The sequence below is a fragment of the Aegilops tauschii genome, chromosome 1 (genome assembly GCF_002575655.3).
Source record: "Aegilops tauschii subsp. strangulata cultivar AL8/78 chromosome 1, Aet v6.0, whole genome shotgun sequence".
Taxonomy (NCBI): domain Eukaryota; kingdom Viridiplantae; phylum Streptophyta; class Magnoliopsida; order Poales; family Poaceae; genus Aegilops; species Aegilops tauschii.
In genome coordinates, this window is record NC_053035.3 from 380,250,921 (window position 1) to 380,323,009 (window position 72,089).

A 72,089-nucleotide genomic window follows, 5' to 3' on the forward strand; every position below is an offset into this window, starting at 1 on the left:
ATGATGATGATGATGAGGCGAAGCAGGACACGGAAAGTCGTCGCAAAGGCAAAAAGGCCAAGAAGACCGGAAATGACTACCCTCCTGCGTGCTTCACTCTAAGTCAGGAGGAGATCGAGCAGTTTTTCACCTGCCTCGTAGGAGTAAAACTTCCTTACGGTTACGCGGGGAAGATAAGCAGATACCTAGACCTAGCGAAGCTGAAGTTCAGCGGGATGAAGTCTCACGACTGTCACGTGCTGATGACGCAGATACTTCCAGTTGCAATCCGTGGGATCATGGACGCGCACGTCCGTGAAACACTATTTGGCCTATGCAACTTTTTCGACTCATCTCTCGGAAGTCTGTTGGCGTGAGGCAACTCAGAAGGCTACAGGAAGAGATCGTGGTGATACTATGCGAGCTTGAGATGTACTTCCCGCCCGCATCCTTCGACGTTATGGTGCATCTGCTGGTCCATATCATGGACGATATCATCCAACTCGGGCCGACGTTCCTGCACAGCATGATGCCATTCGAAAGGATGAATGGTGTCATCAAAGGATACGTTCGCAACATGTCACGTCCAGAGGGAAGCATAGCCAGGGGCTTTCTGACCGAAGAGTGCATCTCCTACTGCACGAATTATCTAGGCATCGAGAACCCCGTTGGTCTGCGCGTCAACAGGCACCTCGGCAGGCTCGCTGGATGGGGTCACCGTGAGGGTCGCCGCGAAATGCATGTCGACTTCGAGGGTCGACTCGCCGACTTTGAAAGAGCAAACCTAGTCGCGCTACAACACATAGACGTGGTCGATCCTTGGGTGGTAGAGCACAAAACCTTTATTAAGAAGACGTACAATGACCGAGGCCAACAGAGGACGGACGGAGATATACTCAAAGAGCACAACTCATGTTTCACGCGTTGGTTCAAGCAGAAGCTTCTGTCGTACCCTTTACATGAGGATTCTTCCGTGGAAGAACAACTCATATTCGCCTTGTCACAGGGCGACGAGCACAACCTGATGACCTATGAGGCGTACGATATCAACGGCTACACATTCTACACCGGTAACGACAAGGACAGATACTACGGAAGGATCGAGGAGATCTGGGAGCTGAGCTACGCTGGAGAGAAGGTCCCGATGTTCCGTGTCAGATGGGCCAAGAGCGTCCTAAAAGAAGACCGGTATTTCACCACCATGGTTATACCCGAAGCCAAATCCAAGACCGCAGGCGCAAACGTCACCGCGAAAAATGAGCCATGGGTACTGGCTTCCCAAGTGGACCAATGCTTCTTCATTACCGACCCGTCAAAGCCCAGTCGTGTTGTCGTGAGGAGAGGCAAAAGGAAGATCATCGGAAGGGATGGAGTAGCCAATGAGCAAGACTTCGACAAGTACGGCGACCCGAGAATCGAACATGACGACGATGATGAAGTAGCAGCATACACCACAAGAAGAAGCAGGACCACCCTACCTAAAGGACGTCCGTTCCATAGAAGAACTCCATTTGCGAAAAAGAAGGGCAAGAAGATTGTGAACAGATAGCTAGCTAAGATCGATTGTATTTAAATCGTAGCCTTCATTTCTCGATTGTATTTCATGGGCACTTTTTGAACTATCATGAATATTTTTAAATTTCATGGACACTCGATCTCGATCCCCCTCCATCTCGATTGCTATCCCACCTCGCCAGATCCGGTCCGCCTCGCCGCCGAGCACTCCCCGGTCCACCGGCCCCCCGCACCCCGCGCACCCTCCCCCGCTCCACCGGCATTACTGTTTGATGATATTTTTTAAAAAATTATTACTGTCTTATAAAAAAATATTACTGTTATGATTTAAACAAGTTTGAACATATTTAAACACAAATAAATATTAAACAGCATTTTAAATGCATAAAAAAAATTGTGGAGCCTGGGAATCGAACCGAGGACCTCCTGGTGTGAGAACTGGCTGCTGACCAGTCGAGCTAGTAGAGGGAACTTGGTGTGGATCAGGTCAGGTGGAAGATAACCTGTTGGCTCGAGCAGAAAAAAAAATACTAATGGCGCACCAGGGTGAGGTGCGCCATTAGTATGGATGTACTTATGGCGCACCGAGGGGTGGTGCGCCATTAGTATTGTGCCCTCGCCCTCGATCCGCTTCCCCTCTCCTATCCCCGGCCCAAACCTATCCCCTCTCTCTCCCTCGCCCTCGCCCTCGATCCCCTTCCCCTCTCCTCTCCTGACGCCGCTGCCCCGCCGCCTCGACGCCGCCCCGTCGTCCTCGTCTCCGCCCCGACGCCCCGACGCCGCGACGCCGCCCTCTCCTCTCCCGACGCCAATGTCTCCACCACTCTGATATCCTCAGTATCATGGCTGTGCTCTGAATCTCCAAGCAAATCATATTGGTTGTGATGATTGACTGAAACATAAGAAGTTTTCAGGTGGTTGCATTGTTTCTTGCTACCAACACCCGTAGTTTCTTTCTTTGTTTAGTTGGAAGTTTGTTATACTGATAGAGTGTGCATAGGGAGTAAACGAATTCCCGCAAAACGAATTTTGTATGAGTTTTTTAGATCTGAATGCATTTATGTTCATGTGCGTCTGTCTGGCTGTGTATCCCAACTTGTGTTGATGCTCTGAAGTAGGTTTTCACTGAGAGAATTCAAAACTAAGACATGTTCTTAAACTAAAGCAGTATTTGTATCACAGAAAAAGTTCTGAAGCTGTTGAACCTTACCTTATGTATCACAAAAAAAGGCAAGGAACATCATGAACAACTCTCCATGACTTAATTTTCCTATATGCATTGGCCTGTACAGCAGGTTCACTTTTCCTATATGCATTGGCCAGTAGAGCAGGTTCACTTTTCAAAACAAATTAGAGCAGACCTCATACACCCAAGAAAACCTGAAAAAAAAAGAAGTTCAACCCCTCACTTTTCCTATATGCATTGGCCTGTACAGTTGGATTTGTTTCTGATTTTTAGTGTTTTGAGTCTATTTTTCTATTTCTGCTTTAACATAACGGAATAACTAATGGTGGCTGCCTAATGATGACAGACTAAGTTTCTGATTTATTTTGTTATAGAAGTGTAGATTCATTGGTAGCAATTGTTTTCAGTGTCTCATGTTGCTTGTAGTGTTTTGTCCAAAATGTTGAATGATACTGCTTGGAGATGCATATATTGTTTCACCTCTTCACATGCCAATGTATTTTCCATGTAGTGATGGAGGCCTTTTTTGCCTTCTCCACCCGAGAGGCCCTTGAGTTTGCCGGAATGTCGATTAACTTCCGTTCCGGCAAATTCGGGTACTCCATATGTCCTATTTTCAGCAAAGGTCATGCTGAAATTTTCCGTGAATTTTAGCATGACTTTGCTAAAAATAGGACATATGGGGTACTTGTGACTAATGCATGGGCCGGGGTATCTTAGTAGTTAATTAAGTAGGATCAAGTGCCCCGGCGTACTTGTGACTAATGCATGGCTTTTAGGGTGCCTCGGTGTCGATAAAAACCGAAATGATGAAAGCTTAGGCTTTTAGGGTGCCTCGGCGTCGAAAAACCCTCAATGATAAAAGCTTAGCTTTTAGGATGCCTCGGTGTCGACAAACCCTAAATGATGAGACCATGATCTTGTTCCTTGACAATAACCAACTTTTTGACCAAACTTTGTTCCTATTTAGAGAGAAACATGGCCAACAACGATGAGGCCGGGGGTTCGGGCGTCAAGGCATTCTGGAAGCTATCCCAGAAGATGGAGGAACAACCTCACTTGTATGAGGACGCCGCCTTCCCCACCGATCCTGAGACCACTGATGGTACCGCCGAGGATGACCCCACTGATGCCACCACTGATGGTGCCGCCGAGGATGCCACCACTGATGATGGCGGCGCACGCACAGATGGTAGCCAACCGAAGAGGCAACGGAAGGATCGGCGCCCGACCGTGCTCCGCACCCTCAAGGAGGAAGTTACTGAAGTGGACTCCGACGGGAATCCAACGGCGCCCGAACGAATAGTCAAGGGGTACTCGCTTCAGCTCGGGTGCATTCTCCGGAGCACCGTCTCGATCAACACCGAGAACCTGAGGCATCCTGACCGAGGGAATTTGTGCAACCTCCTCTTCACGAAGCTGCACGAACGATACAAGTTCCCCGCTGAATTTGAAAACACAAGCCTCAAAGGGAATAAAGTGAACAATGCTGCCCTCATGAAGATGAGCAAGGCCCTGTCTACTTGGAAAAGCAATGTGAAGAGAATGATCGAGAAAGGTGAGAGTTATGAGAAGATCAAGGAGAAAAATCCTTCGATCACCGAAGATGACTACAACGACTTCAAGATCAATTGCTCGAGCACCGCAAACTCCGAATCAAGTAAGTGGGGGAAAGAAATGCGGGAGCTGAACTTAGGGGAACACACACTCGGTCCCGGCGGTTACAGAGTGGCGGAGCCTATATGGGACAAGGAGGAGGCGGACCGTGCCGAGCAAGGCCTACCGCCCCTCTTCGATAAATACGGTGACAAGCAGACCAGGAACTTTGTCAGGGCCCGGTACAAGAAGGACCCGAAAACAAAGGAGCTTACCACGGATCCGAAGACCAGGGCGCTTGAGCTTGTTCTGGTAAGGAATACACCCCCGCGTAATTAGCTCCATATGGTTGCATTCTAATTAATGAAGCCAAATTTCTAAATGGTTCACATTCCTTCCGCAGGCGACTGAAAGCAGTAGCGCGGGGTCGACTAAGAGCAACCCTTGGGACACCACTCTAAATAGGGCGTTGAATGTAATGAAGAACAAGGATAAGCTCAGTAAGCCAACGTCAGCTGGTCGTGTGGCCGGCAAAGGCTTGTCGACAAAATGGTCGTCATACTATAACACTGGTGGGCGAAAGGAGAAAAAGACCAGCTCGGAAAGCCAGGCGCGCGAGGTTCAAGAACTCAGGGCACAGGTGGCGCGGATTCCGGAGATTGTCCAAGAGCAAGTGCAACAACAACTTGGAGTGACGATCACCGCCATTGTGCCTACCTTGATCCAGGGGATTAGTGCGTGGATTGCGGGCGGCCAACAGGGGCCGCCCCCAATTCCTAGCTTCACGGCCAGCAACTCGTAGAACGCGATGGCGGGGCCATTGGTGTCTCCGGCGGAGGCGGCATTGGGGTCTCCAACGCCGGCACGGGAGCTTAATGCACCCGGGTGTACGCCGGCTGGCACCTCTGCAGCAAGCGGCCCCTCCGTCAACTGCACGCCCGCCGTTAGCGGTGCCTCGACATTAGCCGAGCTCGACGCCATCATCACGGTAACTAATTAAGCCTCTCTCGGCCGAGGACTTCATCTCCTTGCCTTTGACTGGGCATCCCTAACGCCCTACATGTTTTCGCAGGGCGCCGCCGCCGTTCCGTGCCCTCTCCTGCACTTCGTGAACAACGAGTTGGTCGATGTCGCCAAGGGCAAAATCGTTCAACCGGGCAACCCCTTGTTCCACGGTACCCAGATGCCACCCAACTTGTTTAGGGTTCAACTGGTTCGGGTGCTGCCAGGCTGCGACGAGGTGTTACCTCGGATTCGACCCATCGGGGCCGACGATGATGACGTGATGAACCTCAGCGCCTGCCTGAGCTGGCCCCTGTTTTGGCCGAAGAGCCAGATTCGTTTGGGGGCGGGGGACACCACCCCAAAGACAACACCGCCAGTCGTGCCGGCGCCAAGTCGGCCCCATGGCAAGACCGCCGCAACGGTGCCGGACATCCCTATGCCACTGGATCCAAACATGCATATGGCACAGGATCAGAACGACGACGACGATACATTTGCCAACATTTGCCATGATCAGTACTTTGCCGATCATGGGGACGGTGGCGACTTCATGGGGCCTCCTTCTCAAGAACCCAACCCAACAAAAGACGTGTGCGATCTAGCTGGTACCGCGGAGAAGCCAAGTTGCAACAGGCGTCGTCTGCAGTTCAGCTCTCAGGAGATGCCTCCAGCTGCCGACTTCACCGAGCCTCAGATAGGTGAGGTGCGAAATATGATCAGCCCCAACACACTCAAGAATGCGGTCTGTGAGCAGAACTCGGTCCCATTACAGGAGATAAAGAAGAAGGCACGCAAAAGAAAGACTAACAAGGGTGCGGGCCAGCCGGCACCGAGTACGATCCGTGCTCAGGACGGGCCACCTTCAACTGCGGATATCTCGAGGAGGGTGCATGTGGCGGGTAGGCCGATGCTACCGAGAAATATGCTCGATGCTGCAACCGGTGCTATGCGGAGTCTGCATGACAGTGTTCTTTCTTTGGAGAAGCGGCGTCTCCGAGAGAAGGATGTGGCATACCCGGTTTTCGCGGCCAAGGTGCCAGAGGGCAAGGGCTTTGTGGATAACTCCATCGGGGGTACGATCGTCCTGCGGTTTGATGACATCCACGCTATGGTGAACCTTCATCCGCTGCACTACACCTTCGTTCGGCTATATTCGCTGAGTATGGAGGTGCGGATCATTCACGACAAGACCCCGGACATCGTGATAGTCGACCCCTTCTACATGCGTGCCAAGATCTTGGGCAGCGCTGGGGACCGGCAAGTCGCGAGTTCTTACCTCGAAGGCGTCATTCTGGCAAACCAAGATAAGGATAACTTCCTCGTGCCTTACTTTCCCGAGTAAGTCCTCCCCTCAACCGCCCCGTAACATATGAATTCTTAGATTTCGATCCATTTTCTTTTAACATTCCGTGTTTTCTGCAGTGACACACATTGCACGCTCATCCTCCTAAGCCCCAAATATTCCATGGCCACGTATTTCGACCCAGACCGTCAGTCGAACGTAGACTACACAAATGTCAAGAAGGTTCTTGATGATGTTCTCCCCGGCTACGTCAAATCTGGAGGCACCTTCACCAGGCCTATTCGGAAGTACGGCAAGCACGTGTTCTCCCACAATACGACGTTCTGCTGCGTCAAGCAGCCGCCTGGCGGTCAGAAGGGTGCCTACTACGCCATCCATCACATGCGGGCGATCGTACGGGACCATCATCAACTTCTGCTACCGAGTAGACTCAAAGATTGGGCCGCGAGCGTGTCGGCAATCCAGGACGCGGACATCAGACAAGAATTCTTTCGCATCCAGTCGGAGTTTGCGGAAATCATCCATCAAGATGTCCTTCGTACCTCGGGGCAGTTCTACCTCAGAAATCAACCGTCCAACAGTGACATCGACACAATCCTACAAATGCAGGCTGACAACGCCCGTTGTTTCATGACTCCCACGATAGACGGCGGCTTCATCCACACTCCGGTCCCTTGAGTCGAGTCGAAAGCAGTGATGCTGTGTCTAGTTCTGAAACATCGATTGGCTCATGTTGTAATTAAACTTTAATGAACTTGTAGTATGTCTCTTTGGTTTCGAGTGTCGTTCAACTTAGATGTAATCGATGCTATTAATGTCTTGCTTTTCTCTTCGGATCGTTCTGTTGCATACTTATATATTGCTTATGTATTGTCTGTGAATTGGTACTAACGTTTCGTTTGGCTACTGCATAGCGATGCCGTGGTATGTCGTGTACAAGGGTAAGGTTCCCGGAGTCTACGACGACTGGGAGGAGTGTCGGAGACAGGTTCACTGATTCAGCGGTAACAGTTACAAAGGGTACGCCACTAGGGCCGAGGCCGAATCTAGATACGCCCGCTCTCTAGCGGGAGAGGGGAGGGAGCGTTGGAGGAACCGGATGAAGACGAGTTTCATCGTGATGATGCTCATCGTGATGACCGCAGCTCTCTTCTATGTGATGGTAGTTTAGATGATCGATATCGACTTGTAATGTGAAGACAAACTCGCGGTCTCGAGACTTGTAATATAATGTTCTATCTTTGTTCGGTCTTTTCAATTCGGAGACTAATGTGATGAATTGTATTCGGAGACTAAAATGATGAATTGTATTCAGAGACTATTCTTTTATTGTATTCGATGAATCTGTTGTTGATGTGTGCTGTCTATATTTTGTCCAATTATACATTTTTAACCTGTGCAAAAAACAGAAAATTAAAAAATAAAAAAACCTAATATTCATACTAATGGCGCATCACATCATAGTGCGCCATTAGTATGCCAAAGGATACTAATGGCGCATCACTAAACAGTGCGCCATTAGTATGCCGAAGTTACTAATGGCGCATCCTGTTGTTGTGCGCCATTAGTATGCCAAAGCACCTGGGTATAGATGGCCCCCTGGGAGGCATACTAATGGCGCACTGTTGTATATACTAATGGCGCATCTGGGGTGCGCCATTAGTATACCAGATACTAATGGCACACCAGTGGTGCGCCATTAGTAAAATATACTAATGGCATGGCACTAATGGCGCACCACTAATACGCCATTAATGGGAAAATTAGGTGCGCCATTAGTAGGCCTTTTCCTAGTAGTGATTTGTGTAAAACGGTATGTATGTATGGATGTAAGACTCTTGTTATTCAGCTTCTGTGTGTTCAGTGAGCATTGATCTCTGGGATCACTGTACACGTGCATTCGGTGATCACAACTTATGAGTCGGGGTCCCCACAGAGCTGGTATCAGAGCCATCCTGACTGTAGGATGCCTTAGTTAGCATGGTCGTTAGTTAGGGTAAAACTATTTCCAAAATCTATCACTAACTTTCAAAAACTATCTATACTCCTCTTCCCATTCTCAGTTTTTTGAAAGATAAGAAATACTTTCCTTATTAATCTCTTCCCCTTTAAATTTTAAATGGTCGCTAGAGTCCTTATGCCCCTGACCACGGGATTCCTTGTAATCATCGTGGATAATCTAGAAGGAAGACGCCTTGCCAGACAATCACCCACCTCTTCTGGACACTAGATTGGCGACACCAGAACAAGACGATACCAATAGAAGATGCATCCTCAAGGAATGAGGACATCAAGACCCAGAAGACGGTGAAACCCTCGACATTTCCCCAGGATGATGCAATCTTGTCCTAAGACGATCAGGGTGTAAGATATGTAAGATCATGGTATACATCGCTAATAGAGCAACCATGTCCTTACCGTTGGTGTATCGGCAACCACCAGTGGATGAGAACCTCGCCATTAGGTCCGCCTCACTATAGTGAGCAGGAAAACGGTTCTCTTCATCCCTCGCTCTTGGTGTCGATGTAATCATCAGCGAAACCGACATGTTGGACCTCTAATATGCCTTGTTATTGTCCTTGCATAAAGGATTGCCTACCTGGAACCCTTGACGCCTTAGAAGGCAAAAAGAAGACAATAGAAGACCGAGTCAATGCCTGCTACGAGGAGCCACCTTCACCCCATCACTTCAATAGGCGAGAAGTTGTTGAAGACTCTTCAGGCTCAACCTGGATCATTTCATCAAACAACTAGAGGAGACGTAGCGACACCTGAGGAAAACCCAGAAGACTGCACGAGGCACGGAGCAAAGCATGACTACTGAATCCGAGAACCCCTAGGGTAGGATGAGTCGTGTACCCCCTATGCGCAGTCGAGTTCGTGTGATGGTTCGAATAGAACCGTGATTGTGTGTTGCTTGTTTTTATTTGTTTGTTGTGTTTTGATATAAGTCGCCCTTCCGCCCTAGGCAACAAGTGCGTAACTGTATCACCTTCCTTATCTTAATGCTTGTGTTTGGCCCTTTTTGCACCTGTTTGTTTACACTTGCACTATAGAACCCCCTTTAGGCATCCCACCTCCTCGATGCTACTTTTCCCTCTCATCTCTCTCCTCAACTGAAGAAAAGAAAGACAAGATGCACCAAGGGTTCTACTTCGGTGACCAACTAGCACTGAAAAACTTTCCTACAGCCTCCTCGACCAAGTAAAACACCGTAGAGTTATGTTTAACCCTCCAGACTAGAAACCCATTCCTAGGCCCTTCGAGACTTCACAAGATACCCCAACTCGAATCCTTAACCATGTGCTTAACCCACAGAATTGCAAGAGAACGAGTTAAGCCTCCGTAACCTTGCTTATCACTGGGTTCATTATGGAACTAGTGGACATCGTGAATGAGCACATTATCATCCTAAGATAGCATCAAAACTGGCGATGCCATAGGGAAGACCAATTTGAGGATATAAGAAAATTGGACAAATGATTTGATGAGTTTATATCAGTGATCTCGAGGAATTATCCGAGACCCTTTGGGGGATTATAAGGTTTTCATGTTGGTAGATGAACTTGGTGGGACCGTGTTAATAGAGTAGCATAGCTTTCATCACACTGGATTAAATTGGATTTAGTAAGACAATTATGATCACAAGCTGAGATTCCTAGAGGAATAAGAATTCGACTTGATCAGATGATATCACTAGGAGATTGTTGACATTACGATAATGACTTGGAGAAACATGTAGGAATTCTCGTGGGACATGAGATTTGGATTAAATAGGTGATCCTAGTTGAGTATAGATGCTGAGTAAGTCTACATGGTTTGGAGTAAATTGGATTTAGACTGATGATCTCGATCATGATACCATGTTTCTTGGTGGGCAATGAGCTAGGAGATTAGCTTAATTGTCGGGGTTTATTTAGGGATCTGTAGGAGCTTGACCTTGGAGATTACTTGATCGCGATGATGGGAATTGGTGGATTGACTATAGTAATGATAGCCTTTCAAGGATTTGGGGATTATAGGGACTTTAGAGGATCATGTGGGACTCCATAGATATTGGATTTGTAGAATTAATGTATTACGTAGTGATTGATGGGAGTTAATGGGCCGTGGAGTTGATTCATAGGAAGGAAACAAGATCTTGGAGTGGCTTACGACGTGTTTCCTTAGATAGTGACGCATTATATTGACCTTAGAAGAATAAGCTGAGCACTTGAATTCATGTTCTTGGTAAATGTTGATCATACTTGCATGAGAAAAACTAGCTTTCCGCAACAATGCCAATTAAGCAGAAAAGCTTTGCATAATTATTTTGTTATCACTCTTGGGTTGCTTGCGAGTACATTCAAAGTAATCATTGGCTTGCCACTGGTTATTTTATTGGCCAGGCATGAAAGACATGATATATTGAAGAGTTCTTTGATGACGATCGTGCGAGCTAGGACGCTTTCCTATTCAGAATGCATGTAGGGTTAAGGCAGAAGGCATGGGTTCAAGTTGACGAAGATTTCTGCTGCGATGATATATTCAAGACTTGACCATAATGGTCACAATTTGTGTAAAACGGTATGTATGGATGTAAGACACTTGTTATTCAGCTTATGTGCGTTCAGTGAGCATTGATCTCTGGGATCACTGTACACGTTCATTCGGTGATCACGACTTATGAGTCGGGGTCCCCACAACGCCCTACCCAAGGTCACTACCCTAGAATCAAAGACATTCAAAGTATAACAAAGGATAATGACTGAAGTAACCTTTGGAGTGCAATCTACTCGACCAATTATCGCACTCAGATACCCCAATTCCATTCGACCAAGATGAAGTCACTCGACCATGCAAGAAATCACTCGAAGTACAGAAGACCTAAAGTCACTTAGGATGGCAACGGTCAGGCGTTCACTCTGTAGTCTTAAAGGTCATTTATAGCTCTTTATAGCTAGCGTTACCAGTAGCGCCGTATCTTAATGTATCTTGAACCCTGTGTAACGGGAGAGGGCTGGGGTCCTGGCGCACTCTATATAAGCCACCCCCTCCTCTGACACAAGGGTTCACACCCCTATAACTCTCACGCATAATCCAGTCGACCAAAGCCTCCGGGCACCGAGACGTGGGGCTATTACTTCCTCTGAGAAGGGCCTGAACTCGTAAATCTTGCGTGTACAACCTCATCGTAGCTAGGGCCTTGCTTCCTCATACGTACCCCCTACTCTTACTGTCATACTTAGTACCACGACACACCCCTTGCGGCCCTCCTCTCTCTCCACTAAGGCCCATGAAGGCCCAATACTTCCCCGGCGGGTTCTGGTAACCCCTCGGTACTCTGGTAAAATATCTGAACCACTCGAAACCATTCCGATGTGCGAATACGACCTTCCAATATATGAATCTTTACCTCTGGACCATTTCGAGACTCCTCTTCATGTCCGTGATCTCATCCGGGACTCCGAACAAACTTCGGTCACCAAAACACATAACTCATAATACAAATCGTCATCGAACGTTAAGCGTGTGGACCCTACGAGTTCGAGAACTATGTAGACATGAACGAGACACATCTCCGGTCAATAACCAATAGCGGAACCTGGATGCTCAAATTGGTTCCTACATAGTCTACGAAGATCTGTATCGGTCAAACCGCAGTAACAACATACGTTATTTCCTTTGTCATCGGTATGTTAGTTACCCAAGATTTGATCGTCGGTATCATCATACCTAGTTCAATCTCGTTACCGGCAAGTCTCTTTACTCATTCCGTAATGCATCATCCCGTAACTAACTCAGCAGTCAGATTGCTTGCAAGGCTTATAGTGATGTGCATTACCGAGAGGGCCCGGAGATACCTCTCCGATACTCAGAGTGACAAATCCTATCTCGGTCTATGCCAACCCAACAAACACCTCCGGACACACCTCTAGAGCATCTTTATAATCACCCAGTTACGTTGTGACGTTTGATAGCACACAAGGTGTTCCTTCGGTATTCGGGAGTTGCATAATCTCATAGTCAGAGGAATATGTATAAGTCATGAAGAAAGCAATAGCAATAAAACTTAATGATCATTATGCTAAGATAACGGATGGGTCTTGTCCATCACATCATTCTCTAATGATGTGATCCCGTTCATCAAATGACAACACATGCCTATGGTCAGAAACTTAACCATCTTTGATTAACGAGCTAGTCAAGTAGAGGCATACTAGGGACACTCTGTTTTGTCTATGTATTCACACATTTACTAAGTATCTGGTTAATACAATTAGCATGAATAATGAACATTTATCATGATATGAAATATAAATAACAACTTTATTATTGCCTCTAGGGCATATTTCCTTTAGTCTCCCACCTGCACTAGAGTCAATAATCTAGATTACATAGTAATGATTCTAACACCCATGGCGTCTTGGTGCTGATCATGTTTTGCTCGTGGAAGAGGCTTAGTCAACGGGTCTGCAACATTCAGATCCATATGTATTTTGCAAATCTCTATCTCTCCCTCCTTGACTTGATCGTGGATGGAATTGAAACGTCTCTTGATGTGTTTGGTTCTCTTGTGAAATCTAGATTCCTTCGCCAAGGCCATTGCACCAGTATTGTCACAAAAGATTTTCATTGGACCCGATGCACTAGGTATTACACCTAGATCGGATATGAACTCCTTCATCCAGACTCCTTCATTTGCTGCTTCTGAAGTAGCTATGTACTCTGCTTCACACGTAGATCCCGCCACGATGCTTTGCTTGGAACTGCACCAACTGACAACTCCACCATTCAATATAAGTACGTATCCGGTTTGTGACTTAGAGTCATTCGGATCAGTGGCAAAGCTTGACAAACTCTTTGTCACCTCCATAAATGAGAAACATATCCTTAGTCCTTTTAAGGTATTTCAGGATGTTCTTGACCGCTGTCCAGTGATCCACTCCTGGATTACTTTGGTACCTCTCTGCTAAACTTATAGCAAGGCACACATTAGGTCTGGTACACAGCATTGCATACATGATAGAACCTATGGCTGAGGCATAGGGAATGACTTTTATTTTCTCTCTATCTTCTAGAGTGGTCGGGCATTGAATCTGACTCAACTTCACAACTTGTAACACTGGCAAGAACCCTTTCTTTGACTGATCCATTTTTGAACTTCTTCAAAACTTTATCAAGCTATGTTCTTTGTGAAAGTCCAATTAAGCGTCTTGATCTATCTCTATAGATCTTGATGCCCAATATATAAGCAGCTTCACAAAGGTCTTTCATTGAAAAATTCTTATTCAAGTATCCTTTTATGCTATCCAGAAATTCTGTATTATTTCCAATCAACAATATGTCATCCACATATAATATTAGGAATGATACAGATCTCCCACTCACTTTCTTGTAAATACAAGCTTCTCCAAAAGTCTGTATAAAACCATATGATTTGATCACACTATCAAAGCGTATATTCCAACTCCAAGATGCTTGCACCAGTCCATAAATGGATCGCTGGAGCTTGCACACTTTGTTAGTACCTTTAGGATCGACAAAACCTTCTGGTTGCATCATATACAACTCTTCTTTAAGAAATCCATTAAGGAATGCATTTTCGACATCCATTTGCCAAATTTCATAATCATAAAATGCAGCAATTGCTAACATGATTCAGACAGACTTAAGCATCGCTACGGGTGAGAAAGTCTCATCGTAGTCAACCCCTTGAACTTGTCGAAAACCTTTCGCAACAAGTCGAGCTTTGTAGATAGTAACATTACCGTCAGCGTCAATCTTCTTCTTGAAGATCCATTTATTCTCTATGGCTTGCCGATCATCGGGCAAGTCAACCAAAGTCCACACTTTGTTTTCATACATGGATCCCATCTCAAATTTCATGGCCTCAAGCCATTTCGTGGAATCTGGGCTCATCATCGCCTCCTCATAGTTCGTAAGTTCATCATGGTCTAGTAACATGACTTCCAGAACAGGATTACCATACCACTCTGGTGCAGACCGTACTCTGGTTGACCTACGAGGTTCGGTAGTAACTTGGTCTAAAGTTTCATGATCATCATCATTAGCTTCCTCACTAATTGGTGTAGGAATCACTGGAACTGATTTCTGTGATGAACTACATTCCAATTCGGGAGAAGGTACAATTACCTCATCATGTTCTACTTTCCTCCCACTCACTTCTTTGGAGAGAAACTCCTTCTCTAGAAAGGATCCATTCTTAGCAATGAATATCTTGCCTTCCGATCTGTGATAGAAGGCGTACCCAAGAGTTTCCTTTGGGTATCCTATGAAGACACATTTCTTCGATTTGGGTTCGAGCTTATCAGGTTGAAGCTTTTTCACATAAGCAGCACAGCCCCAAACATTAAGAAACGACAACTTAGGTTTCTTGCCAAACCACAGTTCATATGGTGTCATCTCAATGGATTTATATGGTGCCCTATTTAACGTGAATGCAGCCGTCTCTAAAGCATAACGCCGAAAAGAGTGGTAAATCGGTAAGAGACATCATAGATCACACCATATCTAATAAAGTACGGTTATGACGTTCGGACACACCATTACTCTGTGGTGTTCCAGGTTGCGTGAGTTGTGAAACTATTCCACATTGTTTCAAATGAAGACCAAACTCGTAACTCAAATATTCGCCTCCGCGACCAGATCGTAGAAACTTTATTTTCTTGTTGCGATGATTTTCCACTTCACTCTGAAATTCTTCGAACTTTTCAAATGTTTCAGATGTATGTTTCATTAAGTAGATATACCCATATCTGCTCAAATCATCTGTGAAGGTCAGAAAATAACGATACCCGCCGCGAGCCTCAACACTCCATTGTTCCATTGTTCCGGAGAACGGAGTCTTAGTCATCTTGCCCATGAGGCATGGTTCGCAAGCGTCAAGTGATTCATAATCAAGTGATTCCAAAAGCCCATCAGCATGGAGTTTCTTCATGCGCTTTACACCAATATGACCCAAATGGCAGTGCCACAAATAAGTTGCACTATCATTATTAACTTTGCATCTTTTGGCTTCAATATTATGAATATGTGTATAACTACGATCGAGATTCAACAAAAACAGACCACTCATCAAGGGTGCATGACCATAAACGATACTACTCATATAAATAGAACGACCATTATTCTCTGATTTAAATGAATAACCATCTCGCATCAAACAAGATCCATATATAATGTTCAACGCTAGCACCAAATAACAATTATTCAGGTCTAAAACTAATCACGAAGCTAGATGTAGATGGCGATCACATCGACCTTGGAACCATTTCTGGCGCGCATCGTCACCTCGTCCTTAGCCAATCTTCGTTTAATCTGTAGCCCCTGTTTCGAGTTGCAAATATGAGCAACAAAACAAGTATCAAATACCCAGGCGCTACTACGAGCATTAGTAAGGTACACATCAATAACATGTATATCAAATATACCTTTCACTTTGCCATCCTTCTTATCCGAAAAATACTGGTGGCAGTTCCGCTTCCAGTGACCAGTCTGTTTGCAGTAGAAGCACTCAGTTTCAGGCTTAGGTCCAGACTTGGGCTTCTTCCCATGAGTAGCATCTTGCTTACTATTCTTCTTGAAGTTCCCCTTCTTCCCTTTACCCTTTTTCTTGAAACTAGTGGTCTTGTCAACCATCAACACTTGATGCTCCTTCTTGATTTCTACCTCTGCAGCCTTAAGCATTGCGAAGAGCTCAAGAATTGTCTCTTCCATCCCTTGCATGTTATAGTTCATCACGAAGCCTTTATAGCTTGGTGGTAGTGATTGAAGAACTCTGTCAATGACACTATCATCAGGAAGATTAACTCCTAGATGAGTCAAGTGGTTACGGTACCCAGACATTCTAAGTATGTGTTCACTGACAGAACTATTCTCCTCCATCTTGCAGCTATAGAACTTATTAGAGACTTCATATCTCTCAACTCGGGCATTTGCTTGAAATATTAACTTCAACTCCTGGAACATCTCATATGCTCCATGACGTTCAAAATGTCTTTGAAGTCTCGATTCTAAGACGTAAAGCATGGTACACTAAACTATCAAGTAGTCATCAGCTTTAGTCTGCCAAATGTTCATAACGTCCGGAGTTGCTCCTGCAGCGGGCCTTGCACCTAGCGGTGCTTCCAGGACGTAATTCTTCTATGCAGCAATGAGGATAATCCTCAAGTTACGGACCTAGTCCGTGTAGTTGCTACCATCATCTTTCAACTTAGCTTTCTCTAGGAACGCATTAAAATTCAAGGGAACGGTAGCACAGGCCATTGATCTACAACTACATAGATATGCAAAAAACTATCAGGAAAAATTTCATGATAAATTAAAGTTCAATTAATCATATTACTTAAGAACTCCCACTTAGATAGACATCCCTCTAGTCATCTAAATGATCATGTGATCCATATCAACTAAACCATGTCCTATCATCACGTTAGATGGAGTAGTTTTCAATGGTGAACATCTCTATGTTGATCATATCTACTATATGATTCATGTTCGACCTTTCGGTCTCAGTGTTCCGAGGCCATATCTGCATATGCTAGGCTCGTCATGTTTAACCCAAGTATTCTGCATGTGCAAAACTGGCTTGCACCCGCTGTATGTGAATGTAGAGCTTATCACACCCGATCATCACGTGGTGTCTCAGCACAACGAACTGTAGCAATGGTGCATACTCAGGGAGAACACTTATACCTTGAAATTTAGTGAGGTATCATTGAGGGAGTCCTCGGACGTCCGACCTGTTGATGTGGGCCGGACTGTTGGGCTGTGAAGATACAAGACCGAAGACTCTCACCCGTGTCTGGATGGGACTCTCCTTGGCGTGGAAGGCAAGCTTGGCGTTTGGATATGAAGATCCCTTTCTTTGTAACCAACTTTGTACAACCCTAGTCCCCTCCGGTGTCTATATAAACTGGAGGGCTTAATCCGTAGAAAAATCAATCATAATCATACATGCTAGACTTCTAGGGTTTAGCCATTACGATCTCGTGGTAGACCAACTCTTGTAATACTCATATTCATCAAGATCAATCAAGCAGGAAGTAGGGTATTACCTCTATAGAGAGGGCCCGAACCTGGGTAAACATCGTGTCCCCCGCCTCCTGTTACCATCAACCTTAGACGCAAAGTTCGGGACCCCCTACCCGAGATCCGCCGGTTTTGACACTGACATTGGTGCTTTCATTGAGAGTTCCACTGTGTCGTCGTCAAAAGGTTTGATGGCTCCTTCGATCATCTACAACGATGCTGTCCAAGGGGAAATCTTCCTCCCTGGACAGATCTTCGTATTCGACGGATTCGCACTGCGGGCCAACTCGCTTGGCCATCTAGAGCAGATTGGAAGCTACGCCCTTGGCCATCAGGTCAGATTTGGAAGCTTGAACTACGTCGTGGATATCTGCGGAGACTTGATCTTCGACGGATTCAAGACCATGGCAGCCGCTCCCTGCCACCACAATGAACATGACGTAAATCTGGCATCGGACCACACCCAGGAGATAGCACCTGTAACTGCTCTGTCCTTAGATCCGGAGCAAATCGCGCCATCCGAGGACGGGAAGCTCAACCCCCCCCCCCCCACGAAAGCCGTAGACTCAGCGGCATTGGAGCGGCACACAGACCTAACTTCAAGTGACATATGTGTCACCAGACCATGGACTCGTCTCCTGCTAGAGATTCCGAACCATGTGCATTCGCATACGTCGAGCTCGATCAGACATCGATCGTCGAATTCAGCTCGGCGGACATCTTCCGGCACTCACCCTTAGGCGACGTGCTAAGGTCATTGAAAAATCTATCCTTAGCGGGGGAATCACAGCCAAATTATATCCGGTTCGAACTAGAGGCTGATGACGGAGAATTTCGTTTCCCACCCACCGCCCACTTCATAGCCACTATCGAGGACCTAACCGACATGCTTGATAACGGCTCCGAAGACATCAACGGTATGGACGACGATGCCGGAGAAGAGGAGGCACAAAACCCGCCATTCACCGAACGATGGACGGCCACCTCCTCATATGACGTATACATGGTGGATGCACCAAAAGATAATAGGAGCAATGCCAAGGAAAATCCAGTTGAGGATGAGCCTCCTAAGATACAACCAAAGCGCCGGCGTCAGCGGCGCCGCCCTAAATCACGCCGCAGCAAAGAAAGCAACACCGGCATAGGAGACGATAACACTCCGGATGGTGCCGAAGACAGAGAAGACCCCAACGAACAAGCTGCCGAGCAGGACGATCGAGAAGATGGGCAAGTTAGCCCTGATGAACAGTCCATACACGAAGACTCAGAGGATAGTAACTATCTCCCGCTCTCCGAGGAGGAGGTGAGCCTCGGCAACGAGGATTTTATCGTGCCTGAGGAACCTCTCGAGCAGGAGCGCTTTTAGCGCCGGCTAATTGCCACTGCGATGAGCCTGAAGAAGAAGCAGCAACAGCTCCAAGCTGACCAAGATCTGCTTAACGGCAGATGGACTGATGTCCTGGCATCCGAGGAATACGGTCTCGAGCGCCCAATCGAAAGTTACCCGAAGCGCAAATTGCTACCCCAATTTGACGACGAGGCGCTCGAGCCAGTTCTACTAGCGTGCAATATGGCTGACCGACCACCACGCGGCCGGGACAAAGCGGCAACTCAAGCCGAACACCAGCCCGCACTACCTCGTCGTAAAAACAGAGACACAACAGCTCGGGGATACACATATAACTTGCGGCATGACCTAAATAGCAGAGCAGGCCAGACCAGATCGATCTATGGATCGCGGGGGTGTGCCCCGATGCGCGACGATGGTCATCCGGCCGGACGTGAAGAACATAACCACGCCCGGGCCGAGCACCGCCGATGAACTCCATGTGAACTACGTCGCGACGTGGCCCAGCATAGAGGTGCCGCACACCCTCTTTGCTTCACTGATGAAGTAATGGACCATGAATTCCCGGAAGGGTTTAAACCCATGAATATCGAATCATATGACAAGACCACGGACCCCGCGGTATGGATTGAGGATTTTCTTCTCCATATCCACATAGGCCCATGGTGATGATCTTCATGCCATCAAATACCTCCCGCCAAAACTCAAGGGACCAGCTCGGTACTGGTTGAACAGTCTGCCAGAAAATTCAATTGGCAGTTGGGAGGACTTGGAAGAAGCCTTCCTCGACAAGTTCCAAGGCACATATGTCCGACCTCCGGATGCCGACGACTTAAGTCACATAGTTTAACAGCCCGGAGAGTCAGCCAGGAAATTCTGGATTAGGTTCTTAACTAAAAAGAATCATATCGTCGACTGCCCGGGTGCCGAAGCCCTAGCGGCCTTTAAGCATAGCATCCACGACGAATGGCTTGCCCGTCACCTTGACCAAGAAAAGCCGAAGTCAATGTCAGCCCTCACGGCACTCATGACCCGTTTTTGTGCAGGCGAGGATAGTTGGCTGGCCCGTAGCAATAACAATGCAAGCAAACCTGGCACCCCTGAAACCAGAAACTACAACGGCAAGCCCCGGCACAATAGACACAAGCGTCGAAGCAACGGTGACAACACCGATGACATGGCGGTCAACGCCGGATTCGGCGGCTCTAAGTCCGGTCAGCGGAAGAAGCCATATAAACGAAACAATCCGGGCCCGTCCAGCTTGGACCGCATACTCGATCGTCCATGCCAAATCCATGGTACTCCTGATAAACCAGCCAACCATACCAAAATAGACTGCCGTGTCTTCAAACAAGCCGGCAAGTGAAATGCCGAGAATAAGGAGAAGGGGTTGCAGAGCGAGGATGATGACGAGAACCCCCGGCCACCGAACACAAGGGGACAGAAGAATTCCCCCCCCCCCCCCCAAGTTAAAACGGTGAACATGATATACGCTACCAATATCCCCAAGCGGGAGCGCAAACGCGCACTTCGGGATGTTTATGCGATGGAGCCAGTCGGCCCAAAGTTCAACCCATGGTCATCCTGTCCGATCACTTTCGATCACAGGGACTATTCGACCTGTATCTGTCACGGCGGTTCAGCCGCACTGGTCCTTGACCCGATCATTGAGGGATTCCATCTTACGCGAGTCCTCATGGACGGCGGCAGCAACCTGAACCTGTTCTATCAGGATATAGTGCGCAAAATGGGCATCGACCCCTCACGGATTAAGCCTACAAAGACTACCTTTAAAGGTGTCATACCAGGTGCAGAGGCCCGCTACACGGGCTCAATCACACTGGAGGTGGTCTTCGGATCCCCGGACAACTTCCGAAGCGAGGAATTAATCTTCGATATCGTCCCCTTACACAGCGGCTATCATGCGCTGCTCGGACGAACCGCATTCACTCGATTCAATGCGGTGCCACACTATGCCTATCTGAAGCTCAAGATGCCCGAACCTCGCGGTGTCATAACAGTTAATGGAAATACGGAGCGCTCCCTCCATACCGAGGAGCACACCACGGCCCTAGCGGCAGAAGTATAGAGCGGCCTTTTTAAACAGAACCTTAATTCAGCGGCCAAGCTCCTGGACACTGTTAAACGAGTCTGGACTACCCTGCAGCAGGACAGTCCAGCCCGTCAAGAGCTCGACTAGGAATTCGGCCTCCGTCCCAGTCCCGATCAAACGGCGGCGTTCGTACCGCGCGTACATAATTACGCACTTAAAATACCACGGGCATAGACGAAGGCATAACTAGATTGTGGTCCATAATACGGCTCGACCTGCCTCGGACCCACCTACTTTCACTTTTTCTTTTTCATCCTTTTCAGGTTTCCTTTTTCCAAGCCTTTCCTGGTGGCCTGATTGTCGGACCTATCAAGGGACGGATACACCAAGAAGCATTGACGTATCAGGGAATTTCCAAGTGGTCTCTTTAAATGATCGCTATACCTATTTTCAGGACCCACACGCAGCTCTCTTGGTCGTGGCATGTTAAATAGCCCTGTTGCTTATCGCACTATTTGTACAAATACGCTTTGACGTATTAATCAAACTATAATGGAAAAAGTTTGCGGCCCAATTTCTGCAATATTGGCCTGTTGCTTCATTTTTCTTCTTATTAATATTCTTATCAATTGTGCCCATACACTCTGGTACGCCTTAATTCGCCAGGGGCTTCACTACACCCCATAACACGGCGACAAAAGTCCGAACACTTTTTACAGTATAGTTTGGCACCCCAAACTTTAGCATTATATTCATCGGCTCCGAATCATGTCTTTGGTCTATAGTTGGGTTGCCCGGCTCCTGTGCTTACAACTTTACATTCTGCTATATCGGCTAGGGTAGTAAAGGGAGAACTACTGCGATTGTGTCCCCGTTTATCCGGATGAGCACCTCAATAGAGAAAGCCGAAAACTGACTATCATGATGCGGCATGAGCCGGTCAGCTGTTCAAGAGGTTACAAAATCTTTTGCAATTTTTCCGCATTTTGCGACGAATCGGTTCTATCCGATCAGGTGTTTACAGTACCCCAAGTTCGGACTTCTGAATACCAGGGGCTGCGCCTAAAATTTTATTGTCAAACTCCTATGGCTAAGTGAGGGTGATAAAGCCACATAGTCTGATTGCCTTGTTCGTTGCTCTAAACACCTCCTTCAAGGACCAAACAATTGGATCAAGAGTGTTTAGATTCCATCCCGAACACCCCCGTACTACCTACGTGGGGGCTGAAGCCGACGACTGGCCAACTCTCAGATTTAATAAAAACGGCCGCACAGGAGGTAAATTTTCACACAAAGCATTATATTACATAAATTGTCTTTGTTTCATAATACAGGGCGAGATAATATGAATGTATTCATTCAAAGATCACGTCTTTCACACACTGCTCCGGAACAATGCGGGATCCCTCCAGGACATTGTCAAAATACAGCTCGGGCGTACGGTGCTCCTTGCCAGCGGGCTTTCCCTCGGTCGTGAGCTTGACGGCATCCATCTTCGCCCACTGCACCTTGGCACAGGTGAAGGCCATCCGCGCACCTTCGATGCAGACCGACCGCTTGATGGCATCCAGCCAGGGACAGGCGTTGACTAGCCGCTTCACGAGCCCGAAGTAGCTGCTGGGTATGGCTTCGGCAGGCCACAGCTGGACTATTAAGTCCTTCATGGCCACTTCAACCACCCTATGCAATTCGACCAGCTGTTTCAGCTGATCGCTAAAGGGCACCGAATGATCTGGCGCAAGGTATTGCGACCAGAACAGCTTCTCCGTTGAGCTCCCATCTTCATCTCGAAAGAATTCCGCAGCGTCTGAATTACTGCACGGCAGATCCGAAAACGCCCCTGGAGAGCTCCAAATCCGGGTCAGTAATAAGTATTTTTTCTTCATATACTTGCTTTGCATAACAAAAGCCTTACCCGCCGCGATTTTCCTGGCCTCCTGGATTTCCTGGAGGGTGCCTTGGGCTTCAACCCGGGCATCTTGCGCACTTTGGTGAGCCTTGGCCAGCTTGGTCTCTTGATCTGCAATGTCACGCTCCAAGGACTCGCATTTCTTCACTGCGTCCTGGAGCTCTTGCTGGACCTCATTAACCCTGGCCTCGTGTTTTTCACGGGCGGCTTGTTCCTTCGCCGCTTTCTTCTTGGCCTCAGCCAGCGCCTTTCTCAGGGTCTCGACCTCGGTCGCCGCCCCTGCAAGCATCATGACAATATAGTCATTACAAATCATTTCTCCTTTCGGATATACGGAAGGTTCTTGCATACCTTGTTTTTCCTCTAGCTGCTTTTTTACGCGGCCGAGCTCTTCCTCGGCCTGCTCCAGACTCTGCTTCAGTCCGGAAACCTCAGCAGAGCGAGAGGTCGCAGCTAGTAGCGACGCCTGCTTATTCACAAGGACACATATGGTTAGTCTCCTGCGAATATTATTTGATCCACTGTCCAGCTTTTCTTTTCGAACACCAGACAGTGTCTCAGGGGCTACTGTGTATACTATGACTTTCTCTTTACATAATTGCGTTTGCTTACCTCAAAGCCTGTTAGAAGGCTTGTGCAGGCTTCGGCCAGTCTGCTCTTCGCGGACTGGATCTTCTCAATTACCGTACCCATAAGGGTACGGTGTTCCTCCACAATGGAAGCACTTCGCAGCGGTTCCAGGAGAGCATCCCATACCTCTGGTTGGACAGAGGTCACCAGCGGAATAGGCACACCTCCTTCTTTCAAATGAGGCCGCCAGCCGGATTCCGGAGCCGTACTGGTCTTCGGGATCGTATTCGGCTGGGGGCCGAACCGAATGTGGTCCCCATCGCCAGTCTCCATGGGGATTTTCTCCCCCATGTGTCCGGCGGCCGAGGTTTTACCCTCCGGTGCAGCCCTGGCGTCCTCTTGAGTCTCTCCCTGGCCTGGGATCCTTTGGGACACCACCTTGGTGTCGTCCATGGCCTTGGGAGAGGGGGCCTTTGGATGGGACCCATTGTCCATCCCGTTCGGGTCCAGTGAATTCCCCGATAATGAGGATCGCTCGAGGTTGGACCGAGCCGGACTGCAAGTGCATGATTCAACATGTTAAGACTATGAAACAGGGAGGCCGGATACATGGATGTGTCCAGGTTTTTCAGTACTCACGATTTGGCCAGGGGCTTGTTTCGGGGGCGCGGCTCCGGGCTGCTGTTGACATCCCACGCGGAGTTATCCGCGAGAGAGCCCTTCCCCCTCTTGGACGCTGTCGGCGTTCTGGGAACAGGGGTCCCCAGAATTGCCTGCCCGCGGCTGCGGCGTGTCTCAAGCAGGGGCCCAGTACGGCCCGTCTTCATCAACCCAAGCTCAAGACCCTCGCGGGGCGGGCGGCACAAGGCCTCCTCATGGGCGGCCTCGCCAGGGAGGCTCGCGAGGAGGCGGAGAGATCAATGCAAGGAGTACCTCGCGAGGTGCTCGTGACGTAAGCGATGACGATCAAGACCAGGCGGGCGCCAACCTGCGCAGTGTCCTCGTTTCCTCTTTGGTGCAAAGGGGGCAAGCGTAGGCGCGAAGTACCGAGGCATCGAGCAAAGGTTTCCATATCGGTGCAATGAGACCAAGACCAGCAGAGCAGCAGGATGAAGGTCACCGTGGAGCCCAAGACGGCGTCATCACCAGTGCTTTTGGCAGCCGAAGACCACCTTTAGTCAGGATAGCTTGTACTAGCTATCCCCCTTCAAAATGGCCGTTGTTGGCTCCCTTCCCGCTCAATATTTGGGAAGAGGACCAGGGCCTCTATAAATAGGACTAGCCACCACAGTAGGAGGCAACTAAGCCTCAGGAATCTCATCGAGAGCCAACGGATTCAGAGCATCCTCACATCCACCAAGCACAAGAACACCCCTCGCGAGGCTGTTCTTCCTCTGTACTGTTCATCATCAGCCCCAGAGGCAATCTACCATACCACACACTGGAGTAGGGTATTACACCACAACGGTGGCCCGAACCAGTATAAACCTCGTGTCTCTTGTGTTGTTTATCGTGTAGCTAAGAACCGCAACGAGGCTGTGGGGCGTGGATCGGTAGGGAGAAGATCTTCGTGCGCACCCCAGAGTTCGAAACTTAAGGGTTTTGCCGGAACCCGACATCCGACATTTGGCGCGCCAGGTAGGGGTGTGCCGGAATCTTGCTTCTGCGGTTCTGCATTCCATCGCTTCGTCGCATCCATGGCGGACGCTCGTCGATCTCGCGCCGAGCGCCGGGCTGCTCTCGCCGCCTGTGTCGCCCAAACGGCTCCCGTCGGTGGGCCTCCTCATCGTTCTCCGTCACCTGCCGCCAACACCGCCACCGGCCCAGCGGGGAACGAGCAGCAAGCATCGTCGCTGCATCCTTCGGTGCGGCGGGAAGGCCGCACCGCCACTCCATCACTAACCCCAGCCGGTTCATTGTCTCACGCTCGTCGCGCTCCCACAGACGCGCATGCCACATTGCTCCTGGTACGTGAGCTCCTGCACTACCGGCCCGTCGACGACCTCTACAAGGATTCTCTCTCACATCACCGAGCTCGTCAGCGCAGCAGGGGGCTCTCCCGTGTCGTCCCTCTCGCTGCCTCGCCCTCCGTCATGCATGGGCGACGCTGCTCGGGGAGCACCCCCGCCACCTCCTCCCCAAGAAGGCGCCCTAGCTCCAAGGCACGTGGCACCCAGACGCGACCCGCCACGTCCGGTGCCCTTGCAGCAAGAAAGAAGCTGTCAAGAAATCCCTCGGCCCCAAGAAGGCGCTCGTGTGCTCCCTGCTCCAGAGCATCAAGACCGCGTCCCTGCGCCAGCACGTCAAGACCCCGCGCTGCCCCCAGCAGTGGCACGCGGGAACCACCAAGAGCAAGCCCTGCGTCTGCAAGGGGCTCCGGTGACCAAGGCAGGTTGCCGCGCTTTCACCACCGAGCTGCGTAGCGTGACGTGGCCCGGCAAGTTCAAGCCGGACCTGCCTCTCCGCTACGACGGCACTGCCGACCCCGCGGAGTTCCTGCAGCTCTACAAGCTGGGTATCGAGGCGGCCAACAGAGATGAAAAGGTCATGGCGAACTAGTTTCCCATGGCGCTCAAGGACGACACCCGCACCTGGCTCCTGAACCTGCCTCCCGGCTCCATATCCTCCTCGGACGAGATGCACAGCCGCTTCATCGCCAACTTCCAGGGCACTCGCGACCGCCCTGCGGCCGTGGGTGACCTGCGCCGCATCAAACAGTAGCCTGGGGCCTGCAGAAGTACATTCAGCGTTTCAATAGCGCCCGCCTCAAGATTCCTAAGGTGACCGAGGAGGCCATCATCTCAGCCTTCTCTGACGGCGTCCACGACGTTAAGATGAAGGAGGAGCTCGCCATCCACGAGGATTTGTGTACCTCACTGGAGCTGTTCACCTTGGCGGCCAAGTGCGCAAGAGCTGAGGAGGGGCGCCTCTCCCTCCTCGAGCTTCCAGCTGCTGACCCAGAAGAGAAGAAAGCCAAGGCCAAGGACGTGAAGCGCAAAGGAGCAGCCGTGCTCGCGGCAGAACCAGACACGAAGCGCGGCAGGGACCAGCCAGAGTCGTCCAAGGGCAACCGATTCTGCGCCTACCACAACCTCTACACCCACAACACCAACGAATGCCACGAGCTCCGAGCCGTTCGAGAAGGGCGCGTCGGTCGGCGGCCCGAAGAGGAGGAAGAGGTGGAGGACGATGGGACGACCGAGGCCCTCGACAGGAGTGGCGTGACCACCCTCGTGAGGATTGTTGGCAGGACCAGCCTCGCGAGGGGGCTTCGAGGGATCAGCCTCACGAGGAACGCCCGCAGGGCAACGCAGGCCTTCGTCCTCCGCCACCACCGCCAAGAAGAAACGACGACCACCACCAGGACGAGGGGGTTGGGGGCTTCCAGGAGCTACATGCTATCGCTTGCATTTTGGGTGGTGCCCAGGCCCCAGCCTCTCAGCGCATCATCAAGCAGTTTGCTCGTGAGGTGAACGCATTCCTCCCCAAGCTCGAGGCCACGCGCCCTCTCAGGTGGTCCGCGTGCGCCATCACGTTCAGCTCAGCAGATCGGCTCAAGTGTGCGGCATCAGCTGCCAACCTCCCAATGCTTTGTTCCCTAGTCATCAGCAATGTGCAAGTTACCAGGACTCTCATCGATGGAGGGGTAGGACTCAATGTTCTGTCCGTCGAGACGTTCAATAGCCTCCAAGTGCCTTATGACCAACTTTAGCCAACCAAGCCCTTCTCAGGAGTCACTGACGGCTCCACCACTCCGATAGGGCAGGTTCGCCTACCTGTCACCTTTGGACAGCGCAAGAACTACCGCACCAAGCTCATCGACTTCGACGTTGCCCACATTCGCCTGCCATACAATGCCATCCTCAGGCATCCAGCCCTGGCCAAGTTCATGGCGGTGACCCACCATGGCTACAACGTCCTCAAAATGCCAGGAAGCGGCGGAATCATCACGGTCCCCTGTGAAGAGAAGGATGCGGTGTGCTCTCTCGAACGTGCCTTCCAAGCTGCGTCAGTCGAAGATCGAGACGGCAAAAGAGAGAACCCTCCATCGCATAGGAAGGCGCGCCCGGCGCCCACCTCGGGCAGGGCTCGGGGGCTCTCTCCTGGAGGGCCTCAGACTTTGCCGGGATCACGAGGGAGGCGCTCGGGCACCACTTGGAGGCGTGCTTCACGACACGTTTCCCTCAAGAAGGCAAGGGGTGAGGAAGGCCCGACCCTCAGGAGTTCATCACCATGACCACTCAGGAGCTTCAAGAATCAAGAGTCATAGGCGGCGATCGCTGCCTACCTGGCCTAGCTCCCCATGCAGGCAAGGATGGCGGGCTGCGTGTCTGCATCAACTACCCGGGGCTCAGCCGAGTCGCGTCTCAGGAGCGCTTCTAGCCTTCGCGCGTAGGACGCTGTGAGGGTCAGCCGCACAGCTACGTTCGCATGCCCTTCGGCCTGCTGAACGCGGCTGCCGCTCGCTAGCGTCTTATGCGGAGCATTCTGGAAGCTCGGGATGCCAGACACCACGCGATCCTGGCAGAGATGGAGATGGTCCTCGAGGAACCCCCCGGACCCCCAGAGCCTCCTGAGGCCCAGGGCTCTGGCGGCTCGTGAGGATCGGCTTCTTCACCGCGCATCATCAGCTACTCCAACACCTCCTCCGCAGCGATACCAGGTGACATCTTTCAAGTTCATTTCAGCTGGGAGCGCCCTCAGGGCTGCATCATTCCCAAGCCACATGGGTCCGTCCCGGTGGCGTGTATCCCTTTTACTTATGTATTTAGTTCACTTTGTCGGGGGCGCCCCTCGGGCTGCACCTTCCCCAAGCCGCTCGGGCCTGACCGAGTGGCATGCATCCTTCTTGCATTTGTCTAAGCTGATTTGCCTTTCATGCTTAACCTGCTTATGATTATCCTCTGCCGCCTACCACGGGCCCCTATGCAAATCGCTTGCACGTTAAAAGGTGGGCTCCTGAGCACCGCGACTTGGGAGCTCTTACTAGCTCTCCAGCCCTCACCCCCTGGCCTTGTCCACGGCATCGCGACCTGGCATACCAGCGGCGGCTGAGCTCGCTCGAGGGCCGGGACCTGAGGACGTAGAGCATTTGCATCTAACCATCTTGCAGGACCAGGCGCAACCCGCCTTGAGGTAGGGCCTCGTGAGTCCCGCGCTGGCTCACGAGTGCCCAGATACGCCTCGTGCACAGCCGTCCGCGGCTCAAGACCAGGCGCAACCCGCCTTGAGGTAGGGCCTCGTGAGTCCCGCGCTGGCTAACGAGTGCCCAAATACACCTCGCCTAGCCCTACCGTGCCGGCTACGTGTCAGGGCGGGGCTGTACATGCCCCGGGGGCTCCTCCCGGAGGGGGGCCCCTTTCCCACGTACCAGTGGAAGCACCATGCTCCGCGCTGGCTGACGACACTGCCGAGGAGCAGATATGCCCATACACATACGGAAGCGCTATGCTCCGCACTGGTGATAAACAACTGAGGGCGGCCCACGGCCGTATCAACCTTGTGGAGCCTAGAGCTTAGTGTCTAGCCTCATCGCAACGCCTCCCCTTGGGAGCGCCGCGCAAGGGGGCTGGACACGGGGGGTGCGCCCGGGTCACACCCGAGCGCACGCCACCCAACTGGGTCCCTCGGGCCTAGTCGTCGCGCGCCCCTCCCCGAGCGGAGCCAAGGTACGAAGACCGTTTGAACGTCAAGGGGGACTCCTGAGGATCGCGACTCAGGAGCCTAACTGGTCATGTAGCCCCTCACTCCTTAGTTCCGCAAGGCTAACGGTGGTTGAGGTATGCGGGGGGGCGGGCCCTGCCGACGTAGAACGACAGATCCACTCCTACACTCCCTCCCTATTTGTTGTTTGTGTGTCAAGGGGGACTCCTGAGCATCGCAACTCAGGAGCCTAACTTGTCACGTAGCCCCTCACTCCTTGGTTCCGTCCTGGTTTCCGGTCGGGGCTAATGGCGCTTGAGGTATGCGCGGGACCGGGCCCTGCCGACGTAGAACACAAAGCAAATAGGAAGGAAACCGCAAGATGTCGAAGCAAATCTAGAAGCAAATATTACAAACCATAATTGTCTTTACGACATCAAACGCAAGTTTAAACGCCTCCACGAGGCACAGTGCATGTTGCAGGAATCAGAACAGGAAAGAAGCCGCAGTAAGATCACCCTCGGGCAGCGCCATCTTTCACCAGGAGCTCCGCCTCCGCGGTGGTGTTGCCACCGCCAGCTACACCTCCCGAGGCCACGGAGTCAGCAGCACCCGCCTTGGGCGCAGTGGCGAAGGCGCGGAACTTCGACAACAGGGCTTCCACTCGGCCCTTCACAGGTTCCGCAGCAGCGGTGGAGCGTTCGGCGTCCACAGGCTCCAGTAGCTCATCGAGGTTGGCGTCAGGGTCGCAAAGGTAGACGTGGCTAAGGACCTGCGTCAGCGCCGCAGAGGAGAGGATGCAAGCTTCGACCTCCGCCATGGGGCCGACGCCAATCACGACTTCCTCAAGCGCCTCGACCAAGAAGGGAAGTAGCTGGGCCAGGCCATCCTCGGCCCCGGCCAGCGGCTTCTCCAGGCCATCGTCATAAAGCGACTTCAGCGCCTTGCGAGACCTCACCTCAAGATCCGCGAAGGCCACGCGATCCTCAGCCAGGACCTTCGCCTTGGCATCCAGCTCGGCCTTCTCCACCTCCAGCTTCTGCTCTAGCGTCTTCAGTCGGCCGCGTTCAGCAGCCAGCTCGGGGTTGCGGTCCCCGATGGCGCTCTCCCGAGCTCTCATCTCCTCCTCCTTCGCCTGGCGGCCGCGAACCTCCCTGGCGAGCTCATCGCGTAGACCCTGCAGCTCAGTCTCCAACGCCTTGCACCGGTCCTGGGCGGCCGTGGCATCTTTCAGCGCTGCATTGCGGGCGACCATGGCCTGGGTGGCGGCTTGCTTCTCCTTGTCGCAAGCTCCCATAGCCTCGCTCAGCGCCGCTCGGACGAAGGTGTCGGAGTGAACCCGGCCGGAGATCAGCTCCAGGCGCCCGGCCACCAAGCGGGGGTTGGCGCCCTGGAGGTCTTCTGCAGCCGGTCTAGCTCAGCAGCGGCACGGTCCAAGACGGCGGAAGAGGCAGAGGAGTCAGGAACCAGTGGAGCAGGAGGAGGAGGCGCTGGTGTCATCACGGCTTGAGAGACTGGGAGCTCCCGAGTCTTGGCAACCTCAGTGACAGCATCAAGCACCGGCACCTCTAGAGTCAGCGGGGCCATAGGGGCTGGCGCCTCATCAGAGCGCTTCTCCAAGCCTCGCGAGGACGACCGGGCAGGGGAGATGCGAGCTCCACTGCCTCCCCTTCCCGCAGGCAAAGGCGCAGTTGCGGCGGACGAACTCGCCCCAAGCGAGGCCACCGAGTCTCCCTTCTTCTTCTTCGCCGCGAGTAGTGGCCTGTCCAAGCGACGGAGAATGTCAAGTCCTCGCAGCAAAAACAAGAACAAGACAGAGATGGAACACTTACTGGTCGATCGCGGCAAGGATCGCCGACCTCTTGCCAAGATTGAAGCCCGTAAGCTTCTTCGTCCAGGGTGCAGCCTCAAGAGGTCCGAAAGCAGAAGAAGGCGCACCAGAAGGGCTGGAACCGGCTTCGGGCGGTGCCTGGGCAGGAGTGGCCCCTCGGGAGATCAGCCCCGACCTGTCCTTCTTCGGGATCATGGGCGGGTCTTCCCCCACTCGCATGGCATCGGCCTCGTCGTCGTCTGGCAGGGTGCGGAGGATGCTGGCCCTGCGCCGGGGGGAAGTCTCCCCCGTCCCCTCCACGGTCGCCTCGGAGTCGCGCTCCTCCTCCTCTTCGTCTTCCTCTCCTCCTCCGCGGGAATTGTCAGAAGACAATTCCACCGGCGCCGCCGCCCCTTGGCCCTCAGGGGGCACCTCCGGCACCAGACCGTGCCCGTCAAACATGGGCATGGCGTCCACCACCTGTTGCCAGTCGGCGCGAAGGAACAGGGGGGCAGGAGTGCCCTCCGGACTTTCCACGTCTTCCCCAACCAAGAGGCGGAGGGCTGCGACCAGGTCCTCGTCGGCCAGGGCCACCGAGTTCAGGCGGAGATCGTCATCTGCACCCCCAAGCGTCCAAAGTGGGCGCGAGTGCGCCTGAAGCGGAGCTACCCGTTGCGTCTGGAATTCCCTTAGGATCATGGCCCCGGTCAGCTTTGCAGCCTTCATGTTGCCCGGCCTCAGGTCGGCGTTCATCTTCTCCAGCACAGACTTCGCCCGCCGGTCGTCAAGCTTCGCTTGAGACCACGCCTCGTCAGGCTGGGGCTGCTCTGTTGGTAGTGCTAGCCGGGAGATGCACCTGGCATCCACCATAACCCACTTGCTTCGGAAGCCGTCGACCCTCTTCCTGGTGTTTGAAATCGCGTTGGCCTTGGAGTACGCGACGAAGCCAGCACACGCCGAGGAATGGCTGCCGGTGATCCGGAGGGAGAAGAAGTGGCGCAGCAAAGCCACGGACGGCATCACCCCAACGTGCGCCTCGCAGTAGTAGGCGAAAATCGACAAAAGGAGGACGGAGTTGGGATGAAGGTGAAGGGCCTGCAATGTAGAAGAACTCAGAGAAGGGAGGAACCAGGCCGGCGATGACGGAGCTCATAAAGAAGGTGTAGAAGGTGCTCCCTTTAGCCTCCGGCTGGGCGGAGCCAACTCGGAGTTTAGTCTCCTTCATCTCGTAGCCCTGCGCCGCCGTCATCAGGCGCGTAGCGGTGAGATTCTTCTCCGTCATGTTGGAAGGATCCAGGGCCGGCGAGAACCAAGCCGGCGGAGCCTCGACCACGGCCTTGCGGGGCGCCATTGCTCGCTGAAAGGAGAAGGATGGGGCGGATCTGGAGATTTCGGAAGCGAAAGAGCAAGAGCAAGGAAGGGGATCTGGAGCAAGGCGAAGGAGAGCAATGAAGGTAAAACTGACCTAGGCCAGCCTTTTGTCGGTCGGGCAGTTACCGAGGTAGCGTGGGGAAGCGGAGACGCCCACGTCCAGTCAAGTCGCCACGCGTTGACCAAGGCCACAGGCTTTTGGGGGCCCACGGCGCTCCGCACTTGCCCTTTGGCTTCGCTGCTAAGCCAAGTCCGAGCGCACCTTGGGCCCGGGGGCTACTGTCGGCGTTTTGGGAACGGGGGTCCCCAGACTTGCCTACCTGCGGCCTGCGGCGTGGCTCAAGCAGGGGCCCAGTACGGCCCGTCTTCATCAACCCAAGCTCAAGACCCTCGCGAGGGGCCAAGCCTCACGGGACAGGCGGCACAAGGCCTCCTCAGGGTTGGCCTCGCCAGGCAGGCTCGCGAGGAGGCGGAGAGATCAATGTAAGGAGTACCTCACGAGGTGCTCGCGACGTAAGACATGACGATCAAGACCAGGCGGGCGCCAGCCAGCGCAGTGTCCTCGTTTCCTCTTTGGTGCAAAGGGGGCAAGTGCTGGCGCGAAGTACCGAGGCATCGAGCAAAGGTTTCCATATCGGTGCAACGAGACCAAGACCAGCAGAGCAGCAGGACGGAGGTCACCATGGAGCCCAAGACGGCGTCATCACCAGTGCTTTTGGTAGCCGAAGACCACCTTTAGTCAGGATAGCTTGTACTAGCTGTCCCCCTTCAAAATGGCCGTTGTTGGCTCCCTTCCCGCTCAATATTTGGGAAGAGGACCAGGGCCTCTATAAATAGGACTAGCCACCACAGTAGGAGGCAACTAAGCCTCAGGCATCTCATCGAGAACCAACGGATTCAGATCATCCTCACATCCACCAAGCACAAGAACACCCCTGCGAGGCTGTTCTTCCTCTGTACTGTTCATCATCAGCCCAGAGGCAATCCACCATACCACACACTGGAGTAGGGTATTACACCACAACGGTGGCCCGAACCAGTATAAACCTCATGTCTCTTGTGTTGTTCATTGTGTAGCTAAGAACCGGAACGAGGCTCTGGGGCGTGGATCGGTAGGGAGAAGATCTTCGTGCGCACCCCAGAGTTCGAACCTTAAGGGTTTTGCCGGAACCCGACATCCGACAGACGCCTCTGCCTCCAAATTTGCGGAAGCCTCCCTCTTCCTCCTTCCTCCCCCTGAGGGGGAGCTGCTTTCTTCCTCCTCTTCGTCCTCGTCCTCGGCGGCGGGGGAGTGGGCCTCGGTGTCTTCGGACGTCACGTCCAAAGCGCCCTTGCGATGGAGACCACTTCGGGTCTCCTTGGCCTTCTTCTTGGCCTTTTTCTCCGGCGCTTTGTAGGGCGCCGGAACCAGCATCTTCGCCAGAAGAGGGATCTCTGGGTCCTCTGGCAGCGGAGCCGGACACTGAATCCGCTCCACTTTCTTTGTCCAACCCTGAAAAAGTAAAATAGGGAAGCTCAGACATTCTCCTTTAGTGTATGAGCGAAGGATATACCTTGATAATACTAAAAACTTACTGGGTTGGCGGGATGGGTCAGGTTCTACCCACGGTCTTCGGTTTCCTTCGGCCACGTTTCATTGGCCTTGAAGAGCACCTTCCAGATGCCTTCGTGTGTGACGCCAAAGAAATGTTGCAAGGTTTGGTGCTCGGCCGGATCGAACTCCCACAAATTGCAGGTCTGGCTCTGGCATGGAAGGACCTGGCGAACTAGCATCACCTGGATCACGTTGACAAGCTTGATGTTCTTGTCCACCATGCTCTGGACGCGCGTTTGTAGCACGGTCAGCTCGTCCGATGCAGCCCAATTCAGGCCCTTCTCCAGCCAGGAGGTAAGCCGCATTGGTGCTCCGGACTTGAATTTGGGCGCCGCGGCCCATGTGGTGTCACGGGGCCCTGTGATATAAAACCATGATTGTTGCCACCCTTCGACGGTCTCCACAAAGGTACCTGTGGGCCATGTGACGTTGGGCATCTTGCTCACCATGGCGCCTCCGCACTCTGCATGTTGGCCATCCACCACCTTCGGCTTCACGTTCAAGATCTTGAGCCACTGTCCGATGTGGGGTGGAATGCGGAGGAAGGCCTCGCACACGACAATGAATGCCGAGATGTTGAGGAAGGAGTTTGGGGCTAGATCATGGAAATCCAGCCCGTAGTAGAACATGAGTCCACGGACGAACGGGTGGAGAGGAAATCCCAGGCCGCGGACGAAATGGGGGATGAACACCTCCCTCTCATTGAGCTTCGGGGTGGGGACGATTTGCCCCTTGCCCGGAAGCCGGTGGGCGATTTCTTTTGCCAGGTATCCGGCCTCCCGAAGCTTGATGATGTCGTTCTCCTTGATGGAGGTGGCCATCCACTTGCCTTGCGCTCCAGATCAGGACATGGTGGGAGTGCTTTCTTGGGGCGGAAAGGATGAGAACTTGGGTGTTGGAGCTTGAGAATGGAGAAGGCAGAGAGGAAGAAGGCATGGGTGAAAAGAGTGAATCCTTATCTCTTTATAAAGGCAGTGAATATCAAGCGCCTCCCCACTCGCCCTAAAAACTCGCCTATTCCCAAGAACCGTGCAGGCGACATGGTTGGATTACCCATGCCCCGTATTGATGAGAATCCCGCAATAAGGGGACACGATCTCTGCTTTGACAAGACGTGCCAATGAAGCCGCATCTCTAAATATGGAACAAAAGGCTAAAAAATTGTTCGAAATAATAGCCGAGCGGTGACGTGATGTCATGCTACAAAAAGTTGTCAGCAGATTGGACTTGTGGAATATTATACTCTCTGCGGTTGTGTGTGGAATTTGTTTTGCAGAGCCGAACTATGTTCTCGTGTTCGAAGACTATTTTGGAGTATACAAAGGAGGAACCCGCCTTGCAATGCCGAAGACAATCAGCGCACCGGACACCTCGTCATTGAAGCCTGGTTCAAGGGCTACTAAGGGAGTCCTGGACTAAGGGGTCCTCGGACGTCTGACCTGTTGATGTGGGCCAGACTGTTGGGCTATGAAGATACAAGACCGAAGACTCTCACCTGTGTCCGGATGGGACTCTCCTTGGCGTGGAAGGCAAGCTTGGCGTTTGGATATGAAGATCCCTTTCTTTGTAACCGACTCTGTACAACCCTAGTCCCCTCCGGTGTCTATATAAACCGGAGGGCTTAATCCGTAGAAAAATCAATCATAATCATATAGGCTAGACTTCTAGGGTTTAGCCATTACGATCTTGTGGTATATCAACTCTTGTAATACTCATATTCATCAAGATCAATCAAGCAGGAAGTAGGGTATTACCTCTATAGAGAGGGCCCGAACCTGGGTAAACATCGTGTCCCCCGCCTCCTGTTACCATCAACCTTAGACACACAGTTCGGGACCCCCTACCCGAGATCCGCCGGTTTTGACACCGACAATCATCTTATAATGCTACCACCGTACTAAGCAAAATAAGATGCATAGAAGATAAACATCACATGCAATGAAAATATGTGACATGATATGGCCGTCATCATCTTGTGCCTTTGATCTCCATGTTCAAAGCACCGTCATGATCTCCATCGTCACCGGCTTTACACCTTGATCTCCATCGTAGCGTCGTTGTCGTCTCGCCAACTATTTCTTCTACTACTATCGCTACCGGATAGTGATAAAGCAAAGCAATTACATGGCGATTTCATTTCATACAATAAAGTGACAACCATAAGGCTCCTGCCAGTTGCCGATAAATTTTACAAAAACATGATCATCTCATACAATAACGTATATCACATCATGCCTTGACCATATCACATCACAACATGCCTTGCAAAAACAAGTTAGACGTCCTCTGCTTTGTTGTTTCAAGTTTTACGTGGCTGCTATGGGCTTGTAGCAAGAACCGTTCTTACCTACGCATCAAAACCACAATGATTTTTCATCAAGTGTGTTGTTTTAACCTTCAACAAGGACCGACCGTAGTCAAATTCAATTCAACTAAAGTTGAAAAAACAGACACCCGCCAGCAACCTGTGTGCAAAAGCATGTCGGTAGCACCGGTCTCATGAACGTGGTCATGTAATGTTGGTCCGGTCCGCTTCATCCAACAATACTGCCGAATCAAAATAAAACGTTGGTGGTAAGCAGTATGACTATTATCGCCCACAACTCTTGGTGTTCTACTCATGCATATCATCTATGCATAGACCTGGCTTGGATGCTACTGTTGGGGAACGTAGCATGCAATTTCAAAAAAATTCCTACAATCACGCAAGATCTATCTAGGAGACGCATAGCAACGAGAGGGGGAGAGTGTGTCCACGTACCCTCGTAGACGTAAAGCAGAAGCGTTAGGTAAACGCGTTTGATGTAGTCGAACGTCTTCATGATCCAACCGATCTAGTATCGAACGTACGGCACCTCCCAGTTCAACACACGTTCAGCTCGATGACGTCCCTCGAACTCTTGATCCAGCAGAGGGTCGAGGGAGAGTTCCATCAGCACGACGGCGTGGTGATGGTGATGGTGATGGTGATGTCATCCGCGCAGGGCTTCGCCTAAGCACTATGACGCTATGACCGGAGGAGTAAACTGTGGAGGGGGGCACCGCACACGGCTAGGAGAACAACTGATGTATCTTTGGGGTGCCCCCTGCCCCCGTATATAAAGGAGGGGAGGAGGACACGGCCGGCCTGGAGGGGCACGCCATGGGGGGGAGTCCTACTAGGACTCCACTCCTAGTAGGATTCGCCCCCCTTTCTTTTCTTACCGGAGGGGAAAAGGAAGGAGAGGGAGAGGGAGAGGGAGAGGGAAAGGGGGCGCTGCCCCCTCCCCTAGTCCAATTTGGACTGCCATGGGGGGGGCACGACCACCCCTTGAGGCCCTCCTCTCTCTCCACTAAGGCCCATGAAAGCCCAATACTTCCCCGGAGGGTTCCGGTAACCCCTCGGTACTCCGGTAAAATATCCGAACCACTCGAAACCATTCTGATGTCCGAATACTACCTTCCAATATATGAATCTTTACCTCTCGACCATTTCGAGACTCCTCGTCATGTCCGTGATCTCATCCGGGACTCCGAACAAACTTCGGTCACCAAAACACATAACTCATAATACAAATCGTCATCGAACGTTAAGCGTGCGGACCCTACGGGTTCAAGAACTATGTAGACATGACCGAGACACATCTCCGGTCAATAACCAATAGCGGAACCTAGATGATCATATTGGTTCCTACATATTCCATGAAGATCTTTATCGGTCAAACCGCGGTAACAACATACGTTATTCCCTTTGTCATCGGTATGTTACTTACCCGGGATTCGATCGTCCGTATCATCATACCTAGTTCAATCTTGTTACCGGCAAGTCTCTTTACTCATTCCATAATGCATCATCCTGTAACTAACTCGGTAGTCATATTGCTTGCAAGGCTTATAGTGATGTGCATTACTAAGAGGGCCCAGAGATACCTCTCCGATACTCGGAGTGACAAATCCTAATCTCGATCTATGCCAACCCAACAAACACCTTTGGAGACACCTGTAGAGCATCTTTATAATCACCCAGTTATGTTGTGACGTTTGATAGCACACAAGGTGTTCCTCCGGGATTCGGGAGTTGCATAATCTCATAGTCAGAGGAATATATATAAGTCATGAAGAAAGAAATAGCAATAAAACTTAACAATCATTATGCTAAGATAATCGATGGGTCTTGTCCATCACATCATTCTCTAATGTTGTGATCCCGTTCATCAAATGAAAACACATGTCTATGGTCAGGAAACTTAACCATCTTTGATTAACGAGCTAGTCAAGTAGAGGCATACTAGGGACACTTTGTTTTGTCTATGTATTCACACATGTACTAAGTTTCCGATTAATACAATTCTAGCATAAATAATAAACGTTTATCATGATATAAGGAAATATAAATAACAACTTTTATTGCCTCTAGGGCATATTTCCTTCAAGAACAACCTGAAGCCACGAAGAACAGCGAACGTTGAATTTAAGAGAGTACTCGGATTTCTAAACCTAGTAAAGTGGGGATGGTTAACCTTTAATGTCCTAAATTGAACCAATATGGTCTCTAAACCAATGTAAACAACCAAGCTAATTGTACTAAAAAGGTCAGATTACATGGGAGATGAATATCGGGTGAAAAGGGGACTTTTATATTTTCATGCTCATGTTAATATTATTAGCATATTGTGATTCTTCTACATAAACTGTAAGACAATTGATCCATTCCTAGTGTCAGTTGCGATTATAAATTAGAAGTGAGATGCATGAAATAGTGAAATACACACCAACATGATACATATCAGTAGCCTCACGAGCTATTTCAGATATGTGTAGAGTACCTGGCGAAGGAAATATGCCCTAGAGGCAATAATAAAAGCTGTTATTTATATTTCCTTATATCATGATAAATGTTTATTATTCATGCTAGAATTGTATTAACCGGAAACTTAGTACATGTGTGAATACATAGACAAAACTGAGTGTCCCTAATATGCCTCTACTTGACTAGCTCGTTAATCAAAGATGGTTAAGTTTCCTGACCATAGACATGTGTTGTCATTTGACGAACGGGATCACCTCATTAAAGAATGATGTGATGGACAAGACCCATCCGTTAGATTAGCAGTATGATCGTTTAGTTTTATTGCTATTGCTCTCTTCATGACTTATACATATTCCTCTAACTATGAGATTATGCAACTCCAGAATACCGGAGGAACACCTTATGTGCTATCAAACGTCACAACATAACTGGGTGATTATAAAGATGCTCTACAGGTGTGTTTGTTGGGTTGGCATAGATCGAGATTAGGATTTGTCACTCCGAGTATCGAAGAGGTATCTCTGGGCCCTCTCGGTAATGCACATCACTATAAGCCTTGCAATAAATGTGACTACTGAGTTAGTTACGGGATGATGCATTATGGAACGAGTAAAGATAGTTGCCGATAATGAGATTGAACTAGGTATGATGATATCGACGATCGAATCTCGGGCAAGTAACATACCGATGGCAAAGGGAATAACGTATGTTGTTATGCGGTTTGACCGATAAAGATCTTCGTAGAATATGTAGGAACCAATATGAGCATCTAGGTTCCGCTATTGGTTATAGACCGGAGATGTATCTCGGTCATGTCTACATAGTTCTCGAACCCGTAGGGTCCGCACGCTTAACGTTCGATGACGATTTGTATTATGAGTTATGTGTTTTGGTGAACGAAGTTTGTTCGGAGTCTCCGATGAGATCATGGACATGACGAGGAGTCTTTAAATGGCCGAGAGGTAAAGATTCATATATTGGAAGGTTATATACGGACACCGGAATGGTTCCGAAGAGGCTCGGGGATTTTTCGGAGTACCGGGAGGTTACCGGAACCCCCCGGGAAAGTTAATGGGCCTCATGGGCCATAGTGGAGAGAGGGAGGAAGGCCACAAGAGGAAGCGTGTGCCTCACCCCTGCCCAATCTGAATTGCACCAGGGGTGGGGGCGCGCCCCCGTTTCCTTCTCCCTCTGCCCTCTTTCCCCTTTCCCCCTCTCCGTTGGAAGGAAGGGGGCGAATCCTACTAGGAGTGGAGTCCTAGTAGGCCTCCCCCCTTGGCACGCCTCCTCCTGGCCGGCCACCCCTTCCCTCTCCTTTATATACGGGGGTGGGGGGCACCCCAAAGGCACATAAATTGTTCTCTTAGCCGTGTGCGGTGCCCCTCCACAGTTTACTCCTCCGGTCATAGCGTCGTAGTGCTTAGGCGAAGCCCTGCACGGATCACATCACCATCAACGTCACCACACCGTCATGCTGAGGGAACTCTCCCTCGACCCTCTGCTCGATCAAGAGTTTGAGGGACGTCATCGAGCTGAACGTGTGCTGAACACGGAGGTGCCATATGTTCGGTACTTGGATCGGCTGGATCGTGAAGACGTTCGACTACATCAACCGCATTAACCTAACGCTTCCGCTTTCGGTCTATGAGGGTACATGGACACACTCTCCCCCTCTTGTTGCTATGCATCTCCTAAATAGATCTTGCGTGATCGTAAGAAATTTTTGAAATTGCATGCTACGTTCCCCTATAGTGGCATCCGAGCCAGGTCTATGCGTAGATGATATGCACGAGTAGAACACAAAGAGTTGTGGGCGATAATAGTCATACTGCTTACCACCAATGTCTTATTTTGATTCGGCGGTATTGTTGGATGACGGGGCCCGGACCAACATTACATGAGCATGTTCATGAGACCGGTTCTACCGACGTGCTTTTGCACACAGGTGGCTGGCGGGTGTCTGTTTCTCCAACTTTGGTTGAATCGAATTTGGCTACGGCCGGTCCTTGTTGAAGGTTAAAACAACACACCTTATGAAAAATCGTTGTGGTTTTGATGTGTAGGTAAGAACGGTTCTTGCTAGAAGCCCGTAACAGCCACGTAAAACTTGCAACAACAAAGTAGAGGACGTCTAACTTGCTTTTGCAGGGCATGTTGTGATGTGATATGGTCAAGGCATGATGTGATATATGTTATTGTATGAGATGATCATGTTTTGTAAAAGTTATCGGTAACTGGCAGGAGCCTTATGGTTGTCGCTGTATTGTATGAAATGCAATCGCCATGTAATTGCTACTTTATCACTATGTGGTAGCGATAGTCGTAGAAGCAATAGTTGGCAAGACGACAACGACGCTACGATGGAGATCAAGGTGTCAAGCCGGTGACAATGGAGATCATGACGGTGCTTTGGAGATGGAGATCAAAGGCACAAGATGATGATGGCCATATCATGTCACATATTTATTGCATGTGATGTTTATCTTTTATGCAACTTATTTTGCTTAGTACGGCGGTAGCATTATAAGATGATCCCTCACTAAATTTCAAGGTATAAGTGTTCTCCCTGAGTATGCACCATTGCTACAGTTCGTCGTGCCGAGACACCACGCGATGATCGGGTGTGATAAGCTCTACGTTCACATACAACGGGTGCAAGCCTGTTTTGAACGTGCAGAATACTCGGGTTAAACTTGACGAGCCTAGCTTATGCAGATATGGCCTCGGACCACGGAGACCGAAAGGTCGAATGTGAATAATATAGTAGATATGATCAACATAAAGATGTTCACCATTGAAAACTACTCCATCTCCCGTGATGATCGGACATGGTTTAGTTGATACTAGTCGCCAACCCGTGCATCCGCACGGGCGCAATTATAATCAGTGCAATGGTAGCATTCAAGAAATTAATGGCAACCACAAATTTAAATATGCATATGAACCATAATTTTGTTTTCCTAATGGAAAATTAATCTTAAGGCATTGCCATGTTGGTCAAAACTACATCCACATTCTATTAATTTGCTAAAGGACCGCCATAAATAAAAATCCAATATTTATTTTGTTCCAAGAAGTTACATATAGCAATAGGTGAGAATCTTTGCAACATACGTCACAAACTTCAAATGTCAGCTAGAAAGAAATACGTGGAACATGTATAACAACTAAGACGCATCAATGGAAAAATAAACTCAAAGTCTTGAATCTGTAACTTTATAAAATAGAAGCATAGATTACATAGAAGTAGGTTGATATTATACTTCTACAAAAATGGGCTAGCTACAGTACACAAGCAAGCTTCATAGCTCCATAATCATGTCACACGGTGATCCTCCATGATTTAATGTATAAGCAACCCCAAGACGCAAGATTAGTAGAAAGAACAAATAGAAGAAAGGGCGTGAAAAAAGCAGTTGAGCATACCATTAAGATTAGCTTACAATATTACCACCATAGAATTTACGCAAAATTTGGTACATTCAAGAGCAGCAGAAACTAAAGAGACTGCGTAGGTCCTCATAAAATGCAAGTGAAACGAAGTAGAGGATAGTGGCCTTGGCATACCTTTTACCGCCCCAGTTCTCTAAACGGTGTTCAAAAAATTCAAAATAGTTGAATCTGTATCCCTATCACCTAACATGCAATCATAATCTAAGGCTGGAAGCAAGTTTAATAGCTGCCAGGATAACTCCTCATTAGCACATACCGAAAACAAAATAAAATTTGCAGCTAATTTCTTGAAATTTATGCGCAAAACTATGAACCAATAACTGAAAATATACTATTACATTCACAAATCAACAAATCCCTCGACACACTGGAATATAATTAATACAGAAAATCTCAACAATGTTGTGAATTATCTATTTTTTCTATATGATATCTTAAAGATTATCTCACGTGTTCAGAAATTGTTCCAAGCTTAATCAATTTATCAGAAAAAGTCCAAATCTTATAGTATCTAGTAGACAAAATCAAACCCTTGGGATTTTGAAATTCCAAAAGAAAAATAACATAGATATTTTCTAATAATGCATATCAGATATTTCAAATATGATGCATGCAGAATATAATAGTGATCACTGCCAAATACAAATTATTTGTGTAACATCAGCCTGGAGTAAAAAAATCTGCAATTTTCAGTAGGTAGTACGTTGATGAATACACATGTAAATTTAATACAAAAACGCATGCCAACGCTACAATCAACTCCACATACACCAGAAATCATATAAGTATTAAGTACAAAAAAGGACATTTGGAATAGTCAGAATAATGCTTTTAAGCTTTATGTCTTATTAGAATATCATGATGACGTCTATTAGACTGGCCCCAAAAAAAACTGGTGCTATAGGTGGACTGGGTGCACCATACGATCTCCTCGCTGGCTGGTGCTTTTGGCCAGACAAATTAGCACGTACAGGATGTAAATATTGATGAATCCGGCTAGTTAGCTAGCTTATTAATGGATTCTCTGTGAAGACACACACGTATACGATGCAAAGTACCTACATAGATCGATTTGATCGCATGCGGCTTATAGTTTGCACGTGCATGTAAATGCCACCTGAAAATCTATCCACCTGCTAGTACTTGTGTATCTCTTCGTGGCCAAAAGTGTCGGCGAAAAGATGCGTGCTGAAACAGTACTTCGTTGAACATCCACAGACCCGTCTCCATCAGGTTGGGGGCCTGGAATGCAATGTAAAATAAGGCCCTAATTATTAAAAAAAAAATAATTAATGTCGCTAATGCCTATTTGATTTAATTATATAATTCTAATATGCATATTATTTGTTCATCCTACTACTCATCATCAAGGAAAAAAATCTATAAACAAAGGCATGATGGATCAATCAGTGTGCTTGTTCGTTTAGCTTCCAGATGGCCATGAACCTACTTTGTTTCTCCATACAAATGTACTATCGAAGATGACGGGGGCATCATATGGAACAGGTTCTCTAGCATTACCTAATAATAATTACCTGATGGCATCAGGCTGGTTGATGATTCATAACAGCAGCAGGCCACGGCCAGCGTCGACGCGCCCCGCCGCCGGGCTACCAGGCCTAGCACACTCTTACCCAGCCGCAGGCCACTCACCCCCCCCCCCCCCCCCCCCCCCCAACGTGCAGGTTGCAGCAGGGCTGCACACATTAACGCATGCCCCGGGCGCCGGCGACCACCAGCCGCCGCAAGGTTTCTGTTTCTTTACGAATCTTGATTTGAGCCTCGGGAGTTTGAAAGAGACCTGAGAGAGATAGAGGGATACGTGAGATATATTTTTTTGAGGGAAGGGATACGTGAGATAGGTAGAGGGATACGTGAGATATTTTTTGAGGGAAGGGATACGTGAGATATTGAGCCCTCGAAGATTGAGACAATTTAGTCGATGGTAGTTATATAATGGATATGGATTAATGTGTGAGTTCGTAGGAGTTTTAGATAGATTGAGATGGAAGTTATTTAAAATCAAGTTTTATTATGGAGGATTTCATGAGTCAATCTACACCGTAATAAGTCGGTCCCACCAGATTAACGGCTCGTAAAATCTGATTAACGCGGTAATTTCTTGGGAGTCGCTAATTAGTATAAAGTATAAGTATATATATAGATATAGATAGATGAATCACGTGATCATTTAGATGACTAGAGGGAAGTCTATCTATGTGAGAATTCTTAAGTAATATGATTAATTGAACTTTAATTTATCATAAACTTAGTCCTAATAGTATTTGCATATCTATGTTGTAGATCAATAGCTTGCGATGTAGCTTCCCGTTTATTTTTGGATATGTTCCTGGAGAAAAATAAGTTGAAAGATGATAGTAGCAATGATGCGGACTGGGTCCGTGATCTGAGGATTATCCTCATTGTAGCACAGAAGAATTATGTCCTTAATGCACCGCTAGGTGACAGACCTATTTGAGGAGCAGATGCAGACGTTATGAACGTTTGGCAAGCTCGGTATGATGACTACTTGATAGTTCAAATGCGCCATACTTTACGGCTTAGAACCGGGACTTCAAAAAAGTTTTGAACGCCACGAAGCATATGAGATGTTCCAAGAGCTGAAATTGGTATTTCAGACTCATGCCCGTGTTAAGAGGTATGAGACCTCTGACAAGTACTTTGCCTACAAGATGGAGGAGAATAGCTCAGCTAGTGAGCATGTGCTCAGAATGTCTGAGTACTACAATCACTTGAATCAAGTGGGAGTTAATCTTCCAGATAAGATAGTGATTGACAGAGTTCTCTAGTCACTATCACCAAGTTACTAGAACTTTGTGATGAACTATAATATGCAAGGGATAACGAAAATGATTCCCAAGCTCTTCGCAATGCTGAAATCGGCGTAGGCAGAAATCAAGAAAAAACATCAAGTGTTGATGGTTGACAAGACCACTAGTTTCAACTAAAAGGGCAAGGGAAAGAAAGTAAACTTCAAGAAGAATGGCAAGCAAGTTGCCACTCCCGTGAAGAAGCCCAAAGCTACACCTAAGCCTGAAACTGAGTGTTTCTACTGCAAAGGGAATGGTCACTAGAAGCGGAACTACCCAAAATACTTGGCGGATAAGAATGATGGCAAAGTGAACAAAAGTATAATTGATATACATGTTATTGATGTGTACTTTACTAGTGTTCATAGTAACCCCAGGGTATTTGATACTGGTTCAGTTGCTATGATTAGTAACTCGAAACAGGAGTTGCAAAATGAACAGAGACTAGTTAAGGGCAAGGTGACGATGTTTGTTGGAAATGATTCCAAGGTTGATAAGATCACCATCGCACACTCCTTTTACCTTCGGGATTAGTGTTGAACCTAAAATAAATGTTATTTGGTGTTTGCGTTGAGCGTGAATATGATTGGACCATGTTTATTGCAATACGATTATTCATTTAAGTCAAAGAATAATCGTTATTCTGTTTACATGAATAAAACCTTATGTGGTCATACACCCAAGGTGAATGGTTTATTGAATCTCTATAGTAGTGATACACATATTCATAATATTGATGCCAAAAGATGCAAAGTTGATAATGATAGTGCAACATACTTGTGGCACTGTCGTTTAGGTCATATTGGTGTAAAGCGCATGAAGAAACTCCATGCGGATGGACTTTTGGAATCACTTGATTATGAATCATTTGATGCTTGCGTACCATGCCTCATGGGAAAGATGACTAAGACTCCGTTCTCCGGAACAATGGAGCGAATCACTGACTTATTGGAAATAATACATACCGATGTATGTGGTCCGATGAGTGTTGAGGCTCGCAGCGGGTATCGTTATTTTCTAACCTTCACAGATGATTTGAGCAGATGTGGGTATATCTACTTAATGAAACACAAGTCTGAAACATTTAAAAAAGTTCAAAGAATTTCAGAGTGAAGTGGAGAATCACCGTAACAAGAAAATAAAGTTTCTATGATCTGATCGCGAAGGCGAATATTTGAGTTACGAGTATGGCATTCATTTAAAACAATGTGGAATAGTTTCAGAACTCATGCCACTTGGAACACCACAGCGTAATGGTGTGTCCGAACGTTGTAACCGTACTTTATTAGATATGGTGCGATCTATGATGTCTCTTACCGATTTACTACTATCATTTTGGGGTTATGCATTAGAGAAAGTTACATCCACGTTAAATAGGGCACCATCTAAATCTGTTGAGACGACACCGTACGAACTATGGTTTGGCAAGAAACCTCAGCTGTCGTTTCTTAAAGTTTGGGGCTGCAATGCTTATGTGAAAAATCTTCAACCTGATAAGCTCGAACCCAAATCAGAGAAATGTGTCTTCATAGGATACCCAAAGGAAACTGTTGGGTACACCTTCTATCACAGATCCGAAGGCAAGATGTTCGTTGCTAAGAATGGATCCTTTCTTGAGAAGGAGTTTCTCTCGAAAGAAGTGAGTTGGAGGAAAGTAGAACTTGATGAGGTAATTGTACCTTCTCCCGAATTGGAAAGTAGTCCATCACAGAAATCAGTTTCAGTGATCCCTACACCAATTAGTGAGGAAGCTAATGATGATGATCATGAAACTTCAGATCAAGTTACTACCGAACCTCGTAGGTCAACCAGAGTACGGTCCGCACCAGAGTGGTACGGTAATCCTATTCTGGAAGTCATGTTACTAGACCATGACGAACCTACAAACTATGAGGAAGCGATGAAGAGCCCAGATTCCATGAAATGGCTTGAGGCCATGAAATCTGTGATGGGATCCATGTATGAGAACAAAGTTTGGACTTTGGTTGACCTGCCCGATGATCGGCAAGCCATAGAGAATAAATGGATCTTCAAGAGGAAGACGAACGCTGATGGAAGTGTTACTATCTACAAAGCTCGACTTGTCGCAATAGGTTTTCGACAAGTTCATGGCCTTGACTATGATGAGATTTTCTCACTCGTAGCGGTGCTTAAAGTCTGTCTGAATCATGTTAGCAATTGCCACCTTTTATGAAATCTGGCAAATGGATGTCAAAACTGCGTTCCTTAATGGATTTATTAAAGAAGAGTTGTATATGATGCAACCAGAAGGTTTTGTCAATCCTAAAGGTTCTAACAAAATGTGCAAGCTTCAGAGATCCATTTATGGACTGGTGCAAGCATCTCGTAGTTGGAATATACACTTTGATAGTGTGATCAAAGCATATGGTTTTATACAGACTTTTTGAGAAGCTTGTATTTACAAGAAAGTGAGTGGAGCTCTGTAGCATTTCTAATATTATAAGTGTATGGCATATTATTGATTGGAAATAATACAAAATTTCTGGATAGCATAAAAGGATACTTGAATAAGAATTTTTCAGTGAAAGACCTCGGTGAAGCTGCTTATATATTGGGCATCAAGATCTATAGAGATAGATCAAGACGCTTAATTGGACTTTCACAAAGCACATACCTTGATAAAGTTTTGAAGAAGTTCAAAATGGATCAGTCAAAGAAAGGGTTCTTGCCTGTATTACAAGGTGTAAAGTTGAGTAAGACTAAAAACACGACCACGGCAGAAAATAGAAAGAGAATGAAAGTCATTCCCTATGCCTCAGTCATAGGTCCTATAAAGTATGTTATGCTGTGTACCAGACCTATTGTGTACCTTGCCATGAGTTTGGCAAAGGGGTACGATAGTGATCCAGGAGTGGATCACTGGACAACGGTCAAAGTTATCCTTAGTTACCTAAGAGGACTAAGGAAATATTTCTCGGTTATGCAGGTAATAAAGAGTTCATCGTAAAGAGTTACATCTATGCAAGCTTTTACACCAATGCGGATGACTCTGAGTCTCAATCTGGATACATATTGAAAGTGGGAGCAATTAGCTAGAGTAGCTCCATGCAGAGCATTGTAGACATAGAAAATTTGCAAAATACATACGGCTCTGAATGTGACAGACCTGTTGACTAAACTTCTCTCGCAAGCAAAACATGATCACACCTTAGTACTTTTGGGGTGTTAATCACATAGCGATGTGAACTAGATTATTGACTCTAGTAAACCCTTTTGGTGTTAGTCACATGGTGATGTGAACTAATCACATAAAGATGAGAACTAATGGTGTTAAATCACATGACTATGTGAACTAGATTATTGACTCTAGTGCAAGTGGGAGACTGAAGGAAATATGCCCTAGAGGCAATAATAAAAGTTGTTATTTATATTTCCTTATATCATGATAAATGCTTATTATTCATGCTATAATTGTATTAACCGGAAACTTATTACATGTATGAATACATAAACAAAACTGAGTTTCCCTAGTATGCCTCTACTTGACTTGCTCGTTAATCAAAGATGGTTAAGTTTCCTGACCATAGACATGTGTTGTCATTTGATGAACGGGATCACATCATTAGAGAATGATGTGATGGACAAGACCCATCCATTAGCTTAGCATTATGATCGTTTAGTTTTATTGCTATTGCTCTCTTCATGACTTATACATATTCCTATGACTATGAGATTATGCAACTCCCGAATACCGGAGGAACCCCTTGTCTGCTATCAAACGTCACAACGTAATCGGGTGATTATAAAGATGCTCTACAGGTGTCTCCAAAGGTGTTTTTTGGGTTGGCATAGATCAAGATGAGGATTTGTCACTCCGAGTGTCGGAGAGGTATCTCTAGGCCCTCTCGGTAACGCACCTCACTATAAGGTTGCAAGCAATGTGACTAATGAGTTAGTTACGGGATGATGCATTACGGAACGAGTAAATAAACTTGCCGGTAATGAGATTGACCTAGGTATGATGATATCGACGATCGAATCTCGGGCAAGTAACATAGCGATGACAAAGGGAATGACGTATGTTGTTATGCGGTTTGACCGATAAAGATCTTCGTAGAATATGTAGGAACCAATATGAGCATCCAGGTTCCGCTATTAGTTATTGACCGGAGATGTGTCTCGGTCAGGTCTACATAGTTCTCGAACCCGTAGGATCTGCACGCTTAACGTTCGATGATGATTTGTATTATGAGTTGTGTGTTTTGGTGACCGAAGTTTGTTCGAAGTCCCGGATGATATCACGGGCATGACGAGGAGTCTCGAAATCATTGAGAGGTAAATATTCATATATTGGAAGGTCATATACGGACACCAATGTGACTAAACCGGGACTAAATAAAATAAATAAAACTAAATAAACCTTAATAAAATAAAATAAAATAAACTATAGTAACTACAATAAATAAACCTTAATAAATTAAGTAAAAATAGCAGCAGTAGAATAAATAAAAATAGCAGCAATAAAATAAATAAAAATAAAATAATTAAAGTAAAATACATAAGTAATTAGAAATAAAATAAATAAGTTTTTTGTTGTAAGTAGAAACAAAAGAAAACAAATAAAGCAAAAGAGAAAAAAACAGAGGAAAAAAATTATGCCACCTACTGGGCCACCACGGCCTGAATACGACTAGAAACCCATCCATGGGCCAGGATTCAGGCCCGCAGAAGGCCCAGTAGGCCCACAGGCAAATAGTGACAGAATAGGCCCGTAAGCCTGCATTTGAGAGGAGCTCGAAGTGGTCAGCGCAGCTGCGCTTATAAACTACTGTCGAAGCCTCTCGGCTAGCGAGGTGGGACTAAACATCCCACCGCACCGCGCCAGTTCCAGCACAAGGCCTTTGGTCCCGGTTGGTGCCACCAACGGGGACTAAAGGGGGCATTGGTCCCGGTTGGTGGTACCAACCGGGACCAAAGGCCTTTAGTCCTGGTTGGTGCTACGAACCGGGACCAAATAGTTCCCTATATATACCCCATCGCCACAGCAGTGCACTCCACAGTGCTCTGTTTTTTCTGGCCGGCGAGGGAAGGGCATTTGGGTGCTCTAGCTCACCTCCTATGCACATGAGGTGTTCGATGAAATGTCTGAGCCACACTAGTTAATCTTTGTCCTCTCGAAACTCGACCTCCGAGCTCCATTTTCCCCGAGATTTGTCTAGGTTTAGCGGTCCGTCACGTCCCGTCCCCGTCTTCACCGCCGTCGATCGCCCGCGCCGATCTCGTCGCCAGCACCACCGTGGTGAGCCTCTTGTTCTTATCTTCTTTCTGAAAGGAAAAAATTCTTACTTTAGATAGTTACTTGTCTAATTTTGTTACTTTTATTATTCCTTCTTATTACATAGTGCGATGGTTTTGGTATCGCCCCCGTCGGCCCTCGTCCTGTCTATGATTCGGATGTGGTATATATTATATTTTTATAACTATTTGGTTCATTTATTGTTTATGACAAATATACCGACCAACGTGACATAGATTTTATTTATCTAGGAGGTGGTTGAACCGGAAATTCTAACCGACCCTATTGTCGAGAGGTTAAATTTAGTTGAAGAAGAAAACAATTATTTGAAGGAAAAAATAAAATAAATTGAGGAGGAGAAGATGATATTGGAGCTGCATGTTGCGGATGTCGTCGATGATCACAAGATCAAGATGGATCCAATGCGGTTGAAGATTAGAAAGATTAGAAAATATGCCATTCATACCGAGGCTTGGTATCATTATGCCGTTGGATCAATTGTTGCCTTGGTTGCGATTATGATCGCATTTCTTTTCGCATTGAAATGTTTTACATAGTTTCAATGTATGGTTTAATTAATTAGATGCTCTGGAGAGCTATATATATGTTGTTAGATGAGAACTATGTATGTACTTTGGTTTTAATGTGATGATGAACTTCTATTAATTTGGTCACTTAATTATCTATTCATGATGTTCTGTAATGGTTTTTGACACACTTAATTATATATAATGCACGCAGATGAACCAACAATGGATGTACGGTGACAGACACAGCTCCGAGTACATTAAGGGTGTGCATGATTTTCTCGAAGTGGCTGAGGCAAACAAGCAAAATGGTTTTATGTGTTGTCCATGCCCTATATGTGGGAATACGAAGTCTTACTCTGACCGGAAAATCCTTCACACCCACCTGCTTTACAAGGGTTTCATGCCACACTATAATGTTTGGACGAGGCACAGAGAAATAGGGGTTATGATGGAAGACGGCGAAGAAGAAGAGGACGATGACAACTATGTGCCCCCTGAATACGGTGATGCTGCAACGGGGGAAGCTGCTGAAGATCAAGAGGAACCAGACGATGTGCCCAATGATGCTGCAAGGGGGAAGCTGCTGAAGAACAAGAGGAACCAGTGCCCGATGATGAGGATCTCCGCCGGGTCATAGTCGATGCAAGGACGCAATGCGAAAGTCAAAAGGAGAAGCTGAAGTTTGATCGCATGTTAGAGGATCACAAAAAAGGGTTGTACCCCAATTGCGAAGATGGCAACACAAAGCTCAGTACCGTACTGGAATTGCTGTAGTGGAAGGCAGAGAATGCTGTGCCTAACAAAGGATTTGAGAACCTATTGAAAATATTGAAGAAGAAGCTTCCAAAGGATAAGGAATTGCCCGACAGTACATACGCAGCAAAGAAGGTCGTATGCCCTCTAGGATTGGAGGTGCAGAAGATACATGCATGCCCTAATGACTGCATCCTCTGCCGCGGTGCGTACAAGGATCTAAACGCATGCCCGGTATGCGGTGCATTGAGGTATAAGATCAGACAAGATGACCCTGGTGATGTTGACGGCGAGCCCCCCAGGAAGAGGGTTCCTGCGAAGGTGATGTGATATGCTCCTATAATACCATGGTTGAGACGTCTGTTCAGAAATGAAGAGCATGCCAAGTTGATGCGATGGCACAGTGAGGACCGTAAGAAAGACGGGAAGTTGAGAGCACCCGCTGACGGGTCGCAGTGGAGAAAAATCGAGAGAAAGTACTGGGCTGAGTTTGCAGCTGACCCAAGGAACGTATGGTTTGGTTTAAGCGTGGATGGCATTTATCCTTTCGGGGAGCAGAGCAGCAATCACATCACCTGGCCCGTGACTCTATGTATGTATAACCTTCCTCCTTGGATGTGCATGAAGCGGAAGTTCATTATGATGCCAGTTCTCATCCAAGGCCCTAAGCAACCCGGCAACGACATTGATGTGTACCTAAGGCCATTAGTTGAAGAACTTTTACAGCTGTGGAATGGAAACGGTGTACGTACGTGGGATGAGCACAAACAGGAGGAATTTAACCTGCACGCGTTGCTGTTTGTAGCCATCAACGATTGGCCCGCTCTCAGTAACCTTTCAGGACAGACAAACAAGGGATACCACGCATGCACGCACTGTTTAGATGACACTGAAAGTATATACCTGGACAAAAGCAGGAAGAATGTGTACCTGGGCCATCGTCGATTTCTTCCGACCAACCATCAATGTCGAAAGAAAGGCAAGCATTTCAAAGGCGAGGCAGATCACCGGAAGAAGCCCGCCATGCGTACCGGTGATCCAAATTCGGACGCGGGCGGTTAGAAAACCCAGGAGAGGAGGAAAAAAGTGGAGAAGATCCAAGTTCAGAAGCTGCACGAAAGGGTTCAAGCGCTAGAGGAACGAGACGGCAATCGACATGCCGAAACTGCCCCCGAAGCTACACCGCCAGCTCAGCGGAGAAGGAGCGTGGCTTCCACCGAGCTGCTTCAGCTGGAGCATGCGGCTCTTGCTAGCTACCCCGTGGATGCTATCACGGAGTCTCAACATTGCCACCTTATGGCGGAATGGCAGAACTTCAAAGTCAAGGCGGCTGTTGGCTCTGTTTTACCTCCTGAACCCGGCGCAACCTACCACTGTCGGCCGATTCCAGAAGGATATGCTAGGGTGATCATGGATGAAATAACGCAGGGATATGAGGAGCTCCAGCTTGACCACCCTACCGGTGAAGGGGAGACTCGGCTGGGTTCTGCTCTGAAGACTCCATGCCTATGGCGGAAGGAGCTCATCAAGCTTCCGAACGGGACGGCTCCAGCGAGTCAGGGCACTCCGCCTCCTCCTCCGCCCCCTCCTCCGGTGAGTGATCAGGGCACTCAGCCTCCTTCTCCGGCGTGTGACGGCACTCCGCCTCCTTCTCCGCCAGCGCCGGCGCGCCAGAGCAGCCAGCCTCCCCCTTCTCCGCCTCGTCAGCAAGGGCAGAAGAGACCCGCCGCCGCTGTGGCTGCTCCGGCGCGTCGTAGTCCTTCTCCTCCGCCTCGTAAGCAAGGAAAGAAGACAGCCGCAGCCGCTCCATCTGCTCTGCCGGCGTCTAGCAGTACAGCTGCCAGAGGCGGGAGGCAATACAGATTCGGTCCTTCTCTGAAGACTCCAGAGAAGTTACCATACGAGAGGACCGAGTAGGAGAACGCGAAGATCGTGCGAGCCGAAGTGAAGAACTTCTTTGAAGGGGTGAAAGCAAAGAAACATCCACCTCCGGAGGAGAAGGTAGATCCGGTGAAAGCAAAGCGCACTCTGGCTGCCCTGACAAAACCACCAAAGTCTCCGCCGAGAGGCAACTATGAGCGCATTCTTGCAAAGACATATGCTGAAGCAGAGTGGTCGGGAAGTACTGTCAGTGATAAAAGGTTAAAAGAACGACGAGCTGGGAAAAAAATTGCCCAGCTCGGCGAACAAGCGAACCAATCGTGCCCCCCGCTCAAGGTGTCAAAAGACATCGTCGCTAATGATCCGAGTATGGTGCCCGGTTATAGCAATCTTGGAGATTACCTGCCCGACGATGTACATTATGAAATCATGGAGGTGGACGAACACAAATACCATTACGGGAAGCCTCTCGTCAAAGATGAAAGATCTCTATCAACGATGATGCGAAGACTACATGATTGGTACATGAAAACCTGCAGAGTGTCTGATGGGAGGAGTACTTTGATGCTGAGAGTTAAACCGGAGCATGACCTCGTTGGAATTGAACAGCTGAATGTTCCATTTGAGGATTTCTTCTAGTTTTACAATCAAAAGGCCCTCGATAAAACAACGATCACTTGCTACTGTCTATAAGTAGTACTACTTCTGTCATTAAGTCTCTCTATATAGGTCAGCTCTTTCATTGCATGTATTTATACTTATCCTCACTATATTATGCAGATTGAAGAACGCCGAATTGAAGAAAAGACAAATCGGTGATATTGGGTTCATTAACACAAATCTCATAGATGCATATACGGTTGAAAAACATCCCAAAGAAGCCGAGGCCAACTTGCTACAATCGTTGGTATTAAATCAAAACAAAGATATAATACTACAACTTCAAGTGAGTGTTACTGTCTTGGGCATATTCGGTTTCCCTTATTAGTCCAGGTTATGGTAATGTAATTGATGACTTATGCATGCATGCGCACCTTCCACTATATTCTCCTAGAGATTAAGCTCGAGCAGGGAGTAGTAACCGTCTTAGACTCGAGACGAAAAGATCCCCAGGTCTATGCGAACATGACTCAAATGCTCGAGAAGTAAGTTAAATCGATCATTATCCACCATATCAGCAACTTTGTTCATTTCCTGATATCAAGTAATTGTTTCCTTTGTCTGGCAGGGTTTGGAGAAAATTCACCTCAAAAGCTCCGGGACTGCCGAAGAAGCTGCAATTTAGTCACCCAAAAGTAAGTACTATAGTAGCATGTTCCGCGCATCTCCTAGTGATTCAAGCGCTAGTTTCATAAATACAACTTAGCATGCTTGCTTATCAGTTAAATTGACCTCTATTTCTTGTAAAGTGGTTGTGGCAGGAACCCGGGAATAATTACTGTGGATACTACGTTTGCGAGTCCATCCGCTACACGACCTGTGAGCGGGGCTACACTGAAGAACAATATGAAGTGCGTAAGCAATAATATTCACAATTTTATTTTATTACCATCATTTGTGTTGAGTTTCATTTATTCATATATATATGTATTGACCCCCTTCTTCAAATTAGATGTTTCGGAAGCGGGATGAACTCCTAGCAGAAGATCGTATGCGAGGAATTCAAGAGGAATTGGCGGCATTCTTCCTTGACCACATGATCGCTGAAAACGGAGAATACTATGTGGACCCTGTGTTCCTACAATTTAATTAGGAGATTGTATTGTAAGAGATAATTATTGTATATATGTAGCCGGTAGTGTCGGATAGATATACGAGAACTTGTTGTTCGACCAATATCTCGAAGAAGGAGAGGTGGTCGATATCACTTCTCTCTGTATGCATATGTTCATGACGATCTTCTGTTTCCTTCATTTGATTACTAGCTAGCGTGTCTACTCCTCTTCATACGTATATAGTACGTAGCGTCGACCAAGCACGGAGATAAGAGAGGACACTTCTCTCTATTAATTAGCTAGCTAACACAATATATGAAACACCTAAATTAACCCCCCAAAACCCCTAAACCACCCCCTTGCAAAAAAAACAAAAACCTCAGCTCCTGCCAGCTGCTGGCGCATGGATGCCTATTGGTCCCGGTTGGTGACACCAACCGGGACAAAAGGCCTTGCCTATTTGTCCCGGTTGGTGCCACCAACCGGGACCAAAGGCCCCCTGCCTGGGCTGGCAGCAGCGGCCACGTGGAGGACCTTCTGTCCCGGTTCGTGTAAGAACCGGGACTAAAGGGGGGAGGCATTAGTAACGACCCTTTAGTCCCGGTTCGAGAACCGGGACAAAAGGCCCTTACAAACCGGGGTAAAAGCCCCTTTTCCTACTAGTGTAATGGGCCTCATGGGCATAGAGGAGAGAGGGAGGAAGGCCACAAGAGGAGGCGCGCGCCTCCCCCCTGCCCAATCCGAATTGGAAAAGGGGTGGGGGTGCGGCCCCACCTTTCCCTCTCCCTCTCCCCTCTTTCCCCTTTCCCCCTCTCCGTTGGAAGGAAGGGGGGGGCGAATCCTACTAGGACTGGAGTCCTAGTAGGACTCCCTCCCTTGGTGCGCCTCCTCCTGGCCGGCCACCTCCTTCCCGTCTCCTTTCTATATGGGGGCGGGGGCACCCCAAAGGCACATCAATTGTTCTCTTAGCCGTGTGCGGTGCCCCCCTCCACAGTTTACTCCTCCGGTCATAGCGTCGTAGTGCTTAGGCGAAGCCCTGCGCGGATCACATCACCATCACCGTCACCACACCGTCGTGCTGACGAAACTCTCCCTCGACCCTCTGCTGGATCAAGAGTTCGAGGGATGTCATCGAGCTGAACATGTGCTGAACACGGAGGTGCCGTACGTTTGGTACTTGGATCGGTTGGATCGTGAAGACGTTCGACTACATCAACCGCGTTAACCTAACGCTTCCGCTTTGGGTCTACAAGGGTACGTGGACACACTCTCCCCCTCTCGTTGCTATGCATCTCCTAATTAGTTCTTGCGTGATCGTCGGAATTTTTTTAAATTGCATGCTACGTTCCCCAATACCTGGAACCATTTTTGCCTGAGATCCACATCCACACACACAACAACATCATCCACACGGTCACACATTCACATCAAAACAATGGCGAGCAACAATAATTCAAGCAAGTAAGCAATAGAGAACAAGAGAGGAAGGGAAGAACCTGCTGGGAGGGGGTGAGCTGGTGGTGGGGTGGGAATCTTCACTCGACAGCGAGGCCAAAGGCAGTGCTTGGCGGAGGAGCACATGCACTACAAAAAAATACACTTCCGTGATGATACGTGTTTGTCACAGTAGGTCATGTTTTCTGTCATGCATGTACATCCATGACGATTTTATGACAGAATCAAGATAGTCATACCTGTGTTGTCATAGAAGTGTTCCATGACAATACCAAAATTATCATCACGGAAGTGTCCACTTCCATGACGATAAATGGTGCATCATAGAAGTGCTTTCGTCAAGGGTAACCGACACGTGGCATCCACCATAACGGGTCGCCATTAAGCTATCGGGTTCCGGTTTGGATCTGATAACCCGTTAACAACCCCGACCAATGGGAATTTTCCACGTGTAAAATTCTCATTCGCCGGAGGATCCACAAGTCGGCTTAGCGTTGGGATAGATGACATCAACTCATAGTACGGGAGGCGCCTATGATACGTCGGCACGTGGCAAGGTCCAACAGTGGCCCATTCTGGTGAAAAAGGTCGGCCTAGTAGAAATTAGCAGGCCGGCCCACATAAGGCCTACTTGTGTCAGGTCCATTTAAGCCCACGACCCATATGAGATGTGCCAATTCGGCCCGTCAACGGCCCGTTAACGACTTGACACCATTGCAGCCCATCGTCAGTTCGAGCCCGTTAACAGCCCGCTATATATTTGGGCTCAATATTGGCCCGATGTGGTTTCTGCCTGTTAACGACCCATTCATGGGATGGGCCAATTTTCAGGATGTACATATTTCGGCCTTTTAGCGACCCATTTAAGTGTTGGGCCAATTTCCGGCCCGGTGTGTCTTTCAGCCTATTAACGGCCCATAAATGAGTTGGGCCATTTGCAGTCGGACCAGAGTTTTGGCCTTTTAACTGCCCATGCTCTTCATGGTCCAATACCAGCCCGATTTCTCTTTCGTCCTGCTAAAGGCCCACAACACAGTTGGGCCATATACAATACGAACTGACATTCGGCCTCTTAGCGACCCATGCTCTTCATGGTCCAGTACGATCTTGCTTTCTCTTTCGGCCTGCTAAAGGCCCATAGTATAGTTGGGCCATATGTAGCCCGACCTTAGTATCGGCCTGTTAACGGCCTGTGAAATCAAATGGGCCCACCTGTTAACCGCTTTGATGTCGGCCTGTTAACGACCCTGGAGGTAACATGGCTGAGCATTAACTATCGGCTCGTTTCAATTATAGCGACTCAATAGAGCTTTGGGCCTGGTTACGGCCCATTAACTTAATGGGCCCACTAAAGTTCGAACATGTCTATAGGCCCAATTAGATAATTTGAGCCCATTATGACGAGCAATTATGGATAAGACCAAAACCGATCAATCAAAGGCCTATGAGAATTTTGGCCCCTACGAGCCCATTAGGGAAGCCCATTAAGGGCAGTGGGCTGATTTCTTCATATAGGACCCATGACTGTTCATGCTAACTAATAATTTCACTACTTTTTTTAGCTTCCTAGTGACCAGTTAGCTGGAATGCGAGGCGCGCTAAGCAAAGGTACGACATACAAGGAAAAACGTTGGACATCCAGCATATATTAAAGGAAATTACATCCACTGGGCAATCAAAGATTGATGCGAGTGCAAATAAATGAACAGAACCTAACGGTCTACAACGTCACAATCTGCAACCCTTAGTGCGGATGACGCCCATAAGCATGTGAGCAAGTTCTTCCTTCTTTGCTACACTGTCTCTGAAAACATTGATTACTTCACTACTAGAAAAGGGCTATAGATGGGATTGACACTAATGGCGCACCAGACAAGCGGTGCGCCATTAGTATATACTAATGGCGCACCACCTTCTGATACGCCATTAGAGTTGAAACTACTAATGGCGCACCTGGCCCAGGGTGCGCCATTAGTATCCAAATTTTTTTTAACTAGTGCGCCTGTCCAAACATACTAATGGCGCATCCAGACACAGTGCGCCATTACTAGTTGTAACTAGTAATGGCACACCTGCCGGAAAGTGCGCCACTAATGTTGTTTTTTCTATTATATTTTTATTCAGTTTTTTGCAAAACTACTAATGGCGCACTTTTCCATCGTGCGCCATTACTAGTTTAAACTAGTAATGGCGCACTGTGGAACAGTGCGCCATTAGTATGTTTTTTTTGCAAAACTACTAATGGCGCACCACCAGAAGGTGCGCCATTAGTAACCTGGATTACTAATGGCGCATTTAGAGTTGGTGCGCCATTAGTAAGTGGGCAGCAACAAGATATTTTGGACAGCCTCTCCTACCCACACTCACTTTCTCCCCACTTCATTCTCTCCACCTCCTCCTTGTCTCGGGTGCCTCCTCTTTTTCACCTCATTTCCACCATAGATTCATTCAATTTAAGTGGTTAAATTACCTTGTTTTGATAGGTAAGTAAGGGGGGAAGCTATATTTATGTTGTTCTCCCTACAACAATGTGCACATGCACTTTTTATGGCCTAGCTAGATCTATGTATGTTCGTGGTGTTGCATATGTTTGTGGTGTTGCATATGTGTTTGTGTTTGGAGGTGTACCGGTATTTGAAATGCGATAGTTGCCAATATTTTGCCGGAATGTTGATTCATTTCCGTTTCGGCGAGAATTTTGGCATTAAGCATTCTTTTTGGTCCTATTTTTAGGGAAAGTCATGCCAAATTTTTTCTTGGTTCTAAAATATCGTTTTGCTCTACCCCGCAGGGGACCATGGTCCGCATGATGACCGAAGGCATCGTGAATAGGTTTTTGAGGTCCGCGAAGGCCGAGATGCTTCAAAAGAACGAGACGGAGATAAGATGTCCGTGTCGAAGATGCAAGCTGAAGAGCCTTATTGCGGACCCGGAATCCGGGCAGGTGCGGGACCACCTGCTCTTGCGTGGTTTCATGGATGGCTATCGGTGGCAAGGTGATGTAGATGACTACGAAGTCGTCCATGGGGGCCGGGCAAGAAATGAGGAAGGGCAGCAAGACAACCACCGCGGCTCGGGCGGGTGAGAAGACGAAGAATCCCCAGGAGATGATCACGACGGTGATGCTGTACACAGTCATCATGTAGAAGATGCAGGACATGATGATGAGGAAGATGCCGGAGTAGACGACGGGCATGATCATGAAGATGATGATGCCGGCGGAGCAGACGACGCTGGACCATCGATGGGCTGGGTGCAGGACCCTCATATTCAAGAGCTACTTCTCAAGCAGACGGATAACGCAAGAGCTGCCGCCCGAGAGAAAGCCAAGATGGATCAACTTGATTTAGACGCGGTTACTCCATTGTATGAAGGATGCAGGCCCGAGGATACCCGCCTGAAAGTAATGCTCATGGCTCTGGAGATGAAGGTAAAACACAAAATGACCGACGCATGCTTCGACGAGAACATGTCATTCTGGCACGAACGTCTTCCCAAGGGGAACAAGTGCCCGACCAGTTTGGAGGAGGCGAAGAAAATCGTGTGTCCTCTGGATTTACTGCACGTGAAATACCATGTGTGCATGAACAATTGCATCATTTATCGGGACGAGCACGCGGAGTCTACCATATGTCCGGTGTGCGGCGTCACTCGATACAAGAAGAGGAAGAAAGCTCCTCGAAAAGTGGTGTGGTACTTTCCGATCACTCCTCGTCTGCAGCGGTATTTCGCGGACCCTAAGGTAGCAAAGCTCCTGCGTTGGCACGCGGATAGGGAGGAGAAGAAGCGAGAAGATGACGCAAATGATCCGGAGATAGATAAAAAAGACAAGATGCTGAGTCACCCTAAGGATGCGAGCCAGTGGCAAGCGTTGAACTTCGAAGACCTAGAATTTGGGAACGATCAAAGGAACATCGTGCTGGGCGCGAGCACCGATGGAGTCAATCCGTTTGGCAGCCAGAGAAGCACACATAGCACCTGGCCTGTGTTTGTGTGTATGTACAACCTTCCCCCCTGGTTGTGCATGAAGAGGAAGTACATTCACATGAGTATGCTAATTGAAGGACCAAAACAACCAGGGAACGACATCAATCTGTATCTGGGGCTGCTGAAAGAGGAGCTTGACACGCTGTGGAAAACGCCAGCCAATACGTGGGACGCCGCAGAGAAAGAATATTTCCCTATGAGAGCCGCGCTGCTCACGACGGTGCACGACTATCTCGGTTACAGATATGTCGCGGGGCAGGTGGTCCACGGATTTTCTGGATGCGTCAGGTGCATGGATGACACAACGTATCGCCAGCTAGATAGAGATCCCGGGTCTTCAAAAACCGTGTTCATGGGACATCGAAGGTGGCTTCGCGACGATGACCCGTGGAGAAAACGCAAGGATCTATTCGATGGTGAAACCGAACCCCGAGGACGCCCGCGTACGAGGAGCGGCGAGGAAATAGACGAGCTGTTGAAAAATTGGAAAGACTGCCCACTGCCGGGAAAGAAGCAAAAGGCGCCAAAGCCGGGAAAGAAGCGAAAGGCGCCAGAGCCGCTGCTGAAGGTATGGAAAACGAGGTCTGTTTTCTGGGACTTGGCGTACTGGAAGATCCACCGTGTGCCTCATAGCCTTGATGTCATGCATATCACGAAGAACGTGTGCGAGAGTCTGCTTGGTACCCTGCTCAACATGCCAGAGAGGACCAAAGATGGGCCGAAAGCAAGGGCAGATTTGAAATCAATGGGCATCAGGCAGGAGCTTCACGCTATATATGATGATGATGATGATGATGATGAGGCGAAGCAGGACACGGAAAGTCGTCGCAAAGGCAAAAAGGCCAAGAAGACCGGAAATGACTACCCTCCCGCGTGCTTCACTCTAAGTCAGGAGGAGATCGAGCAGTTTTTCACCTGCCTCGTAGGAGTAAACCTTCCTTATGGTTACGCGGGGAAGATAAGCAGATACCTAGACCTAGCGAAGCTGAAGTTCAGCGGGATGAAGTCTCACGACTGTTATGTGTTGATGACGCAGATACTTCCAGTTGCAATCCGTGGGATCATGGACGCGCACGTCCGTGAAATGCTATTTGGCCTATGCAACTTTTTCGACGTCATCTCTCGGAAGTCTGTTGGCGTGAGGCAACTCAGAAGGCTACAGGAAGAGATCGTGGTGATACTATGCGAGCTTGAGATGTACTTCCCGCCCGCATTCTTTGACGTTATGGTGCATCTGCTGGTCCATATCGTGGACGATATCATCCAACTCGGGCCGACGTTCCTGCACAGCATGATGCCGTTCGAAAGGATGAATGGTGTCATCAAAGGATACGTTCGCAACATGTCACGTCCGGAGGGAAGCATAGCCAGGGGCTTTCTGACCGAAGAGTGCATCTCCTACTACACGAATTATCTAGGCATCGAGAACCCCGTTGGTCTGCCCGTCAACAGGCACCTCGGCAGGCTCGCTAGATGGGGTCACCGTGAGGGTCGCCGCGAAATGCATGTCGACTTCGAGGGTCGACTCGCCGACTTTGAAAGAGCAAACCTAGTCGCGCTACAACACATAGACGTGGTCGATCCTTGGGTGGTAGAGCACAAAACCTTTATTAAGAAGACGTACAATGACCGAGGCCAACAGAGGACGGACGGAGATATACTCAAAGAGCACAACTCATGTTTCACGCGTTGGTTCAAGCAGAAGCTTCTGTCGTACCCTTTACATGAGGATTCTTCCGCGGAAGAACAACTCATATTCGCCTTGTCACAGGGCGCCGAGCACAACCTGATGACCTATGAGGCGTACGATATCAACGGCTACACATTCTACACCGAGGCCAAGGACATGAAGAGCGATGGTTATTAGAACTCCGGGGTAACGATGGAATCCTACACCGGTAACGACAAGGACAGATACTACGGAAGGATCGAGGAGATCTGGGAGCTGAGCTACGCTGGAGAGAAGGTCCCGATGTTCCGTGTCAGATGGGCCAAGAGCGTCCTAAAAGAAGACCGGTATTTCACCACCATGGTTATACCCGAAGCCAAATCCAAGACCGCAGGCGCAAACGTCACCGCGAAAAATGAGCCATGGGTACTGGCTTCCCAAGTGGACCAATGCTTCTTCATTACCGACCCGTCAAAGCCCAGTCGTGTTGTCGTGAGGAGAGGCAAAAGTAAGATCATCGGAATGGATGGAGTAGCCAATGAGCAAGACTTCGACAAGTACGGCGACCCGAGAATCGAACATGACGACGATGATGAAGTAGCAGCATACACCACAAGAAGAAGCAGGACCACCCTACCTAAAGGACGTCCGTTCCACAGAAGAACTCCATTTGCGAAAAAGAAGGGCAAGAAGATTGTGAACAGATAGCTAGCTAAGATCGATTGTATTTAAATCGTAGCCTTCATTTCTCGATTGTATTTCATGGGCACTTTTTGAACTATCATGAATATTTTTAAATTTCATGGACACTCGATCTCGATCCCCCTCCATCTCGATCGCTATCCCACCTCGCCAGATCCGGTCCGCCTCGCCGCCGAGCACTCCCCGGTCCACCGGCCCCCCGCACCCCGCGCACCCTCCCCCGCTCCACCGGCATTACTGTTTGATGATATTTTATAAAAAATTATTACTGTCTTATTAAAAAATATTACTGTTATGATTTAAACAAGTTTGAACATATTTAAACACAAATAAATATCAAACAGCATTTTAAATGCATAAAAAAATTGTGGAGCCTGGGAATCGAACCCAAGACCTCCTGGTGTGAGAACTGGCTGCTGACCAGTCGAGCTAGTAGAGGGAACTTGGTGTGGATCAGGTCAGGTGGAAGATAACCTGTTGGCTCGAGCAGAAATAAAAAATACTAATGGCGCACCAGGGTGAGGTGCGCCATTAGTATGGATGTACTTATGGCGCACCGAGGGGTGGTGCGCCATTAGTATTGTGCCCTCGCCCTCGATCCCCTTCCCCTCTCCTATCCCCGGCCCAAACCTATCCCCTCTCTCTCCCTCGTCCTCGCCCTCGATCCCCTTCCCCTCTCCTCTCCCGACGTCGCTGCCCCGCCGCCCCGTCGTCCTCGTCTCCGCCCCGACGCCCCGACGCCGCGACCCCGCCCTCTCCTCTCGCTCTCCTACTTCATCTCCCTGCCCCTCGCGCCCGCGACCCCCTCCTCCTCCTCCGCCCTCGTCGGCCTCACCCTCCTCCGCCGCGCCGAGGAGAAGGGCGCGCGTGAGTCCCCTCCTCCTCTCAGCTCCTCTCGCCCCCTTCTGTTTCCATTGGGCGCAGTACACTTCGGTTACTGCAACACTGCTTGCTAGTAGTACTGTCTTGCTCAGCTAGTCCGCTTGTGCTTGTCGTGCTTGACTGAATTTCTTCAGGGTTTGAGTGTGATTTCTGAAATTTCGTGCTTGGGATGATGCAGTGTGCTTGGACGGGAGCGCGTCGGGGTACCATCTGCAGAGAGGGTCAGGGAGTGGGTCTCAGAGCTGGCTCATCCACTTGGAGGTATGCAGATTATCATTACCAAATTCTGGTACAGAACCATGAGTTTTCTTCGAAGCTTGGTGTTGGTCAGTGCTCAGCTTAGCTTGGACAATGCAAGCTTTCTGAATTTGAAATCTAGATTACATGAATTCGCTGATGACTTGTTTGGATTGGTAGCCCCTGAAGAAGTTGTTCCATGTCCCAGCAGTGATAGGACTGTGCATGCAGATTAGGACAGTGTTGAAAAACAAATAGGCACTATTTGGATATCTTGGAAACATATCGTTGGGTACATACATCATTAGTATATAGTGATTTGACTTTCTTGTGGATGATGACACCACAATGGTTATTCATCTATATTGAAACATATAGATGAACCCAGAGGGAACCCTCACTTGCTTAATTTGATGCACTCAACTATCAGTTACTAGTTTACACAGTAGTTTATGGCGTTAGTGGTTGTTTGTTTGTTGCCATTGGTTGTCCCATGGTAATGCTTTCATGTTCTTAGATTCTCTATGTTGTATGAGCATCAGGGTGGAGGCTGGTGCCATTAAAAATTTACTGCCATTAAAAATGTGATTACACAAGGTTTTTGGATTCTTCCCACAAGACCTGCATCCTAAATTTACTGCCATTATAAATTTACTGGTATACAGCAGCAGTGCTCATTCATTCATTGCCTGCCAAAATGGACAGTTTTTTCATGTCACCCACCCTTCCGCGCGTGTCGGTGTGCAACTGAAAAATCATCAGAAGGAAGTTCTATCTTGTGATTGGGTTGGGATATTCATGCATTTTATTCAGCGCCCCTATCGTTACAAGTGTGTGTGTGTTCTTGGTGGTTTGAGGTTCTTTCAGTTTCTTTTTTTCTTCCCTTTTTTGCGGAGATTTCGGTTGTTTACTAGCAACATCTTGCCCAGTTGCAATCAGAGGGGGTTTGCATCTTAAAGGGATTGCAACTGGCATCCCAAGCCCGTCTGCATCAGGAAGGGATAAAGCAGCAAATCCTGGCACGAAAGAAGAATTAGCAATTGTGAGTGCGCCCCTATCGTTTACCTTGGATTGTTTTACCTTGAGAAAATGCATTCCACTCAAAGACAGCCCATTTTGTACACTTTTTCGTTTGATAGATCTAAGGAGGCAGAAAAGTTCTCTTTTAGTCATCTTTATTGCAGTCAATGTCTCCACCACTCTGATATCCTCAGTATCATGGTTGTGCTCTGAATCTCCAAGCAAATCATATTGGTTGTGATGATTGACTGAAACATAAGAAGTTTTCAGGTGGTTGCATTGTTTCTTGCTACCAACACCCGTAGTTTCTTTCTTTGTTTCAGTCTATTTTTCTATTTCTGCTTTAACATAACGGAATAACTAATGGTGGCTGCCTAATGATGACAGAATAAGTTTCTGATTTATTTTGTTATAGAAGTGCAGATTCATTGGTAGCAATTGTTTTCAGTGTCTCATGTTGCTTGTAGTGTTTTGTCCAAAATGTTGAATGATACTGCTTGGAGATGCATATATTGTTTCACCTCTTCACATGCCAATGTATTTTCCATGTTGTGATGGAGGCCTTTTTTGCCTTGTCCACCCGAGAGGCCCTTGAGTTTGCCGGAATGTCGATTAACTTCCGTTCCGGCAAATTCGGGTACTCCATATGTCCTATTTTCAGCAAAGGTCATGCTGAAATTTTCCGTGAATTTTAGCATGACTTTGCTAAAAATAGGACATATGGGGTACTTGTGACTAATGCATGGGCCGGGGTATCTTAGTAGTTAATTAAGTAGGATCACGTGCCCCGGCGTACTTGTGACTAATGCATGGCTTTTAGGGTGCCTCGGTGTCGATAAAAACCGAAATGATGAAGGCTTAGGCTTTTAGGGTGCCTCGGCGTCGAAAAACCTCACTTGTATGAGATGGAAGCTGTCCCAGGAGATGGAGGAACAACCTCACTTGTATGAGGACGCCGCCTTCCCCACCGATCCTGAGACCACTGATGGTACCGCCGAGGATGACCCCACTGATGCCACCACTAATGGTGCCGCCGAGGATGCCACCACTGATGATGGCGGCGCACGCACAGATGGCAGCCAACCGAAGAGGCAACGGAAGGACCGGCGCCCGACCGTGCTCCGCACCCTCAAGGAGGAAGTTACTGAAGTGGACTCCGACGGGAATCCAACGGCGCCCGAATGAATAGTCAAGGGGTACTCGCTTCAGCTCGGGTGCATTCTCCGGAGCACCGTCTCGATCAACACCGAGAACCTGAGGCATCCTGACCGAGGGAATTTGCGCAACCTCCTCTTCACGAAGCTGCACGAACGATACAAGTTCCCCGCTGAATTTGAAAACACAAGCCTCAAACGGAATAAAGTGAACAATGCTGCCCTCACGAAGATGAGCAAGGCCCTGTCTACTTGGAAAAGCAATGTGAAGAGAATGATTGAGAAAGGTGAGAGTTATGAGAAGATCAAGGAGAAAAATCCTTCGATCACCGAAGATGACTACAACGACCTCAAGATCAATTGCTCGAGCACCGCAAACTCTGAATCAAGTAAGTGGGGGAAAGAAATGCGGGAGCTGAACTTAGGGGAACACACACTCGGTCCCGGCGGTTACAGAGTGGCGGAGCCTATATGGGACAAGGAGGAGGCGGACCGTGCCGAGCAAGGCCAACCGCCCCTCTTCGATAAATACGGTGACAAGCAGACCAGGAACTTTGTCAGGGCCCGGTACAAGAAGGACCCGAAAACAAAGGAGCTTACCACGGATCCGAAGACCAGGGCGCTTGAGCTTGTTCTAGTAAGGAATACACCCCCGCGTAATTAGCTCCATATGGTTGCATTTTAATTAATGAAGCCAAATTTCTAAATGGTTCACATTCCTTCCGCAGGCGACTGAAAGCAGTAGCGCGGGGTCGACTAAGAGCAACCCTTGGGACACCACTCTAAATAGGGCGTTGAATGTAATGAAGAACAAGGATAAGCTCAGTAATCCGACGTCAGCTGGTCGTGTGGCCGGCAAAGGCTTGTCGACAAAATGGTCGTCATACTATAACACTGCTGGGCGAAAGGAGAAAAAGACCAGCTCGGAAAGCCAGGCGCGCGAGGTTCAAGAACTGAGGGCACAGGTGGCACGGATTCCGGAGATTGTCCAAGAGCAAGTGCAACAACAACTCGGAGCGTCGATCACCGCCATTGTGCCTACCTTGATCCAGGGGATTAGTGCGTGGATTGCGGGCGGCCAACAGGGGCCGCCCCCGATTCCTAGCTTCACGGCCAGCAACTCACAGAACGCGATGGCGGGGCCATTGGTGTCTCCGGCGGAGGCGGCATTGGTGTCTCCGACGCCGGCACGGGAGCTTAATGCACCCGGGTGTACGCCGGCCGGCACCTCTGCATCAAGCGGCCCCTCCGTCAACTGCACGCCCGCCGTTGGCGGTGCCTCGACATTAGCCGAGCTCGACGCCATCATCACGGTAACTAATTAAGCCTCTCTCGGCCGAGGACTTCATCTACTTGCCTTTGACTGGGCATCTCTAACGCCCTACCTGTTTTCGCAGGGCGCCGCCGACGTTCCGTGCACTCTCCTGCACTTCATGAATAACGAGTTGGTCGATGTCGCCAAGGGCAAAATCGTTCAACCGGGCAACCCCTTGTTCCACGGTACCCAGATGCCACCCAACTTGTTTAGGGTTCAACTGGTTCGGGTGCTGCCAGGCTGCGACGAGTTGTTACCTCCGATTCGACCCATCGGGGCCGACAATGATGACGTGATGACCCTCAGCGCCTGCCTGAGCTGGCCCCTGCTTTGGCCAAAGAGCCAGATTCGTTTGGGGGCGGGGGACACCACCCCAAAGACAACACCGCCAGTCGTGTCGGCGCCAAGTCGGCCCCATGGCAAGACCGCCGCAACGGTGCCGGACATCCCTATGCCACTGGATCCAAACATGCATATGGCACAGGATCAGAACGACGACGACGATACATTTGCCAACGTCGATCAGTACTTTGCCGATCATGGGTACGGTGGTGACTTCATGGGGCCTCCTTCTCAAGAACCCAACCCAACAAAAGATGTGTGCGATCTAGCTCGTACCGCGGAGAAGCCAAGTTGCAACAGGCGTCGTCTGCAGTTCAGCTCTCAGGAGACGCCTCCAGCTGCCGACTTCACCGAGCCTCAGATAGGCGAGGTGCGAAATATGATCAGCTCCAACACACTCAAGAAGGCGGTCTATGAGCAGAACTCGGTCCCATTACAGGAGAAGAAGAAGGCACGCAAAAGAAAGACTAACAAGGGTGCGGGCCAGCCGGCACCGAGTACGATCCGTGCTCAGGACGGGCCACCTTCAACTGAGGATATCTCGAGGAGGGTGCATGTGGCGGGTAGGCCGATGCTACCGAGAAATATGCTCGATGCTGCAACCGGTGCTATGCAGAGTCTGCATGACAGTGTTCTTTCTTTGGAGAAGCGGCGTCTCGGAGAGAAGGATGTGGCATACCCGGTTTTTGCGGCCAAGGTGCCAGAGGGCAAGGGCTTTGTGGATAACTCCATCGGGGGTACGATCGTCCTGCGGTTTGATGACATCCACGCTATGTTGAACCTTCATCCGCTGCACTACACCTTCGTTCGGCTATTTTCGCTGAGTATGGAGATGCGGATCATTCGCGACAAGACCCCGGACATCGTGATAGTCGACCCCTTCTACATGCGTGCAAAGATCTTGGGCAGCGCTGGGGACCGGCAAGTCGCGAGTTCTTACCTCGAAGGCGTCATTCTGGCAAACCAAGATAAGGATAACTTCCTCGTGCCTTACTTTCCCGAGTAAGTCCTCCCCTCAACCGCCCCGTAACATATGAATTCTTAGATTTCGATCGTTTTTCTTTTAACATTCCGTGTTTTCTGCAGTGACACACATTGCACGCTCATCCTCCTAAGCCCCAAATATTCCATGGCCACGTATTTCGACCCGGACCGTCAGTCGAACGTAGACTACACAAATGTCAAGAAGGTTCTTGATGATGTTCTGCCCGGCTACGTCAAATCTGGAGGCACCTTCACCAGGCCTATTTGTAAGTACGGCAAGCACGTGTTCTCCCACAATACGACGTTCTGCTGCGTCAAGCAGCCGCCTGGCGGTCAGAAGGGTGCCTACTACGCCATCCATCACATGCGGGCGATCGTACGGGACCATCATCAACTTCTGCTACCGAGTAGACTCAAAGATTGGGCCGCGAGCGTGTCGGCAATCCAGGACGCGGACATTAGACAAGAATTCTTTCGCATCCAGTCGGAGTTTGCGGAAATCATCCATCAAGATGTCCTTCGTACCTCGGGGCAGTTCTACCTCAGAAATCAACCGTCCAACAGTGACATCGACACAATCCTACAAATGCAGGCTGACAACGCCCGTTGTTTCATGACTCCCACGATAGACGGCGGCTTCATCCACGCTCCGGTCCCTTGAGTCGAGTCGAAAGCAGTGATGCTGTGTCTAGTTCTGAAACATCGATTGGCTCATGTTGTAATTAAACTTTAATGAACTTGTAGTATGTCTCTTTCGTTTCGAGAGTCGTTCAACTTAGATGTAATCGATGCTATTAATGTCTTGCTTTTCTCTTCTGATTGTTCTGTTGCATACTTATATATTGCTTATGTATTGTCTGTGAATTGGTACTAACGTTTCCTTTGGCTACTGCATAGCAATGCCGTGGTATGTCGAGTACAAGGGTAAGGTTCCCGGAGTCTACGACGACTGGGAGGAGTGTCGGAGACAGGTTCACCGATTCAGCGGTAACAGTTACAAAGGGTACGCCACTAGGGCCGAGGCCGAATCTAGATACGCCCGCTATCTAGCGGGAGAGGGGAGGGAGCGTTGGAGGAACCGGATGAAGACGAGTTTCATCGTGATGATGCTCATTGTGATGACTGCAGCTCTCTTCTATGTGATGGTAGTTTAGATGATCGCGACTTGTAATGTGAAGACAAACTCGCGGTCTCGAGACTTGTAATATAATGTTCTATCTTTGTTCGGTCTTTTCAATTCGGAGACTAATATGATGAATTGTATTCGGAGACTAAAATGATGAATTGTATTCAGAGACTAATCTTCTATTGTATTCGATGAATCTGTTGTTGATGTGTGCTGTCTATATTTTGTCCAATTATACATTTTGTAACCTGTGCAAAAAACAGAAAATAAAAAAATAAAAAAACCTAATATTCATACTAATGGCGCATCACATCATAGTGCGCCATTAGTATGCCAAAGGATACTAATGGCGCATCACTAAACAGTGCGCCATTAGTATGCCGAAGTTACTAATGGCGCATCCTGTTGTTGTGCGCCATTAGTATGCTAAAGCACCTGGGTATACATGGCCCCCTGGGAGGCATACTAATGGCGCACTGTTGTATATACTAATGGCACATCTGGGGTGCGCCATTAGTATACCAGATACTAATGGCGCACCAGTGGTGCGCCATTAGTAAAATATACTAATGGCGTGGTACTAATGGCGCACCACTAATGCGCCATTAATGGCCAAATTAGGTGCGCCATTAGTAGGCCTTTTCCTAGTAGTGGTTGTTGTTTGGCAAGAATGTGCACCTATGATTCCTCCACTATTTCCATTGCTTCAACCAGTAATTGGTTCACAAACATACATTTTTTTCATTGCATTTGAGACAGAGGAAACTAAATAGATTCAGATGGTGAATTTGGCAGGCTTGTATTATTGATAGCGGAGAGTGTCTCGACCCTGCATCATAACATAAATTAGGAGGGGAACCGAACAGATTAATCAAGAGTTATTGCCATATTACCTGGCCTAGATTTATTGGAAAGAAACAATGGGGTTGCCTTGCTGTTTTCAGAGTTTGTCTTCTTATCTTCAGCAACCTGCACCAAATTAACATACTAGCATTGCTATAATTGGCCAGGTCAAATAATAGGAAAGCAACATTAACACAATGAATGTTTGGGAACCAGACCACACCAGCCTACACCAAATTAACACAATATGGCACAACTATCATCAGCCATGTAAGGTAATACGAAAGCAACATTGACACAATGAATGAATGGGCAACCAAAGCATCACTACAATTCAGTAGTGTGCATGATATGAGATAGTACACTCATGCAGCTCAATATGCAAAACTACCAGGCAGTTTTCCTTACAAAAATTAACATTGTCGCCTTTAATTATACATTTTGCTACAACCAAATTTTGATCAGATAAGGGTTGGATTCACGCCGATTAACAAAACACACGCTGATGTAAAAATAGAGTGATATACAACATGTACTTACATCAGCATTAGAGCACAGAGAATTCCCACAAGATACTTTCCTCGAATATGATCGCAGTGCAGAAAGTCTTCTATCCTTTAAGCTTATTTTCTAAAAGAGATATGGGTAAGAAAAATGTAGAAAATATGATTAGAATGCTACAAAATATCATGATGCGAGGATACGCACACGCTTCTTAGAATGGAGTTGACATATATTTGCTGGACTAGAGCGGACAAGTTCTTTTGCCACTGGAATCTGCTTATTATCAGTAGGAGTTGGGTTTCTCTGTGCTGGACCAGTATCTATGAAAACTGGAGTTGGTTTACTATCTCCTGGCATTTGGATCTTTTGCAAAGACCTTGTCTGTAAGCCTTTAGATTCTAACATAGCCGTCTTCCCCTTGCATGCATTATATAGAAGAATGGTGCTTCAATTATAAAACATGCTACAACAGAGAGATGGAATAGGTACTAAGAATAGAAAGGAATGACATATTGACATGTATGCCCTCCATCTGAAAATAAATGGATGGGTCTAGGCGTATTTCAGTTCTAGATACATCCATTTTTATCCATTTCCGCGACATGTAATCTCGACGGAGGGAGTATGATGTAAGAGCTAGGGATACGACAGGAGAACAGAGTAAAAAAAACACTAGTTGAATGTAAAACTGTATGCTAGCGGAATACATACAGAAAAACACTAAGGCAACATATGCGTGTATGA